Here is a 72,089-nt window from a genome sequence, read left to right as displayed (position 1 = left end):
CAATTAATTCAATTAAAGGCAGGTTAACATTTAATGTTTTGAACAAGTTTAAAATGTTTAAAAATTCATCTTCATCCCGCTTCTATTTTTCCTCTAGCCTTGAAAGGAATGGGATCATTGCGACAGTAAAATCTTTGGGTAATCTCTTTTTCTAGCTCAACTGTTGATACAATTTCCTCCTCTACATTTTGTCCATGTTTAGCCTCTAGGGATTTCTCTTAAGGGTCATCAGCATTCTCCATATTCACCTCCGGAGTAGTGTTTTCTAGGCTATTTAGTACTTTACTTAATTGAAGCATTATTTCTTTCATGTGCTCTTTACCTTTTCCCTAAGGATATTTGATGTATTGCTGGGTATATGTAACATCCCAAAATTGGGTCTAGTCGAAATAGTGGTTTCGGGACCACAAACCCGATGTCAAAATATTTATTTTATGATTATTATGAGTCCTAGAATATGAAAGTAAGCATGTGTTAAAGTTTCATGAAGAAATTCTTAGTGGAAGGTGTCTAATTAGAAATTAGGGACCAAATTGAATAAATTGCAAAACTTGGATTCTAGAAGCAATTTGAATTGCTTTAGAATATTAATTAGAAGGTCTTAAAGGGTAATTTTCCCAAATTCTAAGTTTTTGGACAAAAATGATCATGCATGGAAAATTTTGGAAGTTTAGTAAGGAAGAGCATTTTGGTCTTTTGACAATAAAATCAATAAAAAGGGAAACTGAAGGCAAAAGAAATCAGCCATTCTTCTCCCTCTTACTTTCGAAATTTCAAAGGACACCATAGCTAGGGTTTCTTCACTTTTCAAGCTCAATAGTAAGTGACTCCTAGCCTCGTTTTTAATGTTCTTTGTATTTTTGTGATCCTTGTAACATGTTCTCTCCATTTCTATCCATACTTTAAGCTAGGGTTTATGTATGCAAAATGACTCATGTGTGACATTTTTATTCTTTGATGATTTATAGGGGAATATGAAAGTTATATGTGTGTTAAACATCTTTTCCTAAGTGATTTTCATGAAAACCCCCCTAAAAGGACCTTTTTGCAAAAGGTACAAAATATGTGGTAGAAATGTGAAATAGAGAAAAATGTCGGCTAGTATGAGTTTATAATATATTCGGCTAGGCTTGGGTAACCAAGGGATTGCATGTATTTCATTCTACGAGCCTAGGGACTAAGTTGTAAAATTTTAAAATGTTAGGGGCAAAATGGTTATTTTCTCGGGGTGAATTTTAAGTCTGAAATAAATAACACGAGGTATTAATAATTTATTTTTACTGATATAGACCCCAAAAAACTAATTTCGGAATCGATCGTGGAAAACAGAAGGTTTCGTAATAACTGAAATAGAAACCTAAGCAATTACCAGGTAAGTTTGTGTAACTCGAATGTAAACTATCCTTAAAATATATTAAAGATGTATGTACATGTATCAATTATAATAGTAATATTTATTGTATGACAACTCATGAATTATTAATGTTATGATGGAATGTCCCAGTTGAATAAAAGGGGATGTTTGATGGATTACTCGAAAACAAAATAATGGTATAAAGGATCTAGCCCGGACGGGTGATCCTATGGTGATGTAGCATCCCAAAGAATATGTGTGCTTTGATGGATTTAGCTCAGACGGGTAATCCAAATAGGATCTGAATTTTAGCTTGGACTAATAATTCAGACCTAAACTAGTAGGAGTATATGTCATTGTAAGGGATTTAGCCTGGACTGGTAATCTCGACATTACTCTGTGAGTTATGTTGTGGGGGATTTAGTTTGGACTGGCAATCCCGCCATAAAAGCGAGGTTCACGAGAGTTTGTATTTAAAGGATCACTTGCATGAGTTGATGGTAAACTAGATATCCATCGAGATTCCAAGAAATTCGACGAGATTAAAATGTTAAATGGGAATAGACATGTGTGAATTGATGAGCTCATCTATGAAAGATGTTACATTGTACTGGCATGAGACTAACTTGATGGTTGAGTACATGTGATAGGAAATTTTACTATGAAAGTTTGGCCTGAATGCCTTGTATGATTACATGTTAAATACCCAGTAAGTTTACTTTCCCGTTATCCAAACTTACTAAACATGTTAATGCTTACCCCTTCTCCTTTCCTTATTTTACAGAGTTCGTGGACCCGTGAAGATTTGAAGACGATTGGAGCATTGTCAACACTATCAACTTGTTTTGCTTTGGTATATAGATACTTTATTTTGTTTCAATGGCATGTATAGATTTTGGTTATTTTGTAATATGTGTCATTGGTTGGCCTATGTGAAGGCTTAAACATTAAACTTATTCTTTTTGTAGATGGCCATAAGACATGGCTTATTTTGATGCAGGCTATGACCTACTAATTGTGCTTGTTTATGGTTAAATGTTCTAGTGATGATTAAATGTGGTATATTATAAATAGACATATGAAATGTGGCCAAATCACTTGGGATGGTTAGGCCATAATTGGAAATGAGTTATAACAATGAGCCAAGTCTAAATGTATTCTTGAATGAGATGTAAATCCCAAATACAAAGAGGATAAATTAGCATGTACATAACCGACGAGATGAGGTTAACATGCAATTGACGATTTATGGTAGTACTTGGGCATATTTAGGCCATGTTAATCTTCACTGAGATTCACTAATATGAGTGGTTATTAAGGGTGACCATTGGCTTAGATTTGTAGCCTCCGAAAAGGTCCACAAGGATAGACACATGAGAGTGTGTCTAGGCCGTGTGTGACATACGGTCAGCCCCATGGGCGTGTGGTATGGTCGTGTGTCCCCTGCACCTAAAATTTTTAGGTCAGAATGGATGGTAGTAAACATATGGTTAGAGACACGGCTATGTGTCTCAACCATGTGGAGGACACGGCTTAGCACATGGGCGTGTGTCCTGGCCATGTGACCTTAAATGCATAATGACATCATAAATAGAATGCTCGAGTTTTGGGGAACGAGTGACAACACGAGCGTGTCTAAGCCATGTGAAGTACACGGGCGTGTTTTCAGCCATGTGAAAACCCTTGTAGGTTTGAAATGAGAAATAAATTCAATTAATTCCACACGGGTAAGGGACACGGGCGTGTCCCAAAGCACACGGGCGTGTGTGTGACAACCCGAATTAGGGCCTAATCGGAATAGAGGTTTCATGACCACAAATTCGAGATAGAAATAATTGTTTTATAATTATTTTGGGGTTTATGATATGATTGCATGATTTTGTGAAAATTTCGTGATGAAATTATATGCCTAAAGTGCTTAAATTGAAAATAGGGACTAAATCGAATAAGTTGCAAAATTTACATCCCGGAAGTTTTTAGTATGAAATTGTTTTGGAATATTAATTAGGAGGTCTTAAATAGCAATTTGACCAATTTTAAATTCATGGACAAAATTAGGACATGGAAGGAATTTTTGAAAGTTTAGTAAGGAGGGCATTTTGGTCATTTGGATATTAAATGAAATAAAATGGGAAAAATAACACAAAATTGATCATCATCCTCCTTAGTTGCTGCCGAATTCTCCCTCTCTCCATAGCTAGGGTTTCTTCAATTTTCAAGCTCCATAGTAAGTGATTCCAAGCCCGCTTTTAATGTTCTTTACGTTTTTGGAATCCGGAAGCTCGATTAAGCTTATGCTAGTAATAATTTAACCTAGGGTTCACATTTGGAAAAATACCCATAGGTGAAATTTGTGTATTCTGATGTTTTATGATAGAATATGAGGTTTTAAATTATGTTAAATAACTTGTGCTACTCGGTTTTAAGTGAAAACGAGTAAAAGCAAGATAATCGGTAAAATACCTATTGTTCATAACTATATGATAGAGTGAGAATTTGATGTTGTTGTAGAAGAGAAAATGTTCAGCATATCATAAAACATAAGAATAAGGGCTGAAATTAAATTCCGAGCCTAGGGGCAAAAATGTAATTTTGTAAAAGTTAGGGGCAAAATGTAATTTTTCCATAATGTGATTTTGGATTGAAATAAATAGTATGAGTATTAAATGAGCTAAATGTGTTATTATAGATCAAGAAAGACGCGAATTGATCTCGAGCGGGGAAGGAAAAAGTTTTGGACTAAATTGCAAAATTTTCATATTTTGCACCAAGGTAAGTTTGTATGTAAATATTACAATAATTTCATGTACATTCTTATATTTCAGCCTATTATATAAACATACTAGCTGATGTTAAAATGTAAATCGACTATTGGAAGAATGGAAATAAATATAGAGAGAGAGATCCCGGTTGAACAATCGGAGAGATCGAATGAAATAGAGGGAGCGTAGCTAGGTCACATGTATGATGCTGAGTGCACATCATGTGTACAAGAAAGCTACGAGACACCTCAGAGTAGCTAGGTCACATGTGTGATACGAGATGTATCCCATGTAGACAAGAGAGCTACGTGAAAGATAAATGTAGCTAGGTCGCATGCGTGATTCCAAGTGAAGGACACCATGTAGACAAGAGAGCTACGAGACAAATCGGTTAGGTCGCATGAGTGGTACTAAGTGTTCACCATGTGTACAAGAGAGCCGAACTAAACGAAGTATGATGGTGGAGCTGTGTGCTGAAACCATTAAATATCGAGGATTGATCCGAATTGTTCAACGGTATGGTTTTGTGGTGATATTGTGGTTTGGACCTACACTTATGGTGAATGAAATGTGGTGAAAATGATTTGTGGTATATACATATATAAGATAAAATGAGGTTAGCATAAAGAATGTGTGAAAGAGTGAAACTAGCATTAAAACTGTTTTTAAATGGTATCAGTGACGTGATTTTGAAAAATCACCAAAAATAGGAGGAATATAATTAGAGGTTGAATGAGATGTAAAATTAAAGCTTAATGAGTCTACTTTCATATAAAAGAAACAGAGCAAGCAAAGGAATTCTATATTTTGAGATATTTTGCAATTGTATGTGACTTGCTCAGGATGAATACGTGATCCCCTGTTCCAACTTTGAAAAATCATTAAAAATTGTACAAAGAAAATTAAGAAATATAGTTTACATGCCTAAATTCCTTATTGAGACTAGTTTTAAATGAAACAGACTTCAGGGTTGTTTGAATTGTGTACTGAGAGATATTCAATTCGTAGTGAACAGAGGTCAGATCAGTCAAGCTGTGTAACAGGGGAAACTTTAACTAATAAACTGTACTAATCGGCTGAACCAAAAATTATAGAAAAAAATTATCAAAAAGCTTTATGAGTCTAGATTCAGGGAAATTTTACGGATTTGAATTTCGAGTTTTGTAACCCGAGTTATGATTTATTTAGTGAATATTGCGCAGTAGAGACAGCTAAATCAAAGTGGAATGAATAGTGAAGTTAAAGTAGATAAACTTGATTTGTTGTGTAAATATGTTAGATTCTTTAATTAGTATTTACATACTTACTTACTAAGCTATAAGCTTACTTTGTTTCTCTCTTTTGTCTTATAGTGTTCTTCGCTTGCTCAGAGTTAAGGATCGTGAAGATCTACCCGCACTATCATACTTTAGGGTATTTGAACTAAACGTTTTGAATTATGGCATGTATAGTAGGCTTAATTATTTTGTTACGTGTCATATTTGTCTAGGTTAAAATATTAGTTACAAGATTTCGACCAGATACTTTGTACAAGCCATTAAAGTGGGCTAATATTGTTCAAGACATATGTTATAATGATGCACTATCAAATTGGATGACATATTTATATCTCGATTATGTTTAATGGTATGTGTTATGTTCTGGTAATACCTTATATCCTGTTCCGGCGACGGTAACGGGTAAGGGGTGTTACAGTGTGCATTGCCTCCACATGGGCGTGTGAGGCTTAACCTAGGAAATTTTCCAAAAAGTTTCTTAAGTTCTCGGCTTAGTCCCGGACCATCCTCAATGTATGTTTTGGGCCCCATAGGTCCATAATAGGGATATTATAAATATGATTGATTGGTTTTAATTTGGAATGAAATTTTATAGCCAGAAAATTTTCAAAAATGTCATGTTCGTGTAAAGTTGTCCCGGTCTCGGGTACGGGTAAGGGTTGTTACATTTAGTGGTATCAGAGTTACGGTTTAGTCGGTTCTAGGGCTAACGTAGCATATGTCGAGTATATCTATACATGCCATTATACAAGTTATGATAGTGTGACATCTCCTAACCATTTTTAATTGTATTTGAATATAGTAAATGTCTTCTAATAAAGCTCAAGATGAGTCTGAGAGAGCTGAGAGCCATTCTCCAGCTTCCGTTCAATGAGCTACGACTACTAGTAGTAGAAGGCCTGTGTCTGAAGGCTGAGAAGAGCCAAGATCTACCTTTTTCGAGATGATGGATGAATGGTTTGGGAATTGTTTGAGAAATCACCCCAATATACCACGACCTTCTCCACCCCCTGCTCGACCTGAAGGAGAAGTGCCACAAGGTGTGGTACCTATGAGAATTGGTAAGGCCCCTGTGGACAAACTTAGGAAATACGGAGCCAAAGAGTTTATGGCCATAATTGATAACGATCCGGAACGTGCTAAACTTTGGCTTAAGAATACCATGAGAGTTCTAGACAAGCTGTCATGTATTTTTTAGGAAAGTTTGAAATGTGTGGTGTCACTATTGAAGGACACTGCATACCATTGGTGGAAGACCGTATCCTCAATAGCACTGAGAGAGAGTACCACATGGGAATTCGTCCACACATAATTTAGGAAGAAGTATATCAGCCAAAGGTTCTTGGACCAGAAGCGGAAGGAGTTCCTGGAACTCAAACAAGGAAATAGAACCGTGTTAGAATACAAAAGAGAGTTCGTGAGACTAAGTCAGTATGCAAGTGAGTGGGTCCAATCAGAGGTGAAAATGTGTAAACGCTTCAAAGAAGGTCTGAATGAAAAAATCAAACTGTTAATCAGGATTCTTGATAAAGAAGTTGGCTACGTTATCCAATCGAGCCAAGAAGGCTGAGGAACTAAATAATAAAAGAAAACGAGCAAAGAGAGAAGCTAGAGCTTCGAGTAAGAGATCTAGCGGTAGAACACACTTCTTTCCTACGGAGAAATCGAAGAGTCAACAAGAATGCTCTACTGCATCGGTGGGATATTTGAGCAAAACAAGAAGCTTTAAATGACACAACTCAAAGTCTTCCTCCCCTGAGGTAACTAGTGTAGGGAGTATAGATGATCAAAATTTGAGATGTAAAAGCTGCAACAAGTTTCATTTCGGGGAATGCCGAATGAAGAGTGTGGCATATTTTAGATGTGGTTCCCTTGGCCACTTCATTAAAGATTGCCCAGAACGAGCCGATAAAGAGGTGGATTTAGCCCTAAAGTCTAATGTTCCTAATCCTCGAGGTAGACCACCACGACATCCTGGAAGTGCAAGTGGTAGTCGAACTACTGTCAAGGACACGACTGCAAAATCTAAGGCTCGAGCCCCGGCAAGGACTTATGTGATACGCACTAGAGAGAAAGCTTCAACTCTCGATGTCATTACGGGTACATTTTCTCCTCATAATACTCATGTCATTGCCTTAATTGATCCGGGATCAACCCATTCCTATATATGCATGAAATTGGTGTCTAGCATGAACATCTTTGTGGAATCAACGGAATTTGTAATTAATGTGTTGAACCCTCTAGGCAAGTTGGTATTAGTAGATAAAGTTTGTAAGAATTGTCCTTTGACGATTGAAGGACACTGTTTTCTGGTAAATCTTATGCTTTTTCCATTTGACAAATTTGATGTAATTCTTGGTATGGATTGGTTGACCGTCCATGATGTGATAGTAAACTACGGTAGCAAGTACATGGAATTAAAATGTTCATATGATGACATTCTCTGAGTTGATTCGAATGAGTTGAATACACCGTCGGATGTGGTTACTTCAATAATGGCTCAAAGGTATATGAGGAAAAGATTTGAAGCTTACCTTGCGTTCATATTGAAGACTAAAGAATCTGAATTGAAGATTGAGCTGGTACCGATAGTTTGTGAATATCCAGACGTGTTCCCAAAAGAGTTACCAGGGTTACCTCCTATTAGAGAGGTGGAAATCGATATTGAACTAATATCGGGAATGATGCCCATTTCTATTACTTCGTACAGAATGGCCCCTATTGAGTTGAAGGAGTTAAAATCACAATTGCATGAATTGACAGACAAGGGTTTTACAAGACCGAGCTCTTCACCTTGAGGTGCTCCCATTTTATTCATGAAAAAGAAAGATGGATCCATGAGGTTGTGCATAGACTACCGGCAACTTATTAAGGTGACTATTAAGAATAAGTATCCCTTGCCAAGGATTGACGACTTGTTCGATCAGTTGAGGGGAGCCACCGTATTTTCAAAAATAGATTTGAGTTCCGGCTACTACCAGTTATGAGTTAAGGAGGTAGATGTACCTAAGACTGCCTTCAGGACAAGGTACGGCCACTACGAGTTCCTTGTCATGCCTTTTGGTCTAACAAATGCCCCAGCTGCGTTTATGGATTTAATGAATCGTGTATTTCAGCCGTACTTGGACTAGTTTGTAGTAGTATTCATTTGAGGACTATTTTACAGACTTTACGGGATAGGCAACTCTATGCTAAGTTTAGCAAGAGCAAGTTTTGGCTTCAAGAAGTCAGATTTCTCGGTCATATTGTGTTAGATGATGACACCCGAGTTGATTTGAATAAAATTTCTACTATTGTCGAGTGGAAGCTGCTAAAGAACGTAACAGAGGTTAGAGGCTTTTTTGGCTTAGCTGGTTACTGCTGAAACTTTATGAAAGGATTTTTGATGATTGCAACTCCCTTGACGAGGTTACTGCAAAAAGATGTTAAATTTGAATGGTCGGAAAAATGTCAGCAAAGTTTCGATAAATTGAACACATTACTGACAGAAGATCCAGTTTTGGTACAAGTCGAACTGGGAAAAAAATTTGTGATGTATAGCAATGCGTCCTTAAATGGACTGGGTTGTGTGCTTATGTAAGAGGGAAAAGTGATAGCTTATGCCTCGAGGCAACTGAAACCACACGAGAAAAATTATTTGACTCATGACTTAGAGCTAGCTATTATTGTATTTGCCTTAAAAATTTGGAGATACCATTTGTATGGTGAAACTTGTCATGTATTCACCGATCACAAGAGTTTGAAATACTTGATGACACAAAAAGAATTGAAGTTGAGACACTGAAGGTGGCTAGAATTGATTAAGGATTATGAGCTTGTGATCAATTACCATCCTAGTAAGGCGAATGTAGTCATCGACACGTTAAGTAGAAACTCCTTTTTTGCTCTGAAGGTTATGAACACGCATTTGGCATTATCTGATGATGGTTCAGTTTTGGCAGAGTTGAGAGCCAGACTAACATTTCTCCAAGAGGTTTGCGTAGCTCAGATCAATGATAGTGACTTGCAAGTCAAAAGAGCACAATGTGAAACGGGAGCCGAATTAGATTTTTGGATTGATCCTAATGGTTGTTTAAAGTTTCAAGATAGGTTCTGTGTACCTAAAGGTGATGAGTTTATTCAGAAAATTTTGCAAGAAGAACATGATAGTTGTCTGTCAATTCACCCGGGAAGTACCAAGATGCACAATGATTTAAAGACCATGTACTGGTGGAATGGTATGAAAAGAGATATCTCTGAATTTTTGTCGAAATGCTTGATATGTCAGTAGGTCAAGGCTGAACACCAAGTGCCTTCAGGTTTATTACAGCCTGTAATGGTTCCCAAATGGAAATGGGACAGGATCACCATGGACTTCGTGACTGGGCTACCGTTAACCCCGAAAAAGAAAGATTTTGTTTGGGTTGTAATGGATAGACTAAAAAAAGTCAGCTCACTTTATTCCTGTATGGACAGATTTCACTCTTGATAGATTGGCCGACTTATACTTATCCGAGATTGTGAGATTACACAGAGTACCATTGTCGATCATTTCAGATAGAGAGACTCGAGATTCACTTGGAGATTTTGGAAGAAACTACAAGAAGCCTTGGGTAAAAAGTTGAGTTTTAGTATCGTGTTCCACCCACAGACCGATAATCAGTCTGAGTAGACGATTCAGACCCTTGAGGATATGTTACGATGCTGTGTCCTTGAATTTCAAGGTAGTTTGGAAAACTATTTACATTGGTGGAGTTCGCCTGCAACAACAGCTTCCAGACGAGTTTAAAGATGGCACCTTATGAGGCATTATATGGCCAAAAGTGCCGAACTCCATTGTATTGGACGGAACTCAAGGAAAACTAGATTCACGGGGTTGATTTGATCGAGGATACCGAAGAAAAGGTTAAAGTAATCCGCAATTGTTTAAAAGCAACATCGGATAGGCAAAAGTCATATGCCGATTTAAAAAGGAAAGATATTGAGTTTCAAGTCAGAGATAAAGTATTCTTAAAAGTGTTTCCCTGGAAAAAGGTTTTTGGATTTGGCCAAAAAGGAAAATTGAGCCCGCGGTTTATTGGACCATACGAGATTACTGAACAAGTTGGGCCTTAAGCCTACCAGTTAGCCTTACCACCCGAAATGGAAAAGATTCATGATGTTTTCCATGTGTCCATGTTGCGTAGATATAGATCAGATCCTTCACATGTGATTCTGCCATCGGAAGTTGAGATTAGACCAAACATGACCTATAGTGAGGAACCAGTCAAAATTTTTTGGCTCGAGAAATCAAACAATTAAGGAACAAGAAAATAGCCTTGGTAAAAGTTCTATGGCACAAACATAGAGTGGAAGAAGCCACATGGGAATCTGAAGAAACCATGAGAAGTCAATATCCGAACTTGTATACTGGTAAGACGAAATGTAACATCCCAAAATTGGGTCTAGTCGGAAAGTGGTTTCGGGACCACAAACCCAAAGTCAAAATATTTATTTTATGATTATTATGAGGCCTAGAATATAAAAGTAATCATATGTTAAAGTTTCATGAAGAAATTCTTAGTGTAAGGTGTCCAATTAGAAATTAGGGACCAAATTGAAAAAATTGCAAAACTTGGATTCTAGAAGTAATTTGCCTGAAATTGCTTTAGATATTAATTAGAAGGTCTTAAAGGGTAATTTTCCCAATTTCTAAGTTTTTGGACAAAAATGGGCATGCATGGAAAATTTTGGAAGTTTAGTAAGGAAGGGCATTTTGGTCTTTTGGCAATAAAATCAATAAAAAGGGAAAATGAAGGCAAAAACATCAGCCATTCTTCTCCCTCTTGCTACCAAAATTTCAAAGGACACCGTAGCTAGGGTTTCTTCACTTTCTAAGCTCAATAGTAAGTGACTCCTACCCCCGTTTTTAATGTTCTTTGTATTTTTATGATCCTTATAACATGTTCTCTCCATTTCTACCCATATTGTAAGCTAGGGTTCATGTATGCAAAATGACCCATGTGTGACATGTTTGTTCTTTGATGATTTAAGGGGGAATATGAAAGTTAGATTTGTGTTAAACATATTTTCCTAAGTGATTTTCATGAAAAACCCCTAAAAGGACCTTTTTGAGAAAGGTACAAAATATGTGGTAGAAATGTGAAGTAGAGGAAAATGTGGGCTAGTATGAGTTTATAATATATTTGACTAGGCTTGGGTAACCAAGAAACATTGAATTAGTACTAGTTGTATGTGAGTATCCAGATGTATTTCCTAAAGAATTACCGGGTTTGCCACATATTCGGGAGGTAGAGTAAGGTATTGAGTTACTGCCTGGGACAACTCCGATATCCATAGCTCCGCACAGAATGACACCAACAGAATTAAAAGAATTGAAAGCTAAGTTGCAAGAGTTGACAGATAGAGATTTCGCGCGACTGTTCTCTCCTTAGGGTGCACTAGTACTGTTTGTGAAAAAGAAAGATGGAACTATGAGAATTTGCATTGATTATAGACAACTCAATAAGGTGACTATAAATAATAAGTATCCGTTGCCACAGATTGGTGATCTGTTTGATCAACTAAAAGGGGCTACTGTGTTTTCAAAGATAGATTTGAGATCAGGCTACTATTAGTTGCGAGTTAAAGACTCTGACATCCCAAAGATTGCATTTCGAACGAGGTACGGACATTATGAGTTTTTAGTTATGCCTTTCGGACTTACTAATGCACCTGCTATTTTTATGGATTTGATGAATCGGATCTTTAGACCGTATCTGGATCGGTTTGTGGTTATGTTTATAGATGATATTTTAATCTACTCTTGTGATAAAGCTAAGCTTGCCAAACACTTGAGACTTATGTTACAAACTTTGCAAGATAAGCATTTGTATGCGAAATTTAGTAGATGTGAGTTCTGGTTAAGTGAAGTTAGTTTTCTGGGTCATGTGGTATCAGCATCAGGTATTCGGGTTGATCCGAGTACAATTCCAGCTATACTTGATTGGAAACCTCCTAAGAATGTTTCTGCAGTCCGAAGTTTTCTGGGACTTGCTGGTTATTATAGACAGTTCGTGAAAGGCTTCTCTATGATTGTAGCCCCGATGACGAAGCTATTACAGAAAGATGTTAAGTTTGAGTGGTCAGAGAAGTGTCAGAAAAGCTTTGATTAATTGAAAGCCCTTTTAACCGAAGCTCTAGTGTTAGTTCAGCCAGAATCGGGTAAAGAATTTGTTATCTATAGTGATGCATCTTTAAATGGTTTGGGCTATGTTTTGATGCAGGAAGGCAAAGTTATAGCTTATGCCTTGAGATAGTTGAAGCCGTATGAAAGAAACTATCTGACACATGATTTGGAATTGGCAGCTATCATGTTTGCATTGAAAATTTGGTGTCACTATCTGTTCGGTGAGAAATGTCATGTTCACTCAGATCACAAAAGCCTGAAATACTTGATGTCTTAGAAAGATCTGAATTTAAGACAACGCCGATGGTTAGAATTGCTAAAGGACTACGAGCTTGTGATTAACTATCACTCGGGAAAGGCTAATGTTGTTGCTGATGCTTTAAGCTAAAAATCACTATTTACTTTGCGTATAACGAATGCATATATGGCTATGTCTGATGACGGTTCGATAATAGCTGAATTGAAAGCAAGACCATTATTTTTTCAACAAATTTGTGATGCCCAGAAGGTTGATAACGAGTTGATAACGAAACGAGCTCAATGTGATTCAAATGCTGATTCAGAGTGTCGAGTTGATGCTGATGATTGTTTGAGATTCAGGAACTGAATATGTATCCTAAGGAATTCAGAGTTGATTCAGATGATTTTGAATGAAGCTCACAGCAGTCGATTATCTATTCACCGATGTAGTATGAAGATGTATATTGAGCTGAAACAGCTTTATTGGTGGCATGGTATGAAACGAGATATTTCTAGCTTTGTTTCAAAATGTTTAATCTATCAACAAGTAAAAGTCGAGCATCAGGTACCTACTGGATTGCTTCAGCCGATTATGATACCAGAGTGGAAGTGGGATAGAGTTACTATGGATTTTGTATCTGGTTTACTGTTAACACTGAGTAAGAAAGATGCAATTTGGGTTATTGTGGATAGGTTGACTAAATCGGCTTATTTTGTTCTGATACATATAGACTACTCACTTAATAAGCTGGCTGAATTTTATATTTCTCAAATTGTAAGATTACATGGTGTACCTAGATCTATTGTTTCGGATAGAGATCCGAGGTTTACATCACGGTTTTGGAAGAAACTGCAAGATGCATTAGATACGAAATTACATTTTAGCACTGCTTTCCATCCGTAAATAGATGGTCAGTCTGAGTGAATCATTCAGATACTTAAGGATATGTTGAGATGTTGCATTCTCGAGTTCGAAGGTACGTGGGAACAATACCTACCTCTGATTGAATTTGCGTATAATAACAGCTTTTAATTGAGTATCAAAATGGCACCTTATGAGGTTTTGTACGGTCGTAAATGTCGTACACCATTGTATTGGACTGAGCTCAGTGAAAATAAGATACACGGGGTTGACTTGATCAGAGAAACTGAACAGAAGGTGGAAATGATTCGTGAAAGTCTACAAGCAGCATCAGACCGTTAGAAATCATATACGGACTTAAAACGTAAAGATATAGAGTTTTAGATTGGAGATAAATTTTTTTTGAAAGTCTCACCGTGGAAGAAGATACTCAGATTTGGTCGTAAAGGCAAATTAAGTCCGAGGTTTATTGGGTCTTATGAGGTAATAGAACACATCGGACTGGTTGCTTATAAACTGTTGTTGCCATCTGAGCTAGAAAACATCCACAATGTATTCCATGTTTCGATGCTTCGTAGATATCGATATGATCCTTCACATGTGATTAGTCCGACTGAGGTTGAGATTGAGCCCGATATGTCGTACGAAGAAGAACCTATTCGCATTCTAGCTCGTGAGATTAAAGAGTTGCGAAATAAGAAAATTCTATTGGTTAAAGTAATATGGCATAACATGGAGTTGAGGAAGTAATGTGGGAGCTAGAAGATACAATGAGAGAATGCTATCCAAACCTATTCACCGGTAAGATTTTCGGGGACGAAAATCCCTAACGGAGGAGAGTTGTAACAGCCTAATTTAGGCCCTAATCGGAACAATGGTTTCAGGACCACGATATTTGAGTCAGAAAAATATTTAAAAATTATTTTATGTGTTTATTTTTTGTGAATTTATATCCGTGAAATTTTTGTAATTTAATTTTGTCATTTAGGTGCCCGATTAAATAAAAAGACTTAATCGCGTAAAATGAAAATTTGGTGGTTATTTCTAAAAGGGACCTAGTTGTTATTGGCTTTATTAAAGGGAGCCTTTATGTTGCAATTAGTCCATTTAGAGAAAGGGTGGATGGTAATGGGCTTATAATATATGATTTAGTTATAATTTTATTAAGGTTAAAAATGTAATTAGATAAAAAAATGTTAATATATGTTATTATATCATAAAATAAGCCATGTTTTATTCATTCTCTTTGACCGAAATTAGAAACAAAAGAAAAGAAAAAAAAAAGAAACCTAGGTTCGGCCATCCTTTCAAGCTCAATCAAGGTTCGTTTTTTTTGTTCGATTTTTGATAATTTCTACGTTTTTGAGATCGTTGCTTCGAGTACTACAGAACCCATGCTTGAATTTTTTATTTTGATGAATATTTTGAGTTGTGATATTGTTGAGAGCTTGTGATTTTTGTTGTTTGATGATGAAATATGAAAGATCTGTTTTAGATTAACATGTTTTGTATTGGAGTTTTTGATGATTTTGAGTAATTAGGACTAAATTGCAAAAATAATAATTTGAGGGACTAAAATGTGAAATAAATGAAATATATGGACTTGTATGAACACTAGGAATATTCGGCCAAACATGGGTATCTTGAGATTTTGCATATTTTGTGTTCTGTGCAATTGGGACTAAATTGTAAAAATTATAAATGTTAGGGGTAAAATGGTAATTTTCCCATTTATGTGTTTTTGGACTAAATTGAATGAAAATATGTTTTAATGAGCTTAATTTGAATATGTTTAGATCAAGAACCAAAGAAATCGAATTTGGATCGGGGAGAACGAAAATTGTCGACTAATCGCTCCGTTCCGTTTTACATCGTCCGAGGTAAGTTTATAAGCAAATAGACTTGTTTAATTGTAGTTAAATGTTAGATATAAATGTTTTTATGAAATGTATGAATTTAAATTTGTTATGGCCAAATATGAAAAGGCTTGACTACCACATTTCCGAATTTGTTTCGACGAAGTTACGACGTTCGAAAGCCCCGTATGAACCTTAGGAATAGTTAGGATACAAATGTCATGACAAAGGATTCCGATATATGTGTGCGAGTAAGACCATGGCATCGATATGTGACTACATGTAAGACCATGTCTGGGACTTTGGCATTGTACGATTTGTGTGATTATCCGAGTGTCCTATCCAATTTCGAATGGTTCATCGGGCTAAGGTAAATTGAGTAAGAATATGTAAAATGAGCTATATGCCATGTATGAATTAACTCGTTACCTATTTCAGGTAAAGTAAGTAAGTACCTTGGTTATTAGTTGCAAATCTTGAAAGGGTGCAAATGAAGGATATATGCAAATGTGATATGTGTATTTGACCTTGTGAGTTAGTAACTTGTTTATCATGAATAATTTTTAAACAAGTACATATATGATTAGGTAATTTCGGTTACATATTTAATATATGAATATGATGAATTATTTTGATACAGGGGTTTATGTACTCAATGTATTCAGCCTTGAAATTATTATTGAAATGAAACTTAGTATTAGACATGCTTGACTATATATATTCAGCTTCATAATTAGTATATATATATATGAAAGTATGCAATTACACATGAGTTTATATGCTTATGGATACGTTAAGTAAGTTACAATGATTAATTGATTGTGGAAGATAAATGATAATAATGATAATTTGGCTTCATGAGTGTTCGGCCAGAGTGATATTTGAGTATGAAAATATATGTTTATAATGAATTATATATATTTGGATTTGATAAGTTATGATATTATAATTTAGTTTGGTTTGAATAAGTTGATAATATTATTGGAATGTTTAATTGCTTATGACTTACTAAGCTTCAAAAGCTTACTCTGTGTTATTATGTGTATCTTATTTTATAGATTTTGGATTCAAGTTGCAAGCTCGGGGATCGTCAGCAAAGTCTATCACACTATCTACAACTTCGGTATTTAAATATTCAAACTCGAATTATGGCATGTATAGGCTGGAATGTGTTTTGTAAAGTTGGATTTTTGGTTATGTATAATCTAAGCCATGCAAAAATGGGAAATTATTATTTTAGAATTCAGTCACATTAGGTAAGGCTTATATTAATTTTGATTATTAAGTTGTGTGCCATGAATGCATAATATATGTGATAAATACTATATGTTACGAAAATGGCTTGCTTATTATGTTTAAATTTGGTCTTGTAAGTTCTTAGTCAAAATATTTAGTGAGCTTGTTTATTGGTAATTGATGATGGAAGTTTTGGATGCATATGTGATTCTAAGTAGCAAGATTCGGCTACGAAAGAATAATGGCATAATGTGTATTTGGTATGTTAATTAGTTTGTGATGGATAATATGAAATGCGGCATAATTTAAGTGGTGAGTGATTATGTTCTAGCCTGACTAGTTGGATTGTTAAGTGGTAAGCAATTCATGTGATTCATGATTAATCTAGTCGACTGTTTGGTATGTATTTGATGCTCAAATGGTAAGTATGGCCTAGGCTTTAAGGTAAATACGCACCATGCATGTATAAATGTTGATTAGGTTATATATAAATAATCGGTTTTGTATTGAGTCTATGTCGAGGGCGTAACCTTAATTCAGATCATTTGTGATGAGGTTAAATACATATATTCGGTCGTATGATTCATGATGAATGTTATTGAGTTAAGGCAAATTAAGAAATTGATAGGTAAAGAGAAAGACATATGCATGATACAAATTTTGGTGTTTATTTATGGACTAAGTTAAGACATGCGTATATAGTATTTGGTCCATTTATATCAGCTAAGTTTTTATAGGCCTTATATGTATGTAAAGGTGCTCATATTTATGGATGCTATATACCCATGTATGTGACTATATGAATTTGCTAAATTTGTGTAAGTTTGCGTATGGGTACATTGATATATTGTATTTTATATTGCTTCTTGTGAGAGATGTGGCTATATATTCATATGATATGAAATGTTCAAATTTAAGAGTTATAATAATTTATGAAATAAATTTTTGATTAACTTTCGAGACATATTTAAATGAATATATAAATACTTATATTAAATTGTCGTAATCGTGTTTTATTCTGTAATGCATTATGACCCTATTCCGGCAACGGATATGGGTTAGGGGTGTTACAAATAAATGTAACACCCTTAACCCGTATCCGTCACCAGAATAGGGTTTCGAGGTATTACCTATCAATACACATCATTTAACATACATAAATGTAACATCACGATTTTTGGGCCTAGTCGGAATAGTGGTTTTGGGACCACAAATCTGACATAAGAAAATCTATTTTTATTGTATTTTTATGGTCCACGATTTCATGGAATGAATTCGTGAAATTATCGTTTAAAAATTTTGACGTTTCTCTACTTAATTTGGTCAAAAGGACTAAATCGTAAAAATTGCAAAACGTAAGTTCTAGATGTTAAAGGTGTCAAATTGCTATGGACTTTAAATTAAAGGTCTTTATATAGTAAATGGATCATTGGACATTTTTTGGACAAACATGGGTATGAGATAGGTGAAATGAACAATTTTTAAGTTAGGGGCATTTAGATAATCTAGTAAATAAATGAATTAAAAGCCCAAAATAGCCAAAATTGGCCTCCATCTTCTTGCTCCAGCCAAAACCCGCATGGAAGCCATGGCTAGGGTTTTGTTAAAACTTCCAAGCTCAATAGTAAGTGATCCCTAGCCTCGTTTTCAAAGTTCTTTACATTTTTGAAGTTCCCGTAACTCGATTTACTTATTTCCACCTTTATTTTAAGCTAAGGCTAATGTCTAAAAAATTACCCATGAATGACATACATGTGTTTTGATGTCTAATGGTAGAAAATGAATGTTGGGTGTTAGATAAACATCTTTTGTTAAGTAATTTTCAGTGAAAATGTCCAAAATGACCATTTTGAGAAAGTTATAAAATGTGTAGTAAGAGTGTGTTTTAATGAAAATTTTGAGATGCTATAGTTATGAAAATGGTTCGGCTAGGCTTGGGTAACAAAGAAATTGAGTGCATTTTATTTTATGAGCCTAGGGCAAAAGTGTAATTATGACAAAGTTTAGGGGTAAAAATATAATTTTGCTAAAATATGATATTTGGACCACATTGAATAATGTGACTAATAATTAGACTAAATGTGACATTATAGATCGAGGAAATTGAGGTTCGAACCTAGAACGGGGGAAAAACGAGGAATCGATGCTTAGGTCCCTTTTTGATAACCTTGGTGTTGAGGTAAGTTCATGTGTAAATGATACTACCTTATGTTATGTATTTTATATTTCAATATTGCATGAATTATACATTTGTTTCCATGAAAATTATCAATGATGATTATGACGAAGTTCCGATGAATGAGAAATCCGGAATGAATCTTAAAGATGAATAGGGTACAAATGTCAAAACAATAAGGTTATTAAGATTCCGTATAAGACCATATCCGGGATATGGCCTCAGTATGTGATTTTGTATAAGACCATGTCGGGGACATGGCGTGGATATGATATTTCATGTAAGACCATATCGGGGATATGGCATTGAAACGATACTATATATATGAGATTTCCAAGTAACCCTTGGTATTCTGAATAAACAAACTATACAATTATGGGTTATAATTTATATTTTTAGATTCTTTAATAAGTCTATTTTCAAAATAAACAAACGGGAACATCATTAGAATCCCGTATGAGAAGATAATTAATTTTTAGCAAAGAGGGGTCAGAATTATCGAACAGTGAAAAAGGGGTAAGTTTGAAGAATAAACTGTACTAATTGGATCAACCAAAAATTCTGAAATTTTTATGGTAGGAAAATATGTGAGTCTAGTCTCAGGGAAAATTAACGGATCTTAAATTAGAGCTTCATAGCTCAAGATATAAATAATTTAGTGTCTATGACTCGAGTAGATAGCTTGACTAGGATTTGTTCAAATAGTGGATTAATATGCAATTATAATTGTGATACCTTGAGAGCATGTTGTAAGAATTTGGTAAAAGCATATTATTAAAATTTCTTATTATTTTCATATGAACTTACTAAGCTTTATAGCTTACTCCCCTCCCTTTCCTATCCCTTGTAGGTTAATTTTTGCTAGCTTGGGTTGGAGATTGCCGGAGATGTCATCACACTATCAAGTTTTCATGTTGTGTAAAAACGGATGCAACCCTCTTAAGTTTATGGCATGTATAGGGACTAAGCCACTTTGTGAATATGTCTTTATAAGTGAGCCAAATGTATTGGCTTGTAATAGTTAATAGATTGATGTTGTGGGTAGCCATGCAAATTTGCTTATATGCTTAAATGGTCGTAAATCAAATTTTGTATACATGTATGTGCCAATGCTTTGAAGACGTGGATTTTGTTATAAGACATGAATGCTTGAAGATTTAAATTAGATTTGTTGGCATGTTAATAATCATGATATATATGGATAAATTGGAGGTAAACCAATTGTATATATTATATTTGTTTTAGTAAGTTTGGACTTGAATAAGAGAAATGTCATGTGCATATATGTGTTGTTGTGAGGATGCCATGCTTGAGCCTTGATTGTGGATATATAATTGCTCAATTAAGTATGTTAATTGCTATAGAGATGTATAAGTGTATGTGTACAACTATGGGTGGGCAAATGGCTTGGAAACTAGCATTGTATTTGTCCACACGGGTAGACACACAGGCGTGTATTTAAGTCGTGTGTGACACACGGCCTGCCCCTATGGGCATGTAGACCGGCTGTGTGAGGGACATGGCCTTGGGACATGGGCGTGTGCTTTGACCATGTGCCCCTAATTTGGTGATGATGTCATAAACAGAGAGTTACACAGGTTGAGGACACGGGAGTGTCCCAAGCCACACGGGCGTGTGACCCTGTTTCATGATGAAATTTTCTAAGTTTTCCCAGAAGTTTTTAAAGTTTCCTGTTTAGTCCCGAATCATCTTTGATGCATGTATAGGGCCTCGTAAGCCCGTTTAAGGGACGTTATACATATGTATGAATGTTTTTGATATGGACAAAATTTTATGGTTGATTTTATGTGATTACATATGTTTAAGTCTGGTAATGCCTCATATCTTGTCCCGGCCTTGGACACGGGTAAGGGGTGTTACATTTAGTGGTATCAGAGTTATGGTTTTGTTGGTTCTCAGACTAACCTAGAGTACGTGAGTCTAGCTATACATGTCATAGTACTACTTGTGATACTGTGATATCTCCTGGCTATAATGAAATTGTTTTGTTAAGATAGTAATGACTTCCAACCGAGCAAATATTTGATAATGCTTGAAAATGATATTGAGATGATTGAAACATGCTTATGATGTGTCAAAAGTGGGAAAGGCACGAATAGAAATTCATGATATATAGATATGAATTGTATTGGATAGTGATGAGTAAGTTGTTGGTTAATAATTCAACTATTTTGCTGTAGTATGTGACTGAATTGATATTGCATAAATTGTTTTGATTGTGAATATGAGAATGAGAAATTATTATAATAAAGACTTCCGATTGAATATTTGGAATAGAGTTGGATATTCATATCATGACATTAGGTGGTATGTGAGCCAGTGTAAGACATGTCTGGGATATGCATCGACCACATTATGAAAGCCAGTGTAAGACATTTTTGGGACATGCATCGGCATTGAGCCGAAAGCTAGTGTAAGACATGTCTGGGACATGTATCAGCCTTGGGATATACAAGCTAGTGTAAGACCTATCTAGGACATGGCCTCAGCTTGTTGTGTGTTAATGTAAGACTTGTCTGAGACATGGCATCGACACTGATAGATGAGAGCCAGTGTAAGACCTGTCTGGGACATGGCATCGGCCTCGATATATGAAAGTTAGTGTAAGACATGTTTGGGACACGGCATCGACTTTAATGTTCTAGCCAGTGTAAGACCATGTCTGGGACATAGCCTCGGCATCTTATCTCATGTTAGGGGCTATTGAGTATCCGGTAGTATTGCAAATGGTTCAACGAAAGATTTATGATTTATATCAAAATGAGAAAATTTATGACCATGTTGTGAGTGATACAGGTACCTATTTGAAACGTATGGTGTGCGAGCTTGAGATATGCTATATAAATTGAATTGGAAGATCAAATTGAGTAGGACGCAGTAAATGAGTATAATCATTCAATGAGGAATTGACGGTTAAGACCATGGTTGGACCATGACACTACTTGTGAGTACGTGTAAGACCATAGCTAGGCTATGGCATCGATATATGAGAACCCATGTAAGACCATGTTTGGGACGTGGCATTGGCATCTTATTATATACATGAGATTTTGTGTAAGACCATAGTCGGACTACGGCATCAAGTGAACGATGCATTCAAACCTGTAAGACGTTCTCTAATTTGACGAATTTTGATAAGTAAAATTAAAGCCAAGTGATGGAACTTAATTAAACGTTAAATTGTAGTTCAAGTAAATGAATTTATTGTATGAAAATTGTGGATGACAAAGCATTTGTAGAATAAACGAGCATGTTAACTTGCTTGGAGTGCACCATATGATTGTAACAATATTATTGATGATAAATGTTGAGTCCTATGTATGTGTTTGTGAGATTCAAGTTAAAGGCATTACGACCTTACCCCACTTACCAGTGTTGCTTCTGTGACGAAAGTTTTACAAGAATTATGGTTACTAAGATCATAAGTGGGAAACTAAAGAGTTCGGTAGTGAAGTGATAAGTAGTAATGCATTCAGAAATGAGAATAGTTTGGGAAGTGATATGTGATATTCATGACAGGTTTTAAATATTTATAATGAATCGTTCTTGAAACTAACTATTATCACAATGAAGGCAAGTGTACCTATCGAACAGTAGTATAGCTTTAGCAAGACCGGATTGTCGAACCCAAAGGAACTAAAAGTACTAGTAATGACTGTCTTTCTATTATCTAGCCTAAGAATAATGGGGTTTGTTTTAACTAACTAATTAACTAAACTAAGAATTCACAGAAAATAGAATTGGGAATTACTTTTGGAAAAACGATTGAATTAAGACAATACCTAAAGAAATATCCACCTAGACTTCACTTGTTTGACTCTGAATCGGACGATTTATTCATTTGACTTGATCCATAGAAATCCCTAAGTTATATTATTATCCCTCTCGAGACTAACAACGTCTAACCCTAGGTTGAATAATTGAAATCTCTTTCTAATTAACTCCCTAGGGTTGCATTAACTCGATCTATGGATCCCTTTTTTAGGTTTCACCCTAATCTGGAAAAATCTTGTCACCCTATCTCTAGGCGTGCAACCAACTCGGCTTAATTATGACAAATTTACTCTTAGACAGGGTCTATTCTTCCTCTGAATAAGAGCTTAACTTGAATCAATATCCTAGAATATCAAAACAAGAATTAAGAACACATAATTAAGAACAAGTCAAATATTTATCATACAATTCAGATAATAATAACAAGATCTGTCTTAGGTTTCATTCCCCTTAGGTATTTAGGGATTTTAGTTCATAACTAAAAAGGTAAAAATCTCAGAAGAATAATGAATACAAAACATAAAGAAAAACCCAAAACTCCTGAAGGGAAATTGAGGGGAGATATTTAGTCTTGATGATGAATCTGGCTTTTGAGATGGATCAATTGGCTTTCCTCGAGTAGTCTTCAGTCCAGCCATGTTGATTTCGTACGTTGGCCTATTTTCTCCGTTTTTGGACCGTTTCTTGTTCCTTTCACTCTCCTATGCTCACCTAAGTATAAAACATGAAATTAAGGCATTAGGAGCATCAAATTCACCAAATCTAAGAAAAAATCATCCATAAAACGTGCTAAGCATGGGATAGAAATATGTATAAATTACGGTTTATCAAATACCCCCACATTTAAGCATTTGCTTGTCCTCAAGCAAAATCCTCAACTCATAATGAAAATAAATTCTTCTCAACTTATTATTTCTATCGATAATATCTCAAAATAATCCATAGGTAATCATACATTGAAAATTCAACTGAAAGAACATCAAAGTTTCAAACATTCCAAGTTGAGCATTTTATCATGAAAACATAGGTGTCTTCCCTCATTTAAGTAATTACCTTTGATTCAAAATATCACAGAGTTTCACATCCTCACTAAAGATTCACTCAAGTCACTCGAGGTGTTTAAGTATAATAAATGAAGCACTCAATAGTGAATAATGAAAAGTCATTACCATAGGCTTGCATGAAAATTAAATCTCCACCACTACAAATTGAGATGAAAAATCAATCAAAAGGTCTTTAGAGGGTTGTAACGTGGCTTTGGTTAGAGGGTGTGGTCACAAGCTGAAAGAAAAGGTTAGAATCGAGATTGGGTTGAAAAATTGCCTAACTAGAAAAATGACTAGTCATGAATTGCGTACAACAGAGCTTTTTCTCAGAATATGGAATTTAACTTCTTTAGCTCAGAAGATCACTACTAGTAATATGCATACAAGTATTTTTTTTAAGAACAATTCAAATTACAAAATAGAATAAAACATAGCTAAGCAACTATTCCAACTCAAATCTGGACAAAAATAGGGAACAAATTAATTTAAGGGATTTCAACAATAATGAGTTATGGGTTAATATTGAGGGTAAATCAATGAATGGGTTGTTAGGTTCAAGGGGGTTCACTAAGAGTTAATTGTGAAGGTAGGCTTTTGTGGAGTGAGTGGGTTAAACCTAAGTGACTTTCTCATTTTGACATATCAAACCAAATGGTGTGGTCTTGACATGCATGATCAAGCAAGTTCTAGAATAACAATTTAATACTAACGCACTCAAAGTAACAATAAAAGTGAGCATGAAAGAAATAATAGATGCTCTAAAGGCTCAAGATCTCACAAAAATTATGGTTTTTTGATGTTTAAACTTGTGACTTCCAACTCAAAATAATATCTAAACTTGGGGAAACAACCTAAAAGTTTTTAATTCTTCAAAAATCAACTTATCATGTTTGATTCCCTAATGTCTTAAAGTTTAAACCATCAATGCATAAATGCCTATGTTTTAATTCAAGATATATCAATAAACATTATAAACTAATTGGAATTCATTCTAATAATGATATGAGAAGATCGTATGAGAATAAAACAAAATTAAGGAATTTTTCTGATATAAAAGACCCCCCACACTTAAGATGTACATTGCCCTCAATGTACAAACTTCCTGAATGATGAATGAACTCCTTGAATTGGTGTTTTGGAGAATAATCGGAGTGAGAGTGGAGGAGGACATAAGTCCATAAGTCCTGTGCCAAAAGAATATTATATCTGGTGGTTGCTATGGTAATGGTCGAGCAGGACATGGCAGTCGTGGATAACCTTTCCCAGTGGATTTTTTAGTTCTTATGTGATGATGAGCTTGAGGAGCTCTTTCTGACTGTGATAAAATTAGGAACTCTTTAAGAGGTATACTGAAGCATAATTACTCGTAATGAAATAGTCGAAGAATAAAAATTGAAAAAAACTCAGGATAAAATAGTATTAAAAGGAAATAAAAATAATAATTTCAAAATATAGAGATAAAAATAAAATAAAATCAATAATAGGTGTTTATAGAGAAATTGGGGCACACGACCGTGGGGCATGCTCGTGTACTCTAAGCTCAGCCCGTGCGTTTCATAATTTTCAAAATTCAGCATATTGGTGTACACGGCCATGTTGTACGGCTGTGTCGATCTCTGTTCGCTTCTCCCATGCCCGTGTATATAGGCGCACGCCCATGTTAAATTGACAGGTTTACCCACGGTTTCAAAACACGGGCTTGTTACACACCCATGTTATTTTGATAGTTTCGCCCACGACCATGTCGCACGGCTATGGCTACCTATCACAGCCCGTGCTGGGGAAAATCTTTGCCCTATTTCCACACAGTCCTAAGCACACCCGTGTGCTTGGCCGTGTCTGTGTGGTAAACCTGTATTCAAGAGCTCCGTTAGTAAGTTAGGTACTAAAATTTAAAGAAGTTAATACAGTTAGTGCTCGGCCTGCCTCCCGAGAAGCGCTTAGTTATAGTCTAAGCTCGACTTACCTCTCCATTGAATGGTCATGATGGTTCGAGGATTTTATACTCCTCATTCCTGCTATGAATCTCATCAAAATAAGGTTTTAGGCGGGTATTGTTTACCTTAAAAGTACCAAAATTGGGATGACTTACCTCGAATGTACCGAATGGGAAAATACTATGTACCGTAAAAGGGATTTCTTCATTCGGTTTGGCAGTGACAACGTGAGGATCTACGGCATCTAATAAAACTTTTTCTCTAACCTTAAGTTGATTTGGAAAGGTATTGAGCTTGTTCTGGTGTAGTTTTGGTTTATCCTGTGTTCTTGGTTTATGTGTCCGCCATTCATCTAACTCCTCAATTTGTAGCCTTCGTTCTTCATGAATAGGTCCTCTACTATTGCTTGAAAATGGCTCATGTACTTCTTTCAAACTTATTTCCTGCAAAGTAGGTTGCACCATATTGTCAGTTTTAGTAGAATGGTTTAGACAATCACCTTCAATTTTCGATGTGTTACCAGAATTGCGAACTTGAAGGGTGATTGTTTCGTCTCCCACACGAAGTGTGAGCTCACCTGTGCCAACATCAATAATCGTTCTAGCAGTTGCTAAAAAGGGCCTTTCAAAAATCAAAGGAGTGTTGCTATCCTCCTTTATGTCTAGAACAACGAAGTCAACGGGAAATATAAATTTGTCAATTTTAACGAGTACGTCTTCAATAATACCCCTAGGAAATCTTATAGTTTTATCTACTAATTGAATGCTCATCCTAGTCTATTTGGGTTTCCCAAGACCTAGTTGTTTAAACATTTTGTAAGGCATGACGTTAATACTAGCCCCTAAATCAGCAAATGCATTATTTACATCTAAACTACTAATTAAATAAAGAATTGTAAAAATCCCTGGATCTTTTAGTTTATTGGGTAGCTTATTCTGGAGAATACTGAGCAAACCCCATTCAACTCCACTGCAACCTTTCATCTAACTTTTGTTTATTTGCTAGAAGCTCCTTTAAAAATTTGACTGCGTTTGGCATCTGGGAAAGTTCTTCAATAAACGGTAGGTTAATATGTAGATTCTTTAAAAGTCTAAGGAATTTACCAAATTGTTCATCTGAGCAGTCTTTCCTTGTCGCATTAGGGTATGGCACACGAGGTTTATACTTTGTACTTACCAGTTTCTGCTCATTGTGGTCTACCTCACCTTTACCTTTGTTTATCTCAATTTCTTGCCTTGGTTCTGGTTTAGGTGTGACTAACCCTTCCTCATCTTGACTAGTAATCGCGTTGAGTTGCTCTCTTGGGTTAGATTTTGTGTTGCTTGGCAAGCTACCTTGTGGTCGTTCAGAAATCAACTTGGCAAGCTATCCAATCTGAGTTTCTAGCCCTTGAATCGATGCTTGTTGATTCTTAAGTGTTGTCTCGGTATTCTAAAAATGAGTTTCTGACACCAAGATGAATTTGGTTATCATCTTCTCAAGGTTCGACTTCTTTTCTTGCTGGTAAGGTGGCTGTTGAAAGCCCAGAGGATGTTGTGGCCTTTGATTTCCTTGACCGCCCCATGAAAAATTTGGGTGGTTCCTCCAACCTGTATTGTAAGTATTGCTATATGGGTTTATTTTGGGATCTGGAGTTATTGTTACCCATATATTGGACTTGTTCCTCCTCGATGCTAGGGTTGAAGGGTTGATATTCTGTGCATGCTCCTCCTTCATTCGAATCGCACCTCATCACCGGATGTACCTGAGTAGAACCACACAAATCGTCAATCTTTTTATTTAAAAGTTCTACTTGGTTAGATAGCATAGTAACCGCATCAAGGTTGAAAACACCGACTGCTTTCGTTGGGTTTGTTCTCATAACTTGCCATTGATAGTTATTCAGTGACATCTTCTCAATAAATTCTTAAGCCACCTTAGGTGTCTTATTATTGATAGTTCCTCTAGCGGCTGCATCAATCATCTGCCAAGTCGAAGGATTCAGGCCATTATGGAACGTTTGAACCTGTAGCCAAAGCGGTAACCCATGGTAAGGGCACCTTCTCAAAAGGTCTTTGTATCTCTCCCATTCATCGTAGAGTGTTTCTAAATCCATCTGCACAAAAGAAGAGATATCATTACGTAATTTAGCCGTTTTAGCCGGTGGAAAATATTTAAAAAAAACTTTTTGATCATTTGTTCCCAAGTAGTAATTGACCCTCGTGGTAACGAGTTTAACCACTATTTAGCTTTGTTCCTTAATGAAAAGGGAAACAACTGAAGACGTATGGCATCATCAAGAACACCATTGATTTTAAATGTATCGCATAGTTCCAAAAAGTTTTCCAAGTGAGCGTTGGGATCTTCGTCCTAGAAACCATCAAACTGAACAAATTGTTGTATCATTTGAATTGTGTTAGGTTTCAGTTCAAAATTATTTGCAGCAATAGCTGGTCTAACTATACTTGACTCAATTCCTGTTAAATTAGGTTTAGCATAATCATACATAGTGCGCGGAGCAGGATTTTGATTAACAGCAATTGCAGGAGGTAGCGGATTTTCTTGGTTTTCAGCCATCTCCTCGGTTGGGGTTTGAGGATCGTCGTTTTGCTCGTTCACTGTGTATCTTAAGCTTCGCCTTATTTCTCTTTGATTTCTGCGAACTGTGCGATTGATCTCACTATCAAAAAGTAATGGTCCTGACGGGTTTCTTCTAGTCATAAACTATAAAAAAAACTGCCAGAAGAAAATAAATGAATAATTAGAAAAGAAAATAAAAATTTAAATTGCAATAAAAGTAAAATGGCTAAAGTAATAAAAATTGAGTGTTCCTAATATCTTAGTTCCCTAGTAACGGTGCCAAAAACTTGATACGTGAAATTCGTGACAGGTTTTAAATATTTATAATGAATCGTTCTTGAAACTAGCTATTATCACGATGAATGCAAGTGTACCTATCGAACAGTAGTATAGCTTTAGCAAGACCGGATTGTCGAACCCAAAGGAACTAAAAGTACTAGTAATGACTGTCTTTCTATTATCTAGCCTAAGAATAATGGGGTTTGTTTTAACTAACTAATTAACTAAACTAAGAATTCACAGAAAATAGAATTGGGGAATTACTTTTGGAAAAACGATTGAATTAAGACAATACCTAAGGAAAAATCCACCTAGACTTCACTTGTTATTTGACTCTGAATCGGACGATTTATTCATTTGACTTGATCCGTAGAAATCCCTAAGTTATATTATTATCCCTCTCGAGACTAACAACGTCTAACCCTAGGTTGAATAATTGAAATCACTTTCTAATTAACTCTCTAGGGTTGCATTAACTCGATCTATGGATCCCCTTATTAGGTTTCACCCTAATCTGGCAAAATCTTGTCACCCTATCTCTAGGCGCGCAACCAACTCGGCTTAATTATGACAAATGTAGTCTTAGACAGGGTCTATTCCTCTTCTGAATAAGAGCTTAACTTGAATCAATATTCTAGAATATCAAAACAAGAATTAAGAACACATAATTAAGAACAAGTCAAATATTTATCATACAATTCAGATAATAATAACAAGATCTGTCTTAGGTTTCATTCCCCTTAGATATTTAGGGATTTTAGTTCATAACTAAAAAGGTAAACATCTCAAAAGAATAATGAATACAAAACATAAAGAAAACCCCAAAACTCCTGAAGGGAAATTAAGGGGAGATCTTCAATCTAGATGATGAATCCGGCTTTCCTTAAGCAGTTCCCTACTTCCTTCTCCGTGTCTTCCTTCTCCTCCTCCTCTAGGGTGTATTTATAGGCTTTAGAATGCCTAAGAACCCTCAAAATTGGCCTTTTCCGAATTAGACTCAATTTGGGCTCGACAGGGACAAGCTTGGGTGACACGTCTGTGTGCGATTACTTCAGGCTGTGGTCAAGCCTGTTAAATAAGCATAGGTGTGTGGTCCACCCGTGTAAGTCATGCTTTGATTCTGCCAAATTGACACGATCGTGTGGTCGTCCCATGTGACGAGGTCTAGGTCGTGTTGATTTCGTACGTTGGTCTATTTTCTCCATTTTTGGCCTGTTTCTCATTCCTTTCACTCTCCTATGCTCACCTAAGTATAAAACATGAAATTAAGGCATTAGGAGCATCAAATTCACCAAATCTAAGGAAAAATCATCCATAAAATGTGCCAAGCATGGGATAGAAATATGTATAAATTACGATTTATCAGGAAGTGAGAACAGTTTTGGATGAGAAACTAGATAGTATTAAAGATTATCCAGATTTCGTAATGACATGGTTAAATAAGAAAATTTGGTCTTGGTTATTCGACTCAAGTGAGTATGAATTTTAAAGATGTATTTACTAAAAATATATTCCGAATTGGTTTTTGTTAGTAAGTATTGTGATACGGAGTTCACGATAATGAAACTAGTCAAAGAAGTAAAAAGAATTGAGTTGATAAAATGTCTATGTGTGACAGTTATGGTTAAATGGATTTTGATGACCTCTTTGGGATATTCTATGCATTCCTCGTTCTCAAAGATAGGTGTGCAATCGTTCTCTTTCTGACGAAACTTTTACTGTATGAACATGCTGGCTGACTCTGATGTTAAATAAAAGTATTTTTAGTCTGATTAGGTCATCATCAGTATTATTTTATCTCTATCTTCGAGACTCTATTCTAGTATGTTCAGAATGAAGTTGAGGGCAAAAGTTTATATGAAACTATTCATCTGTTTCTATCGAATGTTGTTCTGTCTTATGTAAAATATTTGGAAAGTGTATTATTTCTGTTATGATGGGATTCTGGAAATTGTTGAGTATTGTCTTCTTCTGACTTTCTCTCTGAGATTATCCAGATCTTCATTATTATTTTCTTATGAGTTATGTTCTCGGATTTCTAATGAGATATTGTACTTGGAGTTTCTTCATTTTTATTGTGCGGATTATCTAACATGACTCATTTATAATGTATGTTTCTTGGTCTGTTATGACTATGTTTACTATGATAGTATTTGTGGATTCGATGATAAGAATGTGGAAATTCCAGTACCTGGATTTCTCTGATTTTATGTGTCAAAAAATGTTATTGATGAAGGTATGTACGAAAGAAGTTCAAGCTTGAATTGTATAGTGGTTTTCTTTTTTTCGGTAAGTATGACTAAGGTCAGTAAGCTAATCGGAATATCTTTGTTTCTCTGAATTAATATGTTGCAATACCTTTTATTAGCATGATAAGAGAATTTTAAAAAGATTTTGTATTTAAGCTATTTTTCTCAGTATGTAGAAAAGGCTATTTTGATATATACCATTATTCAATAATTTAGAACAACTTAGTTGTTTCTATCAGAGTGAGGTGATTTGTTGAAATGTGATTTGAATTATGTGTGTATAAATATGTTTTCAGCTAAGGGAATAAATTTTGTGCATTCATGAGAATATATATTGACGGATAGTCTAAAGGAAGAAATTTTATTATAGAAAGTATGATATGGAGATATACCCATTAGATTGATTTGCTTGAATGAAATTACTATGAGTCAAAGTTTTTCTAGTTAATAAGGTTATCGCACACGTGAAAGTTTGAATGATCTATGCATGATAGCAAAGTTGAAAAGTTCTGAAATGTGTCAGTGAGTGGAAATTTAAATGAGTTCAGAATGAGATTACCTCTGATGTTGAAATTGCAAGTCAAATTTGACTTCTGTTATAGTTGTTGTTACTGTTATTTCGTGAGAGAATTTGCGTACAAATGAATCCAGAGCCTATGTAGAAAATCTTGTGGTACGAGACTTAGTGGTAGCTTGTTTGTCCATTCTAGAGTAATGACTTGTGAAGTTATAGTAAGTAAATGATTTGGTAAAAGTGTTGGTTACATGATATTTTTGAGTTTGCATTCAGATATTGATTGGTCAGCAGATGAAAGCCGAGATTCAATGGCATTTAGGACTGATACAGTCAGTGGTGATACTAGTGTGCTATGAGATAAAATCATTATAGATTCCTTACCAAGATTATCTTATTTAGAAAAAGGAAGATGATAACTGGATGGTGATTGAACAATTGACAAAGGAAGATCTGTATAATAATTTTCGTGTGTACAGAGTTTGATTGACAGATAAATTGAGTGTATGTACTATTGTGAAAGAAATTGAGATCATAATGACACGTTTTGACACAGTGTGCTAAAGTTTAAAGGTGACTTGGAAGGGATATTCAAGCTTTCAATCGACTTGTGATTTTGAGGAATTGGTGAAAGTGCTTCATAAGAGTGAAAGTAACATTTTCTGGTAAGATTTTCGGGGACGAAAATCTCTAAAGGGGGAAGAGTTGTAACATCCTAATTTTTGGGCCTAGTCAGAACAGTGGTTTCAGTACCACAAATCCAACATAAGAAATCTATTTTTATTGTACATTTATGGTCCACGATTTCACAGAATGAATTCGTGAAATTATCGTTTAAAACTTTTGACGTTTGGGCACTTAATTCGGTCAAAAAGATTAAATCATAAAAAGTGCAAAATGTGAGTTCTAGATGTTAAAGGCGTCAAATTGATATGGACTTTAAATTAGAGGTCTTTATATAGTAAATGGACCATTGGACATTTGTTGGACAAAAATGGGCATGAGATAGGTGAAATGAACAATTTTTAAGTTAGGGGCATTTAGGTAATCTAGTAAATAAATGAATTAAAAGCCCAAAATAGCCAAAATTGGCCTCCATCTTCTTGCTCCAGCCGAAACCCCGATCAAAGCCATGGCTAGAGTTTTGTTCAAACTTCCAAGCTCAATAGTAAGTGATCCCTAGCCCCGTTTTCAAAGTTCTTTACATTTTGAAGTTCTCGTAACTGGATTTATCTATTTCTACCTTTATTTTAAGCTAGGGCTCATGTCTAAAAATTTACCCATGAATGACATGCATGTGTTTTGATGTCTAATGGTAGAAAATGAATGTTGGGTGTTAGATAAACATCTTTTGTTAAGTAATTTTCGGTGAAAATGTCCAAAATGACCGTTTTGAGAAAGTTATAAAATGTGTAGTAAGAGTGTGTTTTAATGAAAATTTTGAGATGCTATAGTTATGAAAATGGTTCGGCTAGGCTTGGGTAACAAAGAAATTGAGTGCATTTTATTTTATGAGCCTAGGGCAAAAGTGTAATTATGACAAAGTTTAAGGGTAAAAATATAATTTTGCTAAAATATGATATTTGGACCACATTGAATAATGTGACTAATAATTAGACTAAATGTGACATTATAGATCGAGGAAATTGAGGTTCGAACCTAGAACGGGGAAAAAACGAGGAATCGATGCTTAGGTCCCTTTTTGATAACCTTGGTGTTGAGGTAAGTTCATGTGTAAATGATACTACCTTATGTTATGTATTTTATATTTCAATATTGCATGAATTATACATTTGTTTCCATGAAAATTATCAATGATGATTATGACGAAGTTCCGATGAATGAGAAATCCGGAATGAATCTTAAAGATGAATAGGGTACAAATGTCAAAACAATAAGGTTATTAAGATTCCGTATAAGACCATATCCGGGATATGGCCTCAGTATGTGATTTTGTATAAGACCATGTCGGGGACATGGCGTTGATATGATATTTCATGTAAGACCATATCGGGGATATGGCATTGAAACGATACTATATATATGAGATTTCCAAGTAACCCTTGGTATTCTGAATGATCCAACCGGTACATTCAAAATGAGAAGGTATGTGACCGTATTATGAGTGGTACAGGTATGTACATATATCTCATGTGAAGTGAATTTGGTTTATGATACATTATTGGTAAGGATACGAATGAGTAAGATATGTATTTATACCATGAAGGTTGGAATAATTGGTAAAAGTGTTATTGACTTAGTTATCATTATTTTATACTAAAACAGTTTTGGACAGCAGCAGTCCGAATTTGAAAATGTACCAAAAATAATATAAAGTGAGTTAGAGGTCGAATAAAATATGGAATTAAATTTTATTGAGCCTAGTTTCACATAGACAAAACTATATAAGAAAAAGAATATCAGATTATGAGATATTTTAATTTTCGTGAGATAGAGTCAGAATGTTTTCGGCATCCCCTATTTTGAATTAGGAAAATCATAAAAAATTGTACAAAAATAATTATGGGTTATAATTTATATTCTTAGATTCTTTAATGAGTCTATTTTCAAAATAAATAAACAAAAACATCATTCAAATCCCATATTAGAAGATAATTAATTTTTAGCAAAGAGGGGTCAGAACTCTCGAACAGCAAAAAAAGGGTAAATTTCAAGAATAAACTGTACTAATTGGCTAAATGAAAAATTTTGAAATATTTATGGTAGGAAGATATGTGAGTTTAGTTTCTAAAAAAAATTAACGGATCTTAAATTGGAGCTCAATTTCTCCAGATATAAATAATTTAGTGTCTATGACTCGAGTAGACAACTTGACTAGAATGTGATCAAATAGTGGATTAATATGCAATTATAATTGTGATACCTTGAGAGCATGTTGTAAGAATTTGGTAAAAGCATATTAATAAAATTTCTTATTATTTTCATATGAACTTTCTAAGCTTTATAGCTTACTTCCCTCCCTTTCCCATCTCTTATATGTTAATTTTTGCTAGCTCGGGTTGGAGATTACCGGAGATGTCATAACACTATCAAGTTATCACGTTGGGTAAAAACGGATGCAACCCTCTTAAGTTTATGGCATGTATAGGGACTAAGTCACTTTGTGAATATGTCTTTATAAGTTAGCCAAATGTATTGGCTTGTAATAGTTAATGGATTGATGTTGTGGGTAGCCATGCAAATTTGCTTATATGGCTTAAATGGTCGTAAATCAAATTTTGTATACATGTATGTGTCAATGCTTTAAAGATGTGGATTTTTTTATAAGGCATGAATGCTTGAAGATTTAAATTAGATTTGTTGGCACGTTGATAATCATGATATAAATGGATAAATTGGAGGTAAACCAATTATATATATTATATGTGTTTTAGTAAGTTTGGACTTAAATAAGAGAAATGTCATGTGCATGCATGTGTTGATGTGAGGATGCCATGCTTGAGCCTTGATTGTGGATATATAATTTCTCAATTAAGTATGTTAATTGCTATAGAGATGTATAAGTGTATGTGTACAACTATGGGTGGCAAATGACTTGGAAAATAGCCTTCTATTTGTCCACACGGGTAGACACACGGGCATGTGTTTAAGTCGTGTGTGACACACAGCCTGCCTTCATAGGCGTGTAGTCTGGCTGTGTGTACCCTGCATCTTGTACTTTATCTTTGAATTGTTTACACGGGTTGAGACATGGTCGTGTGTCTCGGCCGTGTGAGGGACATGGGCTTGGGACATGGGCGTGTGCTTTGGTCGTGTGCCCCTAATTTGGTGATGACGTCGTAAATAGAGAGTTACATGGGCTAAGGACACGGGCGTGTCCCAAGCCACACAGGCATGTGACCCTGTTTCATGATGAAATTTTCTAAGTTTTCTTAGAAGTTTTTAAAGGTTCCTGTTTAGTCCGGAATCATCTTTGATGCGTGTATAGGGCCTCGTAAGCATGTTTAAGGGACGTTATACATATGTATGAATGTTTTTGATATGGACAAAAGTTTATGGTTGATTTTATATGATTATGTATGTTTGAGTCTGGTAATGCCTCATATCCTGTCCCGGCTTTAGTCATGGGTAAGAGGTGTTACATAACTCATTCATTTATGCATTCATATACAAATACCATTCAACACAATCATATTGTCCCTTATAAGGATTTATGAGTCCTTAAACATGCTTTAGAAATTATTTTGGACTAAATTGATAACATATGAAAATTTGGAAACTTAGAAAAACATACCAACATTTCAGGGATCACACGCCCGTGTGAATAGGCCGTGTACCTCACACAGCTAGTAGACACTCTCGTGTTACAAGCCGTGTGGAAACAGGGCATACATACTGACTTGCATCACACAGCCGAAGACACGCCCGTGTGCCAGGCCGTGTGAAAACTGGAGAGTGTATTGACTTATGCAACACGGCCAAATCACACACCCGTGTGCTAGGCCGTGTGTTAATTAGGGGACATACTAACTTGTACCATACGGCCAGTCACACGCCTGTGTGTGAGACCGTGTGGAGCATACTGTTTTCAATTCAATTTCACACCAGGGGACACACGATCGTGTATTTAACCGTGTGTCACACACATCTGAGATGCACGCCCATGTCCCTACCCGTATGGACAAAAATAGGCTATTTACAAAGCCATTTTGCCACCTTATTTTCACAAGCATTCACAAGCATAAATGGTAACATTTTTACAACTCAATTGGAAACCATTACATAACAATTCATACACATATGATACCATCTCTTTATACCATTCAATTGCTTAACTATATCATACATTTTTCCATTCATAAATCTACCATATATTAAGACATCATTTGCATAATTTCCGTTTCATCAACCATTTGCCAAAACGTACCAAAACATACTATCAAATTTAGCTAAATCACATGGCTTAAACTTATAACACAAAATGTACCAAATCCATAATCTCAAGTAATCATAAATATCTCCAATAAAACTAGCCTATACATGCCATATTTACATATATCCACAAATTCAAAAGTACCAATCGACAACTGGATAGTGTGATGTGTAACTCTGACTAGTTTAAAACGAGCGAGCTAACGCACCTCTATAAAACACAGAAAAAGAATCAGAGTAAGCTTTATAGCTTAGTAAGCCCGTATAATTTAGAATTAAACTTACCATTTATACCAAATCAATACAAATAATTAAGGTAACTCCATACAAATTCCAAATGCCTAACACAAGCATTCATCCATACGTTAGTCATATTAATACATGAAATCATCCATTATCACAATTTAATACTCAATATATATTGTATTCAACATTTCATTCTCAATCATATAGTCAATAATTCATTCCATAATAGTACTCCTCCGTATAACCAACATTTATGCCCGTTGAACCTATTAGAACTTCAAAGGATACTCGGGTGATATACATCAGTAATCTGTCAATTCATTATCATTTTTGCTCTTTCGAGCCATGATCGATAAGCTCCTCCTAAGCTGATGAATAGTAAGCTCTATTGAGCTAAAACAGTAAACTCTGATGAGCTGAGCAGTAAGCTCATACGAGCTGAGAACAGTAAGCTCTTACGAGCTAATATATCGATAAGTTCATATGAGCTATGGTGATTCCACAACAAATGCAGGAACTTGACCAAATCGTTAACCCTAGTGACATGTCACTCGTATCTTACGAATTCTTACGGTTCAAACGGGGCTCGATAATAATTAAACTATATCAATAAGGCATTTACAATCCAAATATATGTCAACTGCTCAATTATACACATATGTTGCAATTATTTCAAGTATTTAAAAGTTTGATTCTAATTATACGAACTTACCTCGATTTGCTCGGATGAAAACTATCAACTATTCGTCTACTTTTCTTTTTCCCGATCTAATTCTGACCTCGGTTTATCTTGATGTATATAATATCAAATTCAGTACATTCAGTATTCAATCAATCCAATTTAGTCCATAATCATCTTATGGCAAAGTTTACACTTTTGCCCCTACTATTTTGACATTTTTATAATTTAGTCTCTTTTTCACATAAAATTGCAAATTCATCCAATTAGACCCTTAACTATGCTAGAAAAATTTCATAGAGACTCCTAGCAGCCCATATCTTTCATTATTTCATATTTTTACCCACCTAATTTTACAATTTCACAATTTAATCCCTTTTTGACATTTTTGTCAAAAATCACTTTACAAAACTAGTTTAACTATCAACAATTATTCAAAATCCATCATCAACCATCCAATTACTCAAACATTCAGCAATGGTAACATGTTAAATCTTTAACAGATTCAAAATCTAAGGTACGAGCTAGCTAAAATACGAAGCAACAATCTCAAAAATGTAAAACTCATTAAAAACTGAGTCAAAATGACTTACCAATCTAGCTATCAAATGACCGAACCCTAGAACAACTTCAATGGTTTCTTATCCTTGGTATTTTCGGCTAAAGAAGATGAGTATGAAGCTTTATTTTGTTTTTATTTTATTTATCTTATGATAATAACTATTTTACATATTTACCCTTAATAATAAATCATTTAAAACATTCATTTAATGTCCATTATTGTCCAATTACACTAGGGATGGTATAATTACAACATAAGGACCTTAACTTTAAGGTTCTATAGCTATTTAATACTTTTAGCTAACAGAACACAAGTTTTACGTTTTACGCGATTTAATCCTTTTTACAGAATTAAGCATTCAAACAGTAAAATTTCTTTATAAAACTTTCACACAATAATTCTATCATGCTGTAAACTTTAATAAAATAATAAAATAAATATTTTTACTTCAGATTTGTGGTCCCAAAAACACTGTTCCAATTTGACTAAAAAATGAGCTATTACAAGATTAGTAGTAATAAATAAATAAAATAAAATTGTATCTATAACCTACAAATTTTCTAATTATTCCTTCTAAAGTGCAAATTTTAAAATCAAACTAGTGACGTTGTCTCCCCGGCAATGATGCCAACAATTTGACCTCCTCTGAACGTACTAACGTCCAAATTATGAATATTGCAATAAAATATATAGGTATGAGAGGCGGTATCTGTAAGTATACGGGTCTAGTTGTAATATATTTACAATGGAATATGTGAGTACGCTGAGGGTCGTACCCAAGGGATGCGAGTACTAGATCAATTTTAACCTAAACACAAAAAGACCTAACTAGTATTCTAATTAAGTTATAGTACAAAGTTAAAATAAAATGGACTTTTTAAGCTTTTATAGTAATAAAAGAAAATAACATAAAGAAATAAAATTCAAGAGATCAAAAGATAAAATAAATCAAATCTAATTATAGGTGATTAGCTCACTTTGATAATTCCTATCAACTGTCGCTTCAAGTTTTTTCGTCAATCAACTAGTCGTTGCCCCAGCAGGATATTCTGATCTTCCACTTGAATAACGAGTCCACAAGGACTACTTATCTTCCGACCTCATAGTCCAGATTGGTTTGGGGTAAAGGTGTTCACAAATAGGCAATACCAATTTTGGGTTAATTCCCACTTTGATGACTTCCCATAGTTGTCAGGACTAGGCTTGTTTTACATTTTCCTTTCCCAAACAGCTGATCCGTTGAGTATCCCTACAAAACAATTAACAGATCATACCTCCACTTGCTAATCCCCCAAAGAGGGATTAGTTCCTCATGGTTTCCATAGACAATATAGAATCAATATAAAGAGAAAACATGCCAAATAAATCGACAATATAGAGTTGTATTAAGATTGATCACAGATCCATAAGGTTTGGTTGTCTTCATAATACAGATCTCTCAAAATAGAACAAGAACAAATGAAAATAAATCTAACCTAAGAAAAGAGAAAACTAAACTGAAATGAAAAGACTAAATCTAGACTAAGTGAATTGTGTCTATAACATGTGATAAAGGAGCCTATTTATAGATTTTAGGTGGTCGTCATCCTTAACCCTAGGTCAGTTGATGTTCTTGAACTTTAAGTTTGATTATGCGGAACAAAACTCCCCTGTCTCGTGTTTAATTCCCGTCCAGATTCAATGTCGCAACATACCAGGTCCTGTGTCGCGACATAGCAGTCAATGTACTCCCCTTGGGATATCTTCAGGGTATGGGTATGTCGCGACACCCTTAGGCCTTATTTGATCTCTAAAGTCAATAAACGAATCAATTTGCACATTTTATTAACTTAACAAAAACTTACGAAAACATAATTAATACGTAATGAAAATACTTGGTTTCAAGCTCTTAAAGTGTGGAAATTAGTTTGATCTGCTACACGGAATTACGACAATTCAGCCTTTAATAGTTATTGTCATTTAGACACAATAACTTGAGCAACTTCAACTTTCTTTCACATAAGTCATATACAAGTCGTTATTTGAGTTATCACCATTATTCATCCATTTTCTTCATTTAATAAGGTTCTGCCATTTTCGTGAACAAATTATCTCCTTTACTTATTTATCTCGGTTCATATACATATATATTATAATAATAGAAAACTTATTACACACTTTCTCTTCGTCATTTATTACATTAATTAACTAATTAGTGATTTTTCATTATAAAGTAAGAGAATTTCCATGAGAACTTACCTTCAAAATCACCAAAAATAGGAGATAGTTCTTTTTTCTACTCAACCACTTCTTCCTTTCCTTTGCTTGGAGTTCCTTTTCCAAGCCTTTTCTCTTTATTAATACATTGAATACATATAGTAAATATCATACTAAATGTTCAACAACTTAATAGACATGAATGTTATAAATATATGTGATGAGATGATGAAACTAACTCATTCTTACCTTCACTTGAATTTCCTCTCACTAACTTAAGTAAAGCCCTAAATTTTGATGGGAGGATGAAGATGGAAACAAGCTTAAGAAAGGATTTAAAGTTGATAGTTGATTTTAGTGAAGGAAATAAGGTTTAAATTTGAAATGTGGCTTGGATCGAAGGAAGGAGGTGGAAATAGTGGGATGAGATTTTTCTCCTTTCTTGTTACAATGGTTGAAGTTCTTGAGGAAGAGAAGGGTGGATTTTTCTCTCTTTTTCTTTTTTATTCAATTTAAAAACAAAATTGGTAAAAGTCAACCAAAATTTGTGTGGTCAAGAATGCTCCTAATTTATTTTTATTCAATTTAAAAATAAGGTTGGTAAAAGTCAACCAAATTTCATGTGGTCAAGAATGCTCCTAATTTATTTTTATTCAATTTAAAAATAAGGTTGGTAAAAGTCAACCAAATTTCGTGTGGTCAAGAATGCTCTTAATTTATAAAATTAAATTTAATAGCTGAGATTCCTCCTTATCACTATTCTTAAACTTTTAAACTTCAAATTTTAATTATAGCCATATGAAATGTCTAAAATGCCCTTCTTGCATTTCTCAAATTCATTCAATCATTCTTTTCCTCTTGTAGTAAATTTGCACTTTAGTCCCTCATCACATTTTCACTTCTCAATAAATTCTCCAATGTCCTATATTTCCATCAATCATTAATAAGTTAGAAATTATTTTTTAGAAAATTTCCATGCACTTCTCAGAATAGTACCACATTAAGGATTAAAAAATTTTAGGATGTTAAAAAAAACTTAATAACTAAAAAATTTAATCATAATAGTTAAGACATTGTAAAGATAAAATAAATAAACAATTACATCAAGAAATTACATGCACAAAGCAAATTAGATTAAAAACTAAAATTAAAATGTAAAAAGATTGAGGAAAAATTATTTAAAACTTATTTATAAAGTTTAATTTTCAAAGAAAGTAAATCAAATCAAATAATTCAAAATTCAAATTTTTAATTTTAATTTTAAAAGCAATGTGAAAGTAGAGGATTTAATGGGCAATTTCCCTAGGCCGAATTTCAAATTTTGAATGAAATTAGAAACACAAGGATTTATATTGTTTTTGCAAAAGGCGGAACTGTTTAAAAATCAACTAAATGGAAGGGCTTGTTTGTAATTAGCCCTTCCGTCCAACTATAAAAGCCAATAGAAAGCTTTGTTTCTCTCATTTACCCTAGTATTTTCCAAAAGAACTCTTCCTTTTTAATATCCTTTGATTTCTCTCTTCTTTATTGGTTGGCTCCCCTTCTTTAGGTCCCAATGTTCTTTGGTTTTTGGACTATTTTACTTAAATAACTTGAAAAAGTAATTATTTAAGAGGATGAACCAAATTCAAATTAAATAACTTGAAAAAGTAATTATTTATAAGAATGACCTAAATTTAAAAACAATCATTCAAATAATTTGAAATGAACAATAAAATTAGATTATAAATATTAAATGGCCGACATCCACTCAAAATATATTAAAAAATAATTTTTGATTTATGATTTCTAGATGACTAGACCAATGTATTTTTTTTTACAAATTATATGATACTGATAGTCATTTTATATCAGTATATATATATATTTTAAAAAATTAGATTATAAATATCAAATGGCCGATACCATTTTTGGAGAATAAAAAATATTTTTTTGAGTATTGGCCATTGCATGGCCCATACTAACCTTTTTATTTAACTAAAATATTTTTTTAAGTGCTGGTCACTAGATAACAGACACCACTTTTAAACATTCAATTGTTTACTTGCTTTCTATTTTTATGGTTTTATGTATTTTAACATTAACTAATATTTTCCTATTTATTTTTCAAATTTATCCAGAGCGATACTTATGGAAGCAATTAGCTCATAACAATTAAAGCATTTACTTGCACTTTGCAAGGAATTGAATCAAAGGTTGCCTGTTATTTGTGGTTATCATATACCCGTAAGTATTTAATTTCGGAGTTACTTTTTGATAAAACCAAAACTTGAAGGTCAAAATAGTAAGTCAAAAATTAAGAGCTACATTGCTGGAACTCAATTTTTTCAATGAATTCTATCATTTGGAACTGAAATGTAATTAAATTATTTGATCGCTATAACAGCTTAGGTCATGCAGTGACCAAAAGTCAAAAAAATAAATTATTCCTTAAAAATGGTGTGGTCCATTCGATGTCCATAATTCAATTTTTTTTTATAAATATACTGGTATAAAATGAATATTAATGTCATATGATTTGTAAAAAAAATATGAGTATTAACCATCTATTGATCGTAACCTAAAAAATTATTTTTTTAATGTATTTTAAGTGGGGCCGACCATCTAATGTCCATAACTCAATTTTACTATTTAATTTAGGTATTTGGATGATTTTTTTGAACTTGAATCATTCTTGTAAATAAATAAATTTTTTGGCTTATTTAGGTAAAATAGCCGGACTTAAAATTGGCAAATTTTTTTTTTTTATTTTTCAAAACTAATATTTTCTTTTCAAAAATCATTTTCTATTTTTCTTTGAGAAATTAAAAGAAAAACTAAAAAAATAGTTTCATTTTCCATTTATGAGTTTAAGGAGTTGATCCATCTACTCATAGCTTAGGGTTGAATTTGAGTGAAGCTAGTGCTCATCGGAGCCTCCTCTTGAGACCGAATTGAAAAAAAAAAAAAAAAAACTCTTTCTATTCATTATTTCAAAACCCAAACTCAAATGTTCATGTCTATATTTAGAGTTGAGTGTTCGATCGAGTTAAATCAAATCGAATAAAATTTTTTTGAGTTAATCGAGTTGATGAGTCCTATTTTATCATTTTATCTCGATTTGAAATTTTTTTTGAATTGAGCAGAGTGAAATGATATTCAAGTCAAATTGAATTGAGGAAATTGTTCAAGTTAAATTAAAATATTGATACAAGATAACTAATTTCATGTTAGAGCCCATAAATTTAAAACCATAAATATTGAAAACTTTTTAAAGCAAAAATATTATTTAATATGATGAACTTGAATAATTAATTTACTTATTTATGTCCTCAAAATTATTATTTTAGAATTTTTTAAAACTTTTAATTTTTATATAATTTTTAAATTTTAAAAAAATTTAAAATATAAATTTTGGAATTCTTATAAATATTTGGCTTTTAAAAATATTTTGAATTTTTGAATTTTTTTGTAATTTTAGTTAAAAAGAGACTAATTTGCTTATTTTAAAATTGATAAGGATTACAAGGATATTTACATAAATCATTATTTGAATTGTAAAATCTAATTCAATTTGAATTCGAAACTTGAATTACTTATTCGAGTTAACTTGAATAACTCATTTTAATATTCAACTCGACTCAAACTCGAAATTCGAATTACTTATTTGAATTGACTTAAATAACTCAATTCGATTAATTCGAAATTCGATTTTTTTTCAATTTTTTCGAATCAAATCGAATTTTATCTACCATCAAATAAACTCAAAAAAAAAAAAAAAAAATCCAAAAGAAACTCAAAGTGAAATTGTGTTCTTGTAGTGCTATTTTCCACTGTCTACTGCTTGTTTTTATATGTGCCCATTGGTATTCTTATTTTTTTTAAGCACTTCCCGAAAATCATTTTGCGTGCTTTTCAAACTTTTGGATTTCTATGTTCTTGTTCTTCATCCAAAAGAAATAAAAGATTTTCACTTTTTTTTTTGTTGCATTTTCAGGTTTTTATTTTGTTATTTTTATTTTGATATTTGAAAAATAAAATATATAACTAGTTTTTTTAGCAATGCTATGTGTATTTATTTAAGTATATATTTATTGGACAAAATTTTGATACAAAATATTCTAACTTTTAATAAATACAACAATTGAAAAAGTGTATAAATCTCTGATAAAAAGTTTATAAATAAAAAAGGGTAACATCTTATGCTCATGATCCATATCTTGAATCATTTACTTGAAAATTTGATACCTTACATGAAAGTTTGTTTTATGATGAATATAAATGAAAACCAATTTAAAATAATTTGTCATTGGTTAAAAATATTTACCAAAGTGATAATAATACACATAATTCAAAAATTTAGACATCTTATTTTCAAACTGATATTCCTTAATAAATTATATTCTTTAAAATTGATAAATTTTAAAATATGTTTTAAATTATATTTTTAAAATTGATAATTTTAATAATTTTTTATAAACTAAATATTTTTTCAATATTATTTTAAATTTTTCTAAAATCTTATTTTATGTTCTAATCATATCTATTATTTTTGGCACAATGTCTAGAATTACCCATAACTCCTCTCCAACCTAAAAATAGGAGGATAATACATTTCAAATAAGACTCAATTCACGTCCTCTTACATTGACAACAATACTCATACCAGCTTAACTAAGACTCAATCGAAAATATTATTTTAAAATTTTTAAAACATATATTTGTTTAAATATTATCATAAAACTTTTCTTCTAAATAAATATAGTGCAAAATTTGTTTTAAATAAATATTATAAAATGGAATACATACTAATAATATGTATTTTTTATTAATTAACTTAATACTAGAAAATTTAATTATAACATAAATAGAATGTATAACAATCTTCAATTAATTATTCATAAAGATATTTAATAATTTTAAACATATAGAAATTTAAATTTTAATGTCACACATCAAAATATAGAGTTTAATTGAGATAAATAACCAAAAAAAAAAACTTGATGGATAAGTGCTTAGTGTCCTTCCTAAATACCTAAGTTTGAGTTACCCTTCTTTCATTTTTTTTTTCTTTTTTTTAGTAATCTAGGATAAAAGTCACACTAAAATATATATTGTTGGGGATAAAATTTAATAAGAAATGGGCACTAGCCCAATGGTTAAGCATTAGTTTCCCCCTCTAAGTGGCTTAAGTTTGAGCCACTTTCTTCCCTTAATTTGGTTTTTTTTTACCCAAAAATTTGAGAGAATTACCTTTGTTGTCCTAGGATTTCAACCTCTAAACTGCCTAACTATTCTTTTCTAATTAGACTAGGTTTTTGCTCTCTTACCAATTCTATTTAGAATCTAGTTTCCATCTTTTCTTTTCTTTTTTTGTTTTTGTTTTTCCTTTTCTTTTCATCATATTTTCATTCCATTATTATCAAATATTTTTACTTTGTCAAATTAAATCATTCCTCATTTCTTATTTTTCTACCAGATTCATACTTACCATCAATAACATCTCGAACCTTGCCAAGAAATAGTAAGTACATCTCGTTTTGAAGTTTAGATCTCGAATTTCTATAGTTTTTCTATCCTGCACTAATTCTACGTTCGATTAAACAATCTCTTTCGATTCTTGACAAATATTTCAGTAATCTTGAAAAATCTTGAAATCAATCGTTAACTCATATGTAAATGTCATTTGAAAAACTTGATTTAGGTGAATTGGATCAGAATCGGACGTGAGGAATGTTGATGGTTCTCCCGGCAAAAGGTGAGTAGTGTTTTCCAAGTGAATTAGCAGAAATCATGTAAAGTTTAGGGGCCACACTGTAAAACCCCTAACCTGTATTTGTTGCCGGAACAAGGTTACGGAGCATTACAGGAGTTTACAGTTCAATTAAAATTAACTTATGTCTTTTACTATTCATATTCGAAAATCAATCAGATTTAATCATAATGTCCCTTATATGGGTCCACGAGACCCAAATTACATATTAGAATCGAGTCAGGACTAAACCGAGATCTCAAATTTTTTTTGCAAAATTTCAAAATTTTCTTATATACAAGGGTCACACCCCCGTGTGAGTAGGCCGTGTGGCTCACACGGCCAAGTGGTATGCCCATGTCTCAGGCCATGTAGGCATTCGATTTGAGACGTACGGCCGTGTCCCAACCTGTGTCCTTACCTGTGTAACTCTCTCACATGCCCATGTGCTAGGCCTTGTGGTTAATTTTAAATTTCGAAAATCAGGTGTAGAATTCACACAGCCAAGACACACATCCATGTTCTAAGCCATGTGTCACACACGGCTGAGACACACGCCTGTGTCTTTTCCCGTGTGCCTAATTTTGAACATTTTGTTTCTCAATTTTAAGATGCAGGGGTAACTTGAAATCGTAGCTTTCACTATTGAACCATTTGAAACACTATCAGATATTCATTAAGCCTCAAACATGGGGTAAGGTGCCGATGCCATATCCTAGACATGGTCTTACACAGGCTCTAGCATATCTGTGCCGATGCCTTGTCCCAAACAAGGTCTTACACTGGCACATCTAGTAGCTGATGCATGTCCCAGACATGTCTTACACTGACTTACGTCTCAAGGTCGATGCATGTCCTAGACATGTTTTACATTAACACTCGTCTCAATGCCGATGCCATGCCCCGGACATGGTCTTACACTGGCTCTCATAATGTGGCTGATGCATGTCCCAAACATGTCTTACACTAGCTCACAATAGCCCATATGCTATGGCATGAATATTCGATTTATTTCCTAGGTTCAAACGGGAACTCTACTATCTTTATTATCATCTTGCTTTCTCAATTCCAAAATCAATCAATTCATGCTATTTTAAGTTCAAGTACAATTCAACACGTACATTCATATTGTAGTTGTACTATTTACATACAACTTACCTCGGATTACAAAAAGTTGCGACTAGTCGGTTTAATAGATTTGATTAGCTTTCCCCCGTTCTAGGTCCGGATTCGGTATTTCTTGATATATAATAGCAAAATGCACTTATTTAGTCACTAAATAAAATTAAGCAATCGAAAATTCATATCTTTGGTAAAATGACCATTTTGCCCCTAGACTTTGACAAAATAACCATTTTACCCCTAGGCCCGAAAATTGATTTTTATCGAATTTCTTCACACCTTAAGGCTAGCCGAACCCATTTTACTCTTATAGCAACTCCAAATTCCCACTATTTCACAAACTTAACATCTATTTTACAACTTATACAATATAGTCCTTTTAGGTGTGTTCATGATAACACATTTCACAAAAAATTGTTCATAATACACCTAAGACTTATTTTCTTCCATAAGAACTCAGCAAATATTACAAACCCTTTCATGGAAAAACTCTACACTCTTAATCATTTTGAAAAATAATACCTTCATTTGAAAGCTCATGCTTCAAGGGTTTCAAAAGTACAAAAATATTCAATAAAGGGTTGGAAAATCACTTACTTATGAAGGCTTAAAGTTTGCTCAAATTTTTAAGCTTTCAAACCCTTAACAATGGCTGAAAAATCAGTGGAAATGAAGAGAGAATGAAAGAAAAAGATGGTTGCTAGGCTTAGGTATTATTTTATCACATAACATGACATCACTTACCTAACATTTTCACCATTCACTCTTCCTTATCTCATGGCCGGCCAAGCTCTTTTAAAGGGGTCTAATCGCCCTTTAAAGACCCCTAAAATTTATCCTCTAGCTATTTGAAACTTTTAGCTATCAAATTAGGACTTTTGCACTTTATGCGATTTAGTCCTTTTACGCAAGTGGACTCACAAACGTTAAAATTACTTCACCAAATTTTTCATGCACTATTAAAAACATGCTAAAATATCAAAATAATTATAAAATAATTTTTTTAACTCTGGATCTGTGATCCTGAGACCACTATTCTGACTAGGCCCTAAATCAGGCTGTTACATTTCTCCCCCTTAGGGATTTTCGTCCTCGAAAACTTATCGGTGAATAAGTTCGGGTACTAATCTCTCATAGTCTCCTCGAGTTCCCATGTGGCTTCTTCGACTCCATGTCTATGCCACAAAACTTTCACGAGTGCAATACTCTTATTTTTTAACTGTTTGGCTTTCCGAGCCAATATATTGTCTGGCTCTTCGCCATAAGTCATGTCCGGATGAATCTCAACCTCTTTTGGCGCAATCATATGAGAAGGGTTCGATCTATAGCGGTGTAGCATGGATACATGAAACACGTCGTGAATCTTTTCCAACTCTGGTGGCAAAGCTAATCGATAGGCAACCGGTCTTACTCTTTCGATAACCTCATAAAGTCCTATGAAACGAGGGCTCAACTTGCCTTTTCTACTAAATATAGGCGCTTTCCTCCATGGGGATACTTTCAAAAATGCCTTATTGCCGACTTGAAACTCAATTTCCTTTCGTTTCAAATTCGCATAGGATTTCTGTCTATTCGAGGCGGCCTTTAAACAGTCATGAATCACTTTAACTTTCTCTTTAGTCTCTTTGATTAAATCGACCCCGTGAATCTGGCCCTCTCTCAGCTTAATCCAATATAAGGGCGTTCGACACTTTCGGCCATACAAAGCCTCCTAAGGCGCCATTTTCAGACTTGTCTGATAACTATTGTTGTAGATGAATTCAACCAATGGTAAGAACCTTTTCTAATTGCCTTGAAACTCGAGAATACAACACCGCAACATGTCTTCTAAAATATGAATCTCTTTTTCCGACTGGCCAGCTATTTTCGGGTGAAATGTTGTGCTAAAACTCCACCTTGTTCCCAATGCCTCTTGTAACTTTTTCCAAAACCTCGAGGTAAATCTCAGGTCCCTATCTGAAACAATCGACAAGGGCACCCCGTGTAGTCTCACAATCTCAAAAATGTACAATTCAGCCAATCTCTCAAGGGAGTAATCGATACGCACTGGTATAAAATGTGCCGACTTTGTTAGCCTATCCACAACAACCCAAACAACATCCTTTTTCTTCAAGGTTACCGACAAACCTGTCACAAAATTCATAGTGGTCCAATCCCGCTTCTATTTGGGGACCATGATAGGCTGAAGTAGACCCGAAGGTACTTGGTGTTTAGCCTTCACTTGCTGTCACACAAGACACTTGGAAATGAACTCTGAAATATCTCTTTTCATCCCCAACTACCAATACATTTTCTTTAGGTCGTTGTACATTTTTACACTGCCCAGGTGGACGGACAAATAACCACTATGTGCCTCTTGCAGAATCTTCTGAATAAGCTTATTGCCCTTGGGTATACAAACTCTATTTTGAAAATTAAACATCCATCAACACCAATACGAAACTCGGATTCATATTCTGTCTCACACTGAGTCATCTTAGCTTGCAACTCCTTATCATCTTGGATCTCTTGTAAAAATGTCAGTCTACTCTACTAGGATAGAACCATCGCTAGACATAACCAACTGAGTATTCATGACTCTCAAGGCAAACAATGACTTTCTACTCAAAGCGTCAGCGACTACATTCGTGTTTTCCGGGTGATAGTCAATTATCAGCTCATAATCCTTTATTAACTCTAACCACATTCGTGTCGTTGATTCAATTCCTTCTGTGTCAATAAATACTTGAGACCTTTATGGTCAGTGAATACTCCGCATTTCTCTCCATACAAATGGTGTCTCCAAATTTTCAATGCGAACACGATAGCGGCCAACTCTAGATCGTGCGTCGGGTAATTTTTCTCATGTAGCTTTAGCTACCTTGAGGCATAGGCTATAACCTTGCCTTTTTGCATAGGCACGCACCCAAAACCATTCAAGGAGGTGTCACTATATATCACAAATTCCTTACCCGACTCCGGTTGAACTAACACCGGCGCTTCGGTCAACAAAGCCTTTAATTGCTCAGAACTCTATTGGCACTTTTCTATCTATTCAAACTTGACATCTTTTTATAGCAGTCTTGTCATCAGGGTAGCTATCATAGAGAATCCATTTACAAACTGCCTATAGTATCTGGCCAATCCCAAAAAGCTTCAGACCTCTGTCATATTTTTTGATGATTTCCATTCAACAATAGCTGAGACTTTGCTTGGGTCAACTTTAATCCCGTCACCCGACACAATGTGTCCTAGAAATCCAACCTCCTTAAGCCAGAATTCACTCTTACTGAACTTGGCATACAATTGTTTGTCTCTCAAGGTCTGTAACACAGTTCTCAAATGCTTCGCGTGTTCATTCTCATTACCCGAGTAAATCAGTATATCGTCGATAAAGACCACCATGATCTTATCCAAATACGACCGAAAAATACAGTTCATTAAATCCATAAACACCCCCGAGGCATTAGTTAAACCAAAGGGCATGATGAGGAACTCTTAATTCCCGTATCTAGTTCGAAACGTAGTCTTCAGTATATCTTGCTCTTTCGCTCTTAACTAGTAGTATCCTGACCTCAGGTCAATCTTGGAAAATACAGTGGCTCCCTTTAACTGTCAAATAGGTCATCAATCCTTGGCAAATGATACTTGTTCTTCACTGTTACCTTATTGAGCTGTCTAAAGTCGATACATAACCTCATCGACCGGTCTTTCTTTTTCATAAAGAGCACCGGAGCACCCCACGAGAAAAAGTTCGGTCTCACAAAGCGCTTGTCAGTTAAATCTTGTAGTTGAGCTTTCAACTCCTTTAACTCTATAGGAGCCATCCTAACGGAGCAATCGAGATGGGTGTCGTATTGGGGACCAACTCGATTCCAAACTCAACTTCCCTCACTAGAGGTAATCCGAGTAATTCCTCCAAAAACACGTCTGTAAACTCACAAACCACTGGTACTAATTCTATCTTCAATTCAAACACTTGAGTATTAAACAAAAAAGCGAGATAAGCCTCATATCCTTTCCTCAAATATTTCTCAGCAGTCAAAGACAATATTATCAAGGGTAAATTATCTGACTCATCTAGTCTAACCCAAAGAATATTCCCGTATTCACATTTCAACTCAATAACTTTTCTCCCACATTTCACTACAACACTATGAGAAGTTAACCATTCCATCCCAAGGATTACATCAAATTCATTATGTGACAGCTCTAATTTGGCCCTAGTCGGAAAGTGGTTTCAGGATCACATAACCGAGTCACAAAAATAATTAGATGTTATATTTTCTTTCGTGTGAAAGTGCATGTGTGAAAATTTCATGCTTTGATTTTGTCAATTGTGAGTGAAATTATGAAATAGGACTTATGTGAAAATTTCTGAAAATGCTATAGGCTAATTTGTAGTGGCCAAATAATTTGTAGAGCAAAATAGGAGGATTTGCATGTCAAACCTCCTATTTTATGTGTAGTGGTAGACTATCATGTTGGTGCTAGACAACATGTGCACTTAATAATAATAAATTAAGACATGAAGTTATTGTACTAATTGATATGTGTCATTTTATGTCATAAAAAAAAAGAGTAATAAAATAACAAAAGGAAGTGAAGGACAAAGTTTTGTCCATCTTTGTTCTTCATAGCCGAAAAAAGGAGAGCAATAGAGGAGAAAGCTCTTGACAAATTCGGTCACTAGGGGGAAGAAGGTGCAAGGTAAGCTCATGGTAGTTTGCTTCTATCTTGATGTTCATGAGTTCTTCTTGATTCTACCTTAACTCATGAAGCATATTTTGATTTTTTGGTTGTGTTGTGAGCATTCAGTCATGAATTGAAATGAGGGAAATGGTTGTTGTTTCATGTTCTTTTGATGAAAATGGAAGATAGGTGAAGTTGAGCCAAGCAAATGAGCATGCATGTGCCTTAGATGCTAAGGGGGGAATTAAAATCGGCTAACATGTTGTGTGTATTATGGCCGAATGTGAACTTGGATAATATTGAGTAATGTTTGTACTTTAAAATGATGAAATAGAGATTATGCTTAAGTTAAATCATAGGTATGTGATGATTGATTTGTGATATGCATGTTTAAATAACATGAATGCAAGGTATGTGTGAAAGAGTGATTTGGTAATAAATCTGCTTGGGATAGCAGCAATAATGTGATTTTAGAAAATCACCATAAATTGTAAGAGATGAATTAGAAGAATAATAAATTATGTAATTAAAGGTTAATGAGTCTAGTTTCTTATAAAAGATACCGTGTAAGCAAAAGAATTTTCGATAATGAGATATTTGAAGTGATGTGGGACAGGGTCAAAATGACTTCTAGATCCTATGTTCTGTTTTTATAAAATCATTATAAATTGTACAAAAATGGTTATAAGATGAAGTTTATATTCTTAGACTCCTTAATGAGTCTAGTTTCAAATGAAATAAACAAGAACATATTTTGAATTCTGTACAATGAGAAATTTGATTTGTAGTGAAGAGTGGTCAGATTAGTCAAACAGTGAAACAAGGGAAACTTTAAGAAAAATATGGTATTGATTGGCCAAACCAAAAATTCTGAAAATTTTATGGATGGAATATATATGAGTATGTTTTCAAGGAAAATTAATGGAAACTAATTTGGGGTTTTGTAACTCCAGTTATAAATGATTTAGTGACTATTGCTCAGGAAGATAACTTACAGTGAAATTTTGATTATGTGGTAAACATTGACAAAAATTTGTTAATGAGTTTCTTATTGATTTCTTATAAGCTTACTATGATTTGTAGGTGTGGAAGTTGAATATATATATATATATATAATATTTTGAAAGTGATGCTTGAATAGTCGAATAATGACTAAGTTTAAAATTGTTGAATTTAAGCTCAAGAGCATAGAGGGGCAAATTCGGATAAGGGAAAAGAGAAAGTAATCGAATAGCCGTTGTAATCGTTCGGCAACATTCGAGGTAAGTTCTTAAGTGTTTAAGTTTGATTTCTTTTTATATGCCTAAGAGTTAAATTAATATGGCAAAAAGAATGTAAATTTTATTTAGATAATGTGAAGAATATGTAATGATTTAAGGCTATAAGCCGATTATGGATATTATGCTTAAGTTGAATTGGATTTGGAAATTTGATGCACTAAATGAGTGTTACAAGGAATAAACTATCCCGTATATGTGCTGGTAGAGATATTACGATATGTGGATTCGTTCCGTAAAGTAAATTATTCAGGTACGAACAACCTAATTAAGTACATGTGAATTAAATGAATTTGATGATTGATGTGAATCGAACATATAAGAAATGGTTTCATGTTTATGTTCAACTATGAAACCTTGTGTTAAATCGACAATTGATTTCGTTCAATACATTAAGTTGGTCAGGTATACGATATGTACTTATGCATGTTAAATCGATTGGAATTGAATCATGAATGTGAATTGAGAAGCATAGGTGAAAATGCCTATGTCATATAGGTGAGTAAGGGTAAAACCATCGTAAATTATCGATAAGGATGGGCTATGTGCGGAACCATCTTATAATTGCTAATTTGAATGGTTGCGCATTTAATCGATGAGCAAGATGTATTGTATTGAGATGATGCTTCAGTGAAAATATACATATGTTCTTTGTGTTGAATGAACATTAAATTTAAGTTATGAGCCATATGTGACTAGCATATCTAGTCGAATTTGATACTATTAACTGATGTACTAAGATATGTGTTCCAATGTGAAATTAAACCCTATGTGGTTGAAAGGATGAAAATCTTTGTTCATAGATATGTGTTTCAATTATACATGATTGAAGTATAAGTTATGAAAGTGGGAAAGAACAGGTGAATTGTTTATCGAAATATGATATCCGGGTTAAATCCTGCAGGCTTCGTGCTGGTATTATATTCGGGTTAAATCCATGAGCTTCGTCTTTGTAATATATCCGGTTAAATCCCGCAGCTTCATCTTTGGTATTATATCCGGTTAAATCCATGCAGCCTAGTGCTGGTATTATATTAGGGCCTTTGAGCTTAGCAGACTATTATGCCGGTGAGAAATTATTCGGGCCTTTCGAGCCTAGCAGGCTATAATGCCGGTGAAATGATATCGCGCCTCAAGCCTAGCAGGTGAAATGCCAGTGAATGAATAAAAGTCTAAGGTTAAGGCACCTCGTATTAGTTTGACAAATGAATACATTCAATACGTTAAGTGGGCCAGGTACGCACTATGTACTCATATGTGAGTTCGATTTGAATGGAATCACGAGTGTATAATGTGATACATATGTGAATAAATGTTATAACTATATCTATGACCATGATACATTCGGTCAAGGTGTGAAAGTATTTGATTTATTTATGTTATATGAATTCAGATTAAATGTTATAAGAATGCTGAATGTGCATTATGTGCTTGTGTATATTCGGCCAAATGGTAATATACCTAGAAAATGGCCTTTTGAGAAATTGAACAATCGAAGTATAATTGCATTTAATTGTTTGCACTGCTTAAAACTTACTAAGCTTATGAAAGCTTACTCCGTTTGTTATGTTCTCTGTTTTATAGATTGTTGGCTCCAGTTACTTGCTCGGGTTGGAGTTCCCCGGAGATATTATCACACTGTTGAGCTCACGCTATTGGTGTAAGTAAATCCTTGTATTTCGAGTCTATAGCATGTATAGGGTTTTAATGTTGAGTATATGATATTATAATTTAGCCAAAGGTGGTGGCTTGTATTGATAAAGTGTTTTGGCCATGTAAATAGGCCTATGTTGGCTAGTGATGTTTTAGGCCTCGTAAGCCCATATATGGACAGATTACATGTGAAAAGAAAAGTTTTAAATTGATTGAAATTTTTCGGCACGATTTTTGTGTGATTGACTGAGTTTAAGTTGGGTAACACCTCGAACCCTATTCCGGCAAGGGATACGGGCGAGGGGTGTTACACATTAAATGACAAAACATTAAGTTAGCCAGAAAACAATGGCCCCTAATTGTCAAAGGACAATTTCTACACACTTGGTCTACTAGCACATGTCTGCCTAAAGGGTTGGATACTTTTACCACAAACTCAGTGGATTCTACTATCATGTTCATACGAGGTACTAATTCCATACAAATATAAGAGTGGGTAGACCTCGGGTTAATTAAAGCAACAACAGAGTTCTTTTGTGGTCTACCCCTCAATGGATCACTACTTGCCTTTGCTTCTTTTTTTTCTCTCTCTCTCTCTCTTCTATTTCAGGACAGTCTCAGATAAAATGTTCTAATGATCCACACCTAAAACAGCACCTTTCATTCCCCCAGCACCTGCCGAAGTGACGGAAGTGGTCTGGGCTCTAGAAGTTGTATTCCACTGGTTCTTGTTTCTATTCGAAAACCCTACTGAAGCATTCGATTGGGTAGAGAATTCCATAGACTTCTTAGATGAGGAATGATGCGATTTCCCATCTGTCTTTTTCTTGAATCCTGCAACTCAATAACCGTTTTTCTCCTCTCTTTAACCAATTCTTCTGCCTTGCATGCTCTCTCAACGAGCACCACAAATTATCTTAGCTCTAAAATGCCAATAAATACTCGGATATCCTCATTTAGAGCATCCTCAAACCTTTTACACATGGTGGCTTCAGTAGATATGCACTCACGTGCATACCTGCTGAGTTTCACAAATTCACGTTCATACTCTGTCACAGTCTTACTACCTTACTTCAACTCTAGAAATTCCTTCCTTTTCTGGTCTATGAATCTCTGGCTAATATACTTCTTTCGGAACTCTTCTTGGAAGAATTCTTAAGTTACTCTCTCTCTCGGTACCACAGATACGAGAGTGTTCCACCACTGGTAGGCTAAATCTCTCAAGAGTGATACTGTACACTTTACGCACTCTTCAAGCATGCACAACAGTTCGTCAAATACCCTGATGGTATTCTCTAACCAAAACTCTGCTTTTTTCTAGTTGTCATCTATGTTAGCCCGAAATTCCTTAGCCCTTTGTGTAACACCCCGAACCCGAGACCGTCGCCGGAGTCGAACACGAGGTGTTAACAGACTTCAACCCACTTATTGAGAGTTTCCAGACAAGCTGCCAATCTGTGTACTAGTCGCTCCAAAATTCATAACTTGAGTTTTACAACTCGAAAATCAGTTTCGCAAATTTTCCATGAAACTAGACTAATATTTCCATCTACATATTTTTTCTAGAATTTTGGTCGAGCCAATTGGTACAGTTTATTAGTTAAAGTCTCCCTGTTGCAGGGATCGACTACACTGACCTTTGAGCATTACGAATTGGATATCTCCTGTACAGGGCTTCAATACTGATGCCGTTTGTTTCTATAGAAACTAGACTCAGAGAGGAATCTACAAATATATGGCATGACTCCTAATTATCTCTGGTTAATTTACAATAATTTTCCAAAGTCGGGACAGGGGATCCAGAAACCGTTCTGGCCCTGTTTCACAAGAACTTTAATATCTGTTAACTTATAACTCATATGACCATTTCGTTTCTTCTATATAAAAGTAGATTCATCAAGGTACATTTACATAATTTATTTACTATTTAATACCATTCCTACTATTTTTAGTGATTTTTCAATCTCACGTTACTGCTGCTGCCAGCACCTGTCACTAAAGCAACTATGCCTATTTCATGATTTCCCTTTGATCTAACTAGTGATTCATCATACATGTCACAAATCATGATCATGACTAGCCATACCAGAGGCTAATCATTATCCAACATCTCCCTACTACACTATTGCCATAACATGCATTTTAATACCAAAATAATCAACCATGGCATAAGGCATGGAAATCGAATTACCAAGACTTGTGACTTAACATTGGAGAACTAAATCCAACCGAGCATTTATGCCATTTTCGCATGGCTAAAAGTTTACATACCAAAGTTCAACAAAACATATTAGCCTATACATGCCAAAATGTTCTCCTAAACCGACTACACAAAAGATACCAAAAGTTGATAGCCGGTGTGATGACTCCAATGACGATCACGAGCACGCAAAAAGGACGAGTCCGAGAAACCTAAAATGGCGACAAGCAAACACCGGTGAGTATATAACTCAGTAAGCCATAAGCATTATATTGCCGTTCAGTAATAATATACCATAAAAGAAAATAATTAAGGCGGATTAAAATCCTCCATCCACACCCCAAACGGTACTATAATTCTTTAGGCATTTCGGTTTGGTCACATACCAAGCCCTACTTGATATTTCATACATTACGCCATATGACATTGCATGCATTTATTTTCGAGCAATATCACCACATAGATCAAGACTTACCAAACCAAAATTCCAAATATAAATAAAATGTCCATTCCTCACGAGCTCAAGGTGTTTACTCGCATCATTGTCCATGATTGACTCGGTAAGGCCGCAGCACGTAGAACATGTACGCTTATTAGAGGATGTGCCATAAGCCCGCACACTTAGTGCTTAATAGTCAAACTCGCACACTTAGTGCTATATAATCAAACTTGCACACTTAGTGCTGTATAATTTGAACCCGCACACTTAGTGCCAATTTGTGATTATAAATGTTTACACCGCACACTTAGTGCCGAACCGATCATTCAATACATCTCACCTCTTTTCTTTCAATTCAATATTTTATCACCACATACATACATGTTTATATATATATTCTACCATTCCATTCAGCATCATTACTTAGACATTACGACCCTTTAAATTAGTACAAATAAGTGCTTAATGACTTACCTTATATCGGATGAAATGATTCCCAATCTACTACTCGATTATCTTCGCTTTGCCTTTGCTTGGTTCTCCTCTTTGATGTCTTGATCTAAAATGAATACATTTAGTAGTTTAATCTTCTTGCTGGATTTTTATGTGCATAACTTAATGGTTTTCACCCCATTTCACAACTATCTTTGTTCAAAATATCAAAATCTCAACCAACCTTTGTTTAATGCTTCAAAGTCAATGCATGGTCACCATTAAGCTAATCTAGTCTCAAGTATTTTAATCCTAACATACAACATCATGAATCAACTCAACCTTATAAGCCAATATTACTCCTACAACCGATTGTAAGGAGTTAACAAAGAAAATATATTTTACAAACATATACACCCATATGGCCGATTTTACCAAATCAAATTTAACCTTACTTATCTCAAATTTTCATTTCATACTATCATCCCCATGACATAGCAAGGTTTTGAATCATGGACTAATTAGAACTAAAACTAGCAACTAAGAACATGCATGAATCTCATGGCACCATATTAAACATACCTTAATCTAGCTACAAGGATGGCCAACCTATTCCAAACCAACCATGAGCAAGGACCCCTTTCTTCTCCCTTGAGATTTTCGGCCAAAAGGATGGAAAAAAAGATGAACAAAGCTTTTTTTTTTGTTTTTCTTTCTCACTTGCACGGCAATGGGGAGGGGAGGGGAAAGCCTTCACACACACACTTTTTTTTTACTCATGCACCTTATTTTATTTATTTCAACATAAACCACTCACCCAACATGTTTCATGACATGTCTTGCCCATGCTTCCTTGTCATGGCCGGCCACTAGCACTTGGGGGGGGATTTTGACATGCAAGTCCTCCCTTTTGACTACATGTACTATTAGGTCCTTATAGATTAGCCTATCATTTTTCAAAAGTGACATACAAGTCCTACTAACTGAATTCACATGCAATCGACTAAACCGAAGCTTGAAATTTTTACACATTCGTAAATACATATTCTAGACAATAAATATTACGTTCAAACATTTCGGTGACTCGGTTTAGTGGTCCCGAAACCACTTCCCGACTAGGGTCAATTTTGGGCTGTCACAACTCTCCCCCACTTAAGGAATTTTCGTCCCTAAAATCTTACCGATAATGTGTTTGGGTAACGCTCTTTCATAGAATTCTCGGGTTCCCAAGTAGCTTTTTCCATCCCGTGTTTGAGCCATAACACTTTTACTAACGGAACCCTTTTGTTTCGCAACTCCTTCACTTCACGAGCTAGGATACGAATCGGTTCTTCTTCATAACTCATATCGGCTTGAATTTCAATCTCGGAGGGGTTTATTACATGTGAAGGATCGGATCGGTAACGTCAAGCATCGAAACATGGAAAACGCTGTGGATCCTTTCGAGTTCGGGGTAAAAGCAACCTATACGCCATCGGGCCGACTCGTTCGGAGATCTCATATGGCCCAATGAATCTCGGACTCAATTTGCCCTTACGGCCAAATCTGAGTATCTTTTTCCAGGGTGATACCTTAAGAAACACTTTGTCTCCCACCTGATACTCAATATCTCTTCGTTTTAAATCGCGTCACGACTTGACGATTGAAGCGACCTTCAAACTTTCACGAATTACTCGAACTTTTGCTCAAGATCTCTAATCAAATCCACCGAAAATTTTGCTTTCACCGAGCTCATCCAAAACAATGGTGTACGGCATTTACGACCATACAAAGCCTCGTAAGGCGCCATCTTAATGCTTGACTGAAAACTATTGTTGTGCGAATTCAATCAAGGGTAAATATCGTTCCCATGAACCATTAAACTCGAGGATGCAACATCTCAACATATCCTCAAGTATCTCAATTATCCGCCGGATTGACCATCGGTTTGGGGATGAAAAGCGGTGCTAAAATGCGCTTGGTACCCAAAGCTTCTTGCAATTTCTTCCAAAATCGTGAGGTGAATCTTGGATCTCGTCCGACACAATAGAAATCAAGACCCGTGTAATCTCACAACTGAGAAACATACAATTCAGCTAGCTTATCCAATGAAAAATCCGTGCGTCGGGGATAAAGTGAGCCGACTTAGTCAATCTATCAACGACGACCCAAATTGCATCTTTCTTGCTTGCCGACACCGGCAAGCCGGATACAAAATCCATCGTGACTCGCTCCCATTTCCATTCGGTATCATGATTGGTCAAGCAAACCCGTGGGCACTTGATGTTCCGCCTTTACTTGCGACATACTAAGCACTTCAAACAAGGTTGGAAATGTCTCGTTTCATACCATGCCACCAAAATCGGTGTTTCGTGTCGTTGTACATTTTCGTACTCCCGGGTGGATTGACATTCGACTCTCGTGAGCCTCGCTCAAAATCATCGAAACAAGTTCAATTCCTTGGAATACATAATCGACCCTTGAACGTCAAGCAATCATGGTCGCTCAATCTGAAATTCGATTCCTTGTTCGAACACACTCATCCCGCTTTGCAACCAACTCATCGTCGACTTTCGAGCTTCACGAATTTGACGATCAATAATGGTTTGGCTTTCAATTCAGCTACTAACACATTGTCGGTAGAATGCATAAGTGTACATTCATCGCTCGCAACGCAAATAGTGATTTACGACTTAAGGCATCCGCAACCACATTAGCCTTTCCCGGTGATAGTCAATGACCAACTCATAATCCTTTAACAGCTCGAGCCAACGCCTTTGTCGCAGATTTAAGTCTCTTTGAGTCATCAAATATTTGAGACTTTTGTGATCCGAATACACATGGCACTTCTCACCAAATAAGTAATGTCGCCATATCTTTAAGGCAAATACGATGGCAGCCAATTCGAGATCATGGGTCGGATAATTTTTCTCATGTGGCTTTAATTGTCTCGACGCATAGGCCACAACTCGCCCTTCTTGCATCAATACGCAACCCAACCCAAGTAGGGATGCGTCACTATAAATGACAAACTCTTTGCCCGATTCGGGTTGCACTAGAATTGGGGCTTCACCAAATAAGCTTTCAGTTGATCGAAACTTTTCGACATTTCTCCGTCCATTCGAACTTAACATCCTTTTGGAGTAAGCCGTCATTGGCGTGGCTATCGTCGAGAAACCTTTTACAAATCGTCGGTAATAACCGCAAGCCCCAAAAGCTCCTAACTTCGGTAACATTCCTTGGTGGTTTCCAATCGACTATGGCGAAATTTTGTTCGGTCCACCCCGACACCGATGCGACATCACGTGCCCCAAAAGCTAACCTCTTTCAACCAAAATTCACATTTATGAACTTTGCGATAATCGCTTATCTCGTAAGATTTGCAACACTAGCCTCGGTGTTCAAGATGTTCGGCCATCATCTCGAATAGACCAAAATGTCATCGATAAATACAACTACGAACCGATCCAAGTATGGCCTGAAAATTCTATTCATTAAATCCATAAACACCGCAGGGCATTAGTGAGCCCAAACGGCATCACCAAGAATTCAGTAGTGACCGTACCTCGCTCTAAAAGCGGTTTTGGGTATGTCCGATTCTCGGACCCTCAACCGATAGTACCCGACCTCAAATCTATCTTTGAAAACACCGAGGCTCCCTTTAATTGATCAAACAAATCGTCAATTCGTGGCAACGGATATTTATTCTTTATCGTCACTTTATTGAGTTGACGATAGTCGATGCACAACCTCATGCTTCCGTCCTTCTTTTTCACAAACAATACTTTAGTGCGCCCCAAGGAGAAAAACTCGGTCGAGCGAAACCCCTATCCGTCAATTCTTGCAATTGGACCTTCAATTCCTTTAACTCCGTTAATGCCATACGATACGGAGCTATTGAGATCGGCGTAGTACCCGGTACAACTTCGATGCCGAATTCCACTTCTCGAACCGGTGGCAATCCCGGTAACTCCTCCGGAAAAACATCTGAATACTCACAAACCACTGGTACCGATTCGAGTTTCTTTTCCGTCTCTTTACTTTCAAGCACATACGCAAGGTATGTTTCACACCCCTTTTTCACATATCTCCGAGCGGTCATAGAAGATATTATCGCTGGCACTCCTTTTAAATCAGTAGACTCGACTCGGACTACCTCATTATTTGCACTCCTCAAATCAATGGTTTTCCTTTTACATCCACCATCGCATCATGTACGGTCACCAATCCATACCAAGAATAACATCGAATTCATCAAATGGTAGAAGCATCGATCGGTAGAAAACAGATTCTCAAATTATTAGGGGCATCTCTTGCACACTTTATCAACGAGTACGTATTGACCCAAAGGGTTTGACACTGAATTACGAACTCAAGAGACTCAACAGTAGAGTCTTATCGGATGCTAAAGTTTCACATACATATGAATGAGTAGAGCCGGGTCAATCAATGCAATCACACTAGTATCAAAGAGAGTAAAAGTACCGGTGATAACGTCGGGGAGGATGCCTCCTCTCGTGCGCGGATGGCATATGCTCTAGCAGAGCACGAGTCTCGGATCGAATGTACCGTGTCGGTGGCTCCTCTCGATTACCACCCCTACCTCCTGAAATCCTTGGGGTCTACCTCTAGTGTCGCCCCACTCGATCTTGCACCTTGCATCTTATTCTTCTCATCTAGCTCGTGCAATCTCTAATGAAGTGGTCCTTCAACCACATCCGTAATAAGCCCTTAAGTTAACAGACTTACCCCAACATTCACCTAGGTGTCGTCTTCCACATTGGGGGCATTCAGTCTCTCTTGACGATTATTGCCCACACTAGCCACCGAAGTAGCTCGGGAGCCCGTCGATGGTCGTGCTTTCAATGGAAATTCCCGCATGCGTCCTCGATTTATTAGTGTCCTCCCGAACTTCTTTACAATGAGAACGGAGCTTTACCCATCGATCTCTTACGATAGTCTTTAGCTTCAAATTCAGCCTTCTTCTTCTCCTTTCCAAGTTCTTCCGCCTTGCGTGCTCGTTCGACCAGCGTCACAAACTCCTTTATCTCCAAAATACCCACTAGTAGTTTTAAATCTTCATTCAATCCTTCTTCAAATCTTTTGCACATAGCAACCTCATCGGCCACACACTCCCGAGCATACCGACTAAGTCTTACGAACTCATGTTCAGTATTCGTGCTTGTCATACGGCCTTGCTTGAGTTCCAAGAATTCCTTACGCTTTTGATCGATGAACCGTTGACTAATATACTTCTTTCAAATTCATTTGAAAGAAATCCCAAGTAACTCGCTTCGTTTGGGACTATGGAGATCAAAGTCCTCCACCAATAGTAAGTCGAGTCTCGCAACAAGGATATAGCACACTTTAGACATTCATCGGTGTGCATGATTTCATCAAACACCGAATGGTGTTATCAAGCCGTAACTCGGCTCTTTCGGCATCATCAAGAACTATGGCCTTAAACTCCTCAGCCCCGCGCTTTCTAATCAAGTCTACAGTGGCTTACTCGGCCTCATAGGATCAAGAATCGATGGCATTACAGCCCTTGGGGTGGATTGTTTAAATTCGGGATTGTTGGACAGCCGGATTGGTTCGGGCGATTATGCTACCCACTCATTCATCATCGTAAAGAAGGCTTGTTTTGCCTCCTCACCTTGATTATTCGCAGATGACCGAGGTTCAACAGCGGCGTCCCTTGTGCAGAGCAGCCGCTACACTTTCAACGCTATCCGCCAAGGTTCTCTACACCGGATCCATTTACTAATCAAAACAAAAATTTTAACCGTCAAGTCATCACACATTTAAACATTAACATTAAGGCATGTATAGCTAGACTCATACGCTATGGTAGTCCTAGAACCGACTAAACCATAGCTCTGATACCAATAAAATGTAACACCCGAACCCGAGACCGTCACGAGTCGAACACGAGGTGTTAACAGACTTCAACCCACTTATTGAGAGTTTCCAGACAAGCTGCCAATCTGTGTACTAGTCGCTCCAAAATTCATAACTTGAGTTTTACAACTCGAAAATCAGTTTCGCAAATTTTCCATGAAACTAGACTCATATTTCCATCTACATATTTTTTCTAGAATTTTGGTCGAGCCAATTGGTACAGTTTATTAGTTAAAGTCTCCCCTGTTGCAGGGATCGACTACACTGACCTTTGAGCATTACGAATTGGATATCTCCCTGTACAGGGATTCAATACTGATGCCGTTTGTTTATATAGAAACTAGACTCAGAGAGGAATCTACACATATATGGCATGACTCCTAATTATCTCTGGTTAATTTACAATAATTTTCCAAAGTCGGGACAGGGGATCCAGAAACCGTTCTGGCCCTGTTTCACAAGAACTTTAATATCTGTTAACTTATAACTCATATGACCATTTCGTTTCTTCTATATAAAAGTAGATTCATCAAGGTACATTTACATAATTTATTTACTATTTAATACCATTCCTACTATTTTTAGTGATTTTTCAATCTCACGTTACTGCTGCTGCCAGCACCTGTCACTAAAGCAACTATGCCTATTTCATGATTTCCCTTTGATCTAACTAGTGATTCATCATACATGTCACAAATCATGATCATGACTAGCCATACCAGAGGCTAATCATTATCCAACATCTCCCTACTACACTATTGCCATAACATGCATTTTAATACCAAAATAATCAACCATGGCATAAGGCATGGAAATCGAATTACCAAGACTTGTGACTTAACATTGGAGAACTAAATCCAACCGAGCATTTATGCCATTTTCGCATGGCTAAAAGTTTACATACCAAAGTTCAACAAAGCATATTAGCCTATACATGCCAAAATATTCTCCTAAACCGACTACACAAAAGATACCAAAAGTTGATAGCCGTGTGATGACTCCAATGACGATCACGAGCACGCAAAAAGGACGAGTCCGAGAAACCTAAAATGGCGACAAGCAAACACCGGGTGAGTATATAACTCAGAAGCCATAAGCATTATATTGCCGTTCAGTAATAATATACCATAAAAGAAAATAATTAAGGCGGGATTAAAATCCTCCATCCACACCCCAAACGGTACTATAATTCTTTAGGCATTTCGGTTTGGTCACATACCAAGCCCTACTTGATATTTCATACATTACGCCATATGACATTGCATGCATTTATTTTCGAGCAATATCACCACATAGATCAAGACTTACCAAACCAAAATTCCAAATATAAATAAAATGTCCATTCCTCACGAGCTCAAGGTGTTTACTCGCATCGCTGTCCATGATTGACTCGGTAAGGCCGCGCACGTAGAACATGTACGCTTATTAGAGGATGTGCCATAAGCCCGCACACTTAGTGCTTAATAGTCGAACTCGCACACTTAGTGCTATATAATCAAACTTGCACACTTAGTGCTGTATAATTTGAACCCGCACACTTAGTGCCAATTTGTGATTATAAATGTTTACACCGCACACTTAGTGCCGAACCGATCATTCAATACATCTCACCTCTTTTCTTTCAATTCAATATTTTATCACCACATACATACATGTTTATATATATATTCTACCATTCCATTCAGCATCATTACTTAGACATTACGACCCTTTAAATTAGTACAAATAAGTGCTTAATGACTTACCTTATATCGGATGAAATGATTCCCAATCTACTACTCGATTATCTTCGCTTTGCCTTTGCTTGGTTCTCCTCTTTGATGTCTTGATCTAAAATGAATACATTTAGTAGTTTAATCTTCTTGCTGGATTTTTATGTGTATAACTTAATGGTTTTCACCCCATTTCACAACTATCTTTGTTCAAAATATCAAAATCTCAACCAACCTTTGTTTAATGCTTCAAAGCCGAATGCATGGTCACCATTAAGCTAATCTAGTCTCAAGTATTTTAATCCTAACATACAACATCATGAATCAACTCAACCTTATAAGCCAATATTACTCCTACAACCGATTGTAAGGAGTTAACAAAGAAAATATATTTTACAAACATATACACCCATATGGCCGATTTTACCAAATCAAATTTAACCTTACTTATCTCAAATTTTCATTTCATACTATCATCCCCATGACATAGCAAGGTTTTGAATCATGGACTAATTAGAACTAAAACTAGCAACTAAGAACATGCATGAATCTCATGGCACCATATTAAACATACCTTAATCTAGCTACAAGGATGGCCAACCTATTCCAAACCAACCATGAGCAAGGACCCTTTCTTCTCCCTTGAGATTTTCGCCAAAAGGATGGAAAAAAGATGAACAAAGCTTTTTTTTTTGTTTTCTTTCTCACTTGCACCAAGCAATGGGGAGGGAGGGAAAGCCTTCACACACACACTTTTTTTTTACTCATGCACCTTATTTTATTTATTTCAACATAAACCACTCACCCAACATGTTTCATGACATGTCTTGCCCATGCTTCCTTGTCATGGCCGGCCACTAGCACTTGGGGGATTTTGACATGCAAGTCCTCCTTTGACTACATGTACTATTAGGTCCTTATAGATTAGCCTATCATTTTTCAAAAGTGACATACAAGTCCTACTAACTGAATTCACATGCAATCGACTAAACCGAAGCTTGAAATTTTTACACATTCGTAAATACATATTCTAGACAATAAATATTACGTTCAAACATTTCGGTGACTCGGTTTAGTGGTCCCGAAACCACTTCCCGACTAGGGTCAATTTTGGGCTGTCACACTTTGCTTCCTAATCTTGTGTACCGGAGGCTTCTTTCTCTTAATCAAGTTCGCGCCTTGCGAAGATACTAGGGCATACTGAGGAATTGGAAGAGATGGGAGAGGTGGAGTGTTTAGATTCGCACGAATGAACTCCGTATACCAAGCATCCATCATTCGGTGGTAGGTTCTCTAGCCCCTCCGTCTTGGCCTATAGTCATGGACTCACTTTCAACTGGCGCGGTCCCTTCGGTGGGAGCTGGCACGTTACTCTCCATGTCATTAGCCGTGGCTCTATCAGGATCCATTTACTATATAAAAATATAATTTATAATCGTCAGATGTTGTCACACTATCAATACACAATTATGGCATGTATAGCTAGACTCGTACTCTCGCGAGGTTAGTCCTAGAACCTACTAAACCATAGATCTGATATCACTAAATGTAGCATCCCATATCCGTAACCCACATTGGAGCAGAATACGAGGCATTACCTAACTCAGTCTCATGCACACAAACGTTCACAAGTCACCCAAACTCAGTCCAATTTAAAACTTTTTCAATTTCTACTTTAAACCTCTTGTTATGGGCCTACGAGCCCCTAATCAATTGTTGGGAACTATTCGGGATCAACTCGGACCCTTAAACCATCTATAGAAAATCTGAATTTGAAACAACGTACTTGCCCGTGTAGAAAGACAACACGCCTGTGTGGCCATTTCGACATGGTCGTGTAATGGCCCGTGTGGCTCACACGACTTCAGCAATATAGGGACACACCCTTGCTCTCCACTCATGTGGAATTTATTCTAATTGCACAACTACAGAGGTTTTCACACGGCTTGGCACACGCTCGTGTGCTTGGCCCGTGTCCTTCACACGGCCATGACACGCCCGTGTCCTGGCTCGTGTGCAAAAACATGGACATTTTGTTTCTGACGTCAACATCCCCAAAATGACACATAGCCAAGTCACACACCTGTGTGCTAGGCTGTGTCCCTTACACGGCTGAGACACACAGCTGTGTCTCTTCCTGTGTGTTTACTACCATGCATTCTGATTTGAAATTTTTACGTGCAGAGGACACATGGCTGAACTATAAGCCCATAGGGCAGAACGTGTGTCACACACGACCTAGAAACATGCCCGTGTGCCTACTCGTATGGACAATATAAGGTTATTTACCAAGCCCATTTGCCACCCTTACTTACACAACCTACACAATGACAACCAAACCAATACAAGGATAACTTATTTAAACCAATCAGCCATAATAGACGACATTCCAATAATGCATTTTATTTATTTATGAAAATACATCTTTGCATATAAATCAAAATGAATATTTTCCATCATTCCAGGCTTAATACAAAATGAAGGGTTTCCAACCCAAGCCAACACATTTGGCCTGTTCTCAGTGACACAAAAATAGTAAAGTCTAAGCCCTATACATGCCATATTCAAAAATATAAATCAAACTATACCAAATGCTTCGCTTGATAGTGTGATCGATGTCTCTGACTTCATTTGATCCTTGAGCTAGATAGGCGGCACTATAAGAAATTGGAAAAAGGAGAGGGAGTAAGCTTAAAGCTTAGTAAGTTGCACATAAATAATTATACAACACAACTTTACCATTTATCAACAGGCTCATAACATACAATTGGGCATAAGCAAAACTTACTCACCAATCTTTAGTACACATCGTATATCATAAAAATTGGGCTCATATTTTATAAATACCAAACAGGATACCTATATCACTCACAACACAGTTATACTTTCTTTGTTAACTTGAAATCGTAGCTTTCACCGTTGAACCATTTGGAACACAATTAGATATTCATTAAGCCTCAAACATGGGGTAAGGAGCCAATGTCATGTCCCAGACATGGTCTTACACAAGCTCTAGCATATATGTGCCGATGCCATGTCCCAGGCATGGTCTTACACTAACACATCTCGTAACTGATGCATGTCTCGGACATGTCTTACACTAACTTACGTCTCGAGGCTAATACATGTCCCAGACATGTCTTACACTAGCACTCGTCTCAATGCCGATGCCATGCCCTAGGCATGGTTTTACACTGGCTCTCATAATGTGGTTGATGTATGTCCCAGGCATGTCTTACACTGGCTCACAATAGCCCATATGCTATGGCATGAATATCCGATTTATTTCCTAGGTTCAAACAGAAACTCTACTATCTCTATTATCATCTTGCTTTCTCAATTCCACAATCAAGCAATTCATGCTATATTAAGTTCAAGTACAATTCAACATGTACATTCATATTGTAATTGTACTATTTACATACAACTTACTTCGGATTACAAAATGTGGCGACTAGTCGATTTGCTTGGCTTTCCCCCAGTCTAGGTTCGGATTTGGTATTTCTTGATCTATAATAGCAAAATACACTTATTTAGTCACTAAATAAAATTAAGCAATCGAAAATTCATATATTTGGTAAAATAACCATTTTTCCCCTAGACTTTGGCAAAATGACCATTTTACCCCTAGGCCTGAAAATTGATTTTTATCGAATTTCTTCACATATTAAGGCTAGCCGAACCCTTTTTAATTTTATAGCAACTCCAAGTTCCCACTATTTCACATACTTAACATTTATTTTACAACTTATGCAATATAGTCCTTTTAGGTGTGTTCATGATAACACCTTTCACAAAAAATTGTTTATAATACACCCAAGACTTATTTTCTTCCATAAAAACTCAGCAAACATTAAAAAATGTTTCATCACAAAACCCTACACTCTTAATCATTTTTCAAAATGGTACCCTCATTTGAAACCTCATGCTTTAGGGGTTTCAAAAATACAAAAATATTCAACAAAGGGTTGAAAAATTACTTACTTGTGAAGGCTTAAAGTTTGCTGAAATTTTTAAGCTTTCAAACCCTTAACAATGGCTGAAAAATCGGTGGAAATGAAGAGAGAACGAAAGAAAAAGATGGCAGCTAGGCTTAGGTATTATTTTATCACATAACATGGCATCACTTACCTAACATTTTCACCATTCACTCTTCCTTATCTCATGGCCAGCCAAACTCTTTTAAAGGGGTCTAATTGCACTTTAAAGACCCCCAAAATTTATCCTCTAGCAATTTGATACTTTTAGCTATCAAATTAGGACTTTTGCACTTTATGCGATTTAGTCCTTTTACACAATTGGACTCACAAACGTTAAAATTACTTCACCAAATTTTTTCATGCACTATTAAAAACATGCTAAAATATCACAATAATTATAAAATAATTTATTCGACTCCGGATCTATGATCTTGAGACCACTATTTTGACTAGACCCTAAATTGGGTTGTTACAGAGGACACACGGCCGAATCACATGCCCATGGGGCGAACCGTGTGTCACACACGGTCAAGACACATGCCTATGTGTCTAACTGTGTGGACAATTCCTAGGCTATTTTCTAAGCCATTTGCCACCCTTAAACACTCACATTCTCAAACCCACTTCATAGCATGCAACATGGCACATTTGACTACTCAAGCATTCACATTCATGGTTAAATTATGACTTGTTAGTGTCAACATATCACATACTTTAAACCATTAGGCTTTCATATGGCATTCCATACCAATTTCATATCTATTCATCATTATACCACATTTATTGCCATACTCATTAATCAAATTTCTTGCATTAAACAAACATGCCATCCATCACACTCATTAACTTAAACAACCACAAGCCTCATCAAACACATACATTTAGCATGTAAATCACATTTCACCATACATCCATCAAGCAACCACATCAAGCACAACACATGTGTGTACATGCACAAATAATTAGGGTTACAACCCAAATAGTTAACATAAGCCACCTCTCATGGCCATGTACAAAATGAATCAAAATACCATCATGAGCCAACACATTTGGCTAACCAATATGACACATAACAAAAAGACCAAGTCCCCATACATGCCATATTCAAAATGTTCAATCTAACTATACCAAATTTTCCAACTAATAATGTGATAAAAAACTTTGACGTCCTTCGATCCCCGAACTAGCTTGGCGACACTATAAGGAAAGGAAAAGAAAGGAAAGAAGGGGGTAAGCTTTAAAGCTTAGTAAGTTCACATGCAAATAATAAGCAACATAAATCATACAATTAACATAAGGCAAAGTTTGATATATGTTATCAAGCCTCATAAGCATAACTTTCTCATATGCATTCTTACCACATGTTCATAGCATATTGAGTTCTTTAATCATGAGTGTATGTACATACCTGTACCAACTTGCACATAATACTTACTTTCTTGTCCTTGACGTGTTCATTAAGATTACCCATGTAACTTCTCTTTGAATTACCCCTTGAACACTTGGAATACCATCGGATACATCGAAAACTCGCACCTAAGTGCCCTATACGTAGCCATCGCTACCTCATATCATATATCACATGTTGCTCGATTTTGAGCTACTCACGGGTTAGCTCATACAAGCTATCAGTAAGGATTTAGCTACATGGGCTACTCATACAAGCTATCAGGTATTCGTAACACATGCCGGACTACCCAACCATTGGCAAACATACAAGACCAATACCCGGAACGCCAAAACATGTGTCACATATATCCTGAACTCAGACCACAACTAATGAGCTCAAATCACATAATTCCTAGTGACATGTCACTTGTATCCTAAACTATTTCAAAGGTTCAAACGGGATTCTTCAGTACTACATTTCTATCCAGCTTACTCGTAATGTCGATTTGAATATCGATAGCACCAATCACATTCTCATAGAATAATCAAGCATAATTCATAATAAAATTTAAGCATTAACACATGGTACAAGGTCACATTAATTATATATATACTTACCACACGTGCAATATTAAAGCACTTAAAGTATGGTACATCTTGCATTATTTGTAATTGAACTTACCTCGGTACAAAATGATAGAAACGAGCCTAATCCTCGTAAACTCTGTTTTTCCCCCGATCAAGACCCGAATCATGTTTTTCTTGATCTATAATGCAAAATTTAACTTATATAATACATACATTATTCAAATTGACCTATAACACATACTTTGGTAAAATTACCTTTTTCCCCCTAACTTCTCACTTATTTACACTTTAGTCCCTAGGCTCGTAAAATGAAATGCATGCATTTTCTTGGTTACCGAAGCCTAGCCAAACCTACACCATGTTCATATCAGCCCATATTTACCTTTATTTCACATTTTTACTACTCATTTTTACACCTTTTACAAACAAGTCCTTTTTAGGTGTTTTCACTAAAAATCACTTACTAAAATATGTTTGTCACACATCAAACTTTCATAATCTTCCATTAATCATAAAAGTACAAACATGTCACACATGGGTCAAATTTCATACATGAACCCTAGCTCAAAATATGGCTAGAAATGGATAGATCATGTTTCAAGGACTTCAAAAATGCAAAGAACATAAAAAAGGAGCTTGGGAGCACTTATAATCAAGCTTGAAAAGTTGAAAACCCTAGCTGTGGAGCCCTTGCAAATTTTGGCACACAAGTAGGAAGATGGACACAATTTTGACTTGATTTTTCCCTTTTTATTCTTTTATTTACTAAAAGATAAAAATGCCCTTAAGGCCTTTCTTTTCAATTTCCCCTATTCATGCCCATTTTTGTCCAAAATTATAAAAAAATGGTCAAATTACTATTTAAGACCTTCTAATTTATAATCCAATGCAATTTCATGCTTGAAGCTTCTAGAATACATATTTTGCAACTTATTCAATTTAGTCCCTAACTTCAAATTGGACACTTTAGGCATAAAATTTCTTTATGAAAATTTCACACGAAGATGCAATCATATCATGGACCATCAAACAATCATAAAATAATTACATCTATTTTGGTTTTGTGGTGTCAAAACCACTGTTTCGACTAGACCCTAATTCGGGATGTTACAAGGCACACTACCTAGTGACATGAAAAATCCCAGTTCGA

At 35.4% G+C, this 72,089-nt stretch overlaps 1 non-coding gene across 1 annotated transcript; it reads left to right on the top strand.

Annotated features, from left to right (window-relative positions):
• Nucleotides 1-27,709: 27,709 nt before the first annotated feature.
• On the top strand, nucleotides 27,710-27,816 carry LOC128284530 (small nucleolar RNA R71). The gene has a single exon (XR_008274955.1). It is a non-coding gene; the product is annotated as a small nucleolar RNA R71 (small nucleolar RNA).
• The last annotated feature ends 44,273 nt before the right edge of the window (nucleotides 27,817-72,089 follow it).

The sequence above is a fragment of the Gossypium arboreum genome, chromosome 11 (genome assembly GCF_025698485.1).
Source record: "Gossypium arboreum isolate Shixiya-1 chromosome 11, ASM2569848v2, whole genome shotgun sequence".
NCBI lineage: Eukaryota > Viridiplantae > Streptophyta > Magnoliopsida > Malvales > Malvaceae > Gossypium > Gossypium arboreum.
The sequence above is the reverse complement of the archived record's forward strand: the minus strand, read 5'-3'. Positions and strand labels throughout refer to the sequence as shown.